This window comes from Diadema antillarum, unplaced genomic scaffold, assembly GCF_040938485.1.
Source record: "Diadema antillarum isolate AM-2024a unplaced genomic scaffold, OU_Dant_1.0 scf00000074, whole genome shotgun sequence".
NCBI lineage: Eukaryota > Metazoa > Echinodermata > Echinoidea > Diadematoida > Diadematidae > Diadema > Diadema antillarum.
The window spans coordinates 3,686,573-3,758,661 of record NW_027270963.1 but is presented as its reverse complement, the minus strand read 5'-3'; the positions used below and the strand labels follow the sequence as shown (position 1 = coordinate 3,758,661).

At 37.7% G+C, this 72,089-nt stretch overlaps 5 protein-coding genes across 5 annotated transcripts in view; 2 read left to right on the top strand and 3 right to left on the bottom strand.

Moving 5' to 3' along the window:
• Nucleotides 1-8,749, bottom strand: part of LOC139717293 (mitochondrial import inner membrane translocase subunit Tim17-B-like) — a 9,469-nt gene extending 720 nt beyond the window's left edge. The window contains exons 1-7 of the mRNA XM_071628785.1: nucleotides 8,713-8,749; nucleotides 7,109-7,208; nucleotides 3,408-3,471; nucleotides 2,155-2,283; nucleotides 1,503-1,538; nucleotides 655-729; nucleotides 1-100 (exon numbers count right to left, since the gene is read on the bottom strand). The exon at nucleotides 1-100 is cut by the window's left edge and continues 720 nt beyond it. Of these exons, the coding sequence (XP_071484886.1) occupies nucleotides 30-100; nucleotides 655-729; nucleotides 1,503-1,538; nucleotides 2,155-2,283; nucleotides 3,408-3,471; nucleotides 7,109-7,208; nucleotides 8,713-8,738 (501 nt within the window). The 5' untranslated portion in view covers nucleotides 8,739-8,749 and the 3' untranslated portion in view covers nucleotides 1-29. The remainder of the gene's footprint in view (nucleotides 101-654; nucleotides 730-1,502; nucleotides 1,539-2,154; nucleotides 2,284-3,407; nucleotides 3,472-7,108; nucleotides 7,209-8,712) is intronic.
• A 137-nt stretch (nucleotides 8,750-8,886) lies between these two features.
• Nucleotides 8,887-25,315, top strand: LOC139717370 (nucleolar protein 9-like). Its single transcript, XM_071628874.1, is given in 12 exon segments — nucleotides 8,887-9,028; nucleotides 9,541-9,842; nucleotides 10,833-10,950; nucleotides 11,924-12,028; nucleotides 12,687-12,846; nucleotides 14,075-14,267; nucleotides 15,098-15,212; nucleotides 16,280-16,410; nucleotides 17,159-17,383; nucleotides 19,179-19,449; nucleotides 20,282-20,379; nucleotides 25,130-25,315. Coding segments are annotated over 12 exon segments (2,046 nt in total).
• Nucleotides 25,316-31,161: 5,846 nt separating this feature from the next.
• LOC139717292 (heparan sulfate glucosamine 3-O-sulfotransferase 1-like) lies at nucleotides 31,162-37,752 on the top strand. Its single transcript, XM_071628784.1, has 2 exons — nucleotides 31,162-31,259; nucleotides 35,667-37,752. The coding sequence occupies exon 2, from the start codon at nucleotides 35,837-35,839 to the stop codon at nucleotides 37,043-37,045; it is 1,209 nt and encodes a 402-aa protein (XP_071484885.1). The 5' UTR covers nucleotides 31,162-31,259; nucleotides 35,667-35,836; the 3' UTR covers nucleotides 37,046-37,752.
• Nucleotides 37,753-40,425: 2,673 nt separating this feature from the next.
• Nucleotides 40,426-58,375, bottom strand: LOC139717369 (sugar phosphate exchanger 3-like). Its single transcript, XM_071628873.1, has 15 exons — nucleotides 58,000-58,375; nucleotides 56,609-56,726; nucleotides 53,893-54,017; nucleotides 52,279-52,330; nucleotides 51,343-51,488; nucleotides 50,091-50,187; nucleotides 49,230-49,314; nucleotides 48,380-48,460; nucleotides 46,919-47,079; nucleotides 46,189-46,330; nucleotides 45,823-45,924; nucleotides 45,025-45,072; nucleotides 43,713-43,864; nucleotides 41,981-42,046; nucleotides 40,426-41,441 (listed from the first exon to the last, which is right to left on the bottom strand). Exons 1-15 carry the CDS (start codon nucleotides 58,209-58,211, stop codon nucleotides 41,373-41,375), a joined length of 1,656 nt encoding a protein of 551 aa, XP_071484974.1. The 5' UTR covers nucleotides 58,212-58,375; the 3' UTR covers nucleotides 40,426-41,372.
• A 7,509-nt stretch (nucleotides 58,376-65,884) lies between these two features.
• LOC139717368 (protein FAM185A-like) overlaps nucleotides 65,885-72,089 on the bottom strand; it is a 7,138-nt gene continuing 933 nt past the window's right edge. The window contains exons 2-7 of the mRNA XM_071628872.1: nucleotides 71,353-71,462; nucleotides 70,041-70,133; nucleotides 69,167-69,344; nucleotides 67,993-68,091; nucleotides 66,687-66,812; nucleotides 65,885-66,151 (exon numbers count right to left, since the gene is read on the bottom strand). Coding sequence (XP_071484973.1) covers nucleotides 66,042-66,151; nucleotides 66,687-66,812; nucleotides 67,993-68,091; nucleotides 69,167-69,344; nucleotides 70,041-70,133; nucleotides 71,353-71,462 — 716 coding nt within the window. The 3' untranslated portion in view covers nucleotides 65,885-66,041. The remainder of the gene's footprint in view (nucleotides 66,152-66,686; nucleotides 66,813-67,992; nucleotides 68,092-69,166; nucleotides 69,345-70,040; nucleotides 70,134-71,352; nucleotides 71,463-72,089) is intronic.

The window sequence follows — 72,089 nt, the reverse complement described above, 5'->3', positions numbered from 1 at the left end:
ATAATGTCTATCGAAGATTATGTGTCCTTTCATTGATATTGAGTCCCAAATGATGGTGCATTTTGATTCAGTTGTGAAGGGTCCTCCATTTGTGGATTCACTGTGGAAAAAACAAGAGCAGATGAAGATTTAATGTGAAAAAACCCATCTTTGAAATTAAACTTCTCAAATTTGGCAGCTTGCTCACTGTGCCACATGTGCCTCACGTTTCATCTCCTGAATTACAAACTTGCGATCAAAGGGAACAACGTCAAATCTATAATACAAGTATGTGCCATCAAACTTCACACAGTGGCGAATGTTTCCACTCGTATGGAATGATTTGCATATTGATACCTGTAACATGAATAATTTGAAGATCCCCATCGAATTTGGAATGTAAGTCTACTTCATTTTGTTTTGTTTTTTTTCTTGGCACAGCATTTCAAACATAAAGGGTAGTACCGACATACTATTCTTTGAAACGTGCATCAGCCAGAGGAAAGTATAGATGATGGGAAATTTCCATCATTAGCTTGTCTCAGAGAAGAACATTATTTTCACTTTCTCTCCTTACTCCTTACAACGTGGAACAGAGAGTATGAGACGTTGATCTACATGATACGGCCCTCACTCGCAAATGATGCTGCTCCCTTGGAGGGATAAGATACTCACTGGGTCTGAATTGTTCTGCTGACATTCTCGTCATCAGGATCCCAACTCCTTCGATCATCGCAAGGAGGATCCCCCCTGTGGGATGAACAGGAAAAACAAAGACGTAGTGGAAAATTTGCACAAAGTACAATCAAGCACAATGTTCACTCTTAATCAAACTGGCTTTTCACATAGCCAGCCACTGTGTAAGACTGAAGGCAAGTGGTTATATTACAGTGCTTGTGTCGCCTTTAATAGCTGTTCTAAGTATCACTTATATACCAGGTACAACAATAATGAGGCTCTTAATCACGTCATTTTATTATCTATGATGGGATGATTTGATCTTTGAAAAGATGATTTCCATGAAAAATTCTTGCATTAAAATAGAACTAAATTCCAAAGTTAGCCCAATGTTCTCATTCCAACATGAATGATTATCACTACTTGAAAACAGAAGCATCTTGGTACAGCATACTACTAACTCTTCTTTGAACATTAACAACCATTTGCTTGTATGCATCTTTGTCCAAGATTCTGTAAATATACATAGGTACCCTTTAATCTCTTGAAAAGTATACACACAAAGTAACAGAAACAAATGTTACATCCTTTAATGGCACTACAACCATCTTTAATGGTCAGTGTACTTTGTAAGACATCTGGGGGTGCTTCATAAAGCTGTTCGTAAAGTTACGAATGACTTACGAGCGACTGGTGATCAGTTCTTGTGCTGAATTATGGAAATTCTGATAGGTATAGCATATCAGAACTGATCACCAGTCGTTCGTAAGTTGTTCGTAACTTTATGAACAGCTTTATGAAACAGGGCCCTGGTGTATACATTACGAATAAGTGTATTTACTCACCAATCATGGCAGATCCAGCCATAGCCACTGCACCATCTATAAAGAGAAGGGATACAGTCAAGTCAGTTTGGGGGTCAGAACAATTTGAGCAAACTTTTCACTGTCGAATTCATTTCTGCATGACATGGTTCAGGCGTGTATCAAACATTGAAATTTGTAACTTCCTATTTGGAACAGAGTAGTTTCAAATTCGTTCACACAACTGTACTGAATTCAATTCTTTCTTTATCCCGGAGGCAAATGCAAGAAAGAATCTGCACTGAACCACCTGCATCCAATCCAGGAAATGAAAATAAAGCACAACTACTTCTAGCCCAACAGAGATTTTCCAGTCGTAATTGATAGTTTGATTTCAAAAGACACTTGTACAGAGGAACATCATTATTAAGAGGTTGGATATAAATATAACAGCACCCTCTAATAACAAGGTGATTTTGTATGTCTTAACTCTATGATTTGTCTTTGTCTTGGTTTTGTCTTGTGTTACTCTGACAAGCAAGTGTTCTGAGAAACCTGATATTCATAAAAATGTAACTGTCATCTTTTTTAATAGGTCCTCATTGTAACAAGGCTACCTTGTACTAAAAGTCAACGAGAGATTCCTAACATCTGGTACAAGGAACTTAGCATTGAATGAGAGATTTCTCCTTACTTCTTGCTGCCAAGACTGCCCCTGTGAGTGCTCCACTGGTAATGGAGTTCCAAGGATCTTCCTTCTTCCTAATGCTGACTAGAGCACAGTCAAAGGTGGAGAACAGGCCACCCCAGACAGCAAAGTTACCTGCAAACCACACATGAAAGGTAAAACATGATATGATTCTGAAGTTAGCACTACCAAAAAAAAAACCAAACAAACAAACCCACCCCCCCCCCAAAAAAAAAAAAAAACCAAAAAAAAAAAAACAACAAATAAAACAGAAATCTTGTATTTTAAACCAAAAAGAACGTTCAGAAAACATTTTGCTTTCTGTCAGCAAGAATGTATGTGCTCATGCAAACAAGATTCAACTTGTAAAAAAAAGTTTGTGCATTACAAGAAGTCTTTTATTGTTATTGTTGCTGCAACTTCAAATTAATTTGAAGTTCTTCTGTTTCTTGCAGGTAAAACTGTTTCAACTCAGTTCCACAAACACTAAATAGGCAATGTTAAGTAGTTTTTCCAAAGAATTTCATCTCGCTTTTTGTATTTCAAGATATTTGTAAGCCTGAAGAATTTTCATCACATCTTTCATTTACAGTTTTCAGGACAAAAAAAAAACAAAACATCTACATTCATACATTTTTTTTTCACACAGAATTGAGAAGGGGAAAGGGAGAAATATGGTTTCCAATTTGTCATAAACTAATGACTAAGAAGTTCTGATCAATGTCATAAAGAAGCAAAGAGCCTGTCCTTGGATTGAAATACCTAATAAGAATTTTCATAGAAGTGTTAGTACTTTTCTTGTGCATGTGTAATAGCAGAAGAGATCATTTAAACAGAATCGGCACCAGGACCAGTAAAAGGACCAGTAAAAAGACCAGGGTCACTACCAGAACCAACAACAGCAACAACAATAACAACAGTTACAGGCAAAGTAACAGTAATGGTACCAGAAATTGTAAATTTTAAAAATTGGCATGAATCTTAAACAAATTGCAAATAATACAACATGTACAATGAACCTGAAAAGATAGAAATGATAACACTGTAACCAATAAAGTTGCACAGAGATATTGATGATATACAAGTAACTTTATGTTCATACATCTTGCAAACATCATCAAAGGATGGACATTGTTCAGTCAATTGAGGCCCACATGAACATACATGTACATCCTTGGTTTATTACAAGCAAAAATGGAAAAGATACAGTGCACTTCATGCAAGATTGAGGGCTGCTAAGGGTGAATATCTATACTTACCTCCAACAACAGGAGCTTTGTGCTTGATTGCAAGGAAACTACCAATAAGGCGGTGCCTGTATCCCTGTCAAGAGGGGAAAAAAAATAGGTGTCTGCATTGAAATACATCAACATCTTTACATTGCATGCAACATCATTACATTGTACAAATTGTAAGTACTACATATTGTAGCAATGCATTCAAGTGGGTATTACAAGCATTTCATTTCTGTATAATTGTTCTTAGGAGCTGTTGTTAATGTCTGTACTATGGTTACCACTTTCAAGGCACAGGTTGGTCATCCACACAACATGAACCTTAAAACCTGCACACTTTAAAACAAGGGTCAGACATCGTGTTAGATTTCACTGACATGGCTAACAGTAGTCACTGCCAAATGGGTCAATCCACGTCAAATCATCCAATTTTCAGAAAAGTTGTCACCCGACCCCCTCCGATTTTCTTTAAAATCGCACCAAATGTTCCCCAAAGTGTCTGACGGAAAATCCCAAAATATTTTGCCCCAAGGTCAATTGGTTGCTAAGATACAGCCTCACATAGCAACCGATGCGCATTCCAAAATATTAGTTAAAAGAAAATTATGCATTTTTGATTGATTGTGGTAGCATGGATATTTATGCAAAAGTGTTCATTATCTGGAAATTGGGAGAACTTTATAGTCTTTGCAAGAAAAAGTGACTGTGACGCGAAATTGACTTTTCGTTAACGTGCACGAGGTCACCGAAAATGGCGTTAAATGTTAATTTCGAAAATTTTAGTGCATATTTAGAGGCTAATATCTTCCACATTTCATCACCTTAGGTTCTAAAATATTATGCTGTTGAAGGCTTTGACTTGCTCAGTAATTTTGAAAAAAATCAGCGAATTCTTGCCCACCGTTTTTACGGAGAGCGCCCTCAAAGTTGACAAAAATGAAAAATGTACCAAATTCAAGGTCACAGATCACCCTTCGTCCCACCTAGGAATGGCATCAATTTTTTTGTATTGATAGACATTTACCTATATTACCTTGGGTTACCAAAGAAATTTTGCTACCGAAATGTTCAATGGTAAATTTACCCCACTGAAAATGGTCGTAAACGGCCAAATTCCCATGTGATATCACATATTGGGTTTAGAGGACATTTCAAATGTCCACGCTTTCAAGATGAAAAGCCCTAGCCCTGTGATATTTGCAGTAGGGGCAGTCTGTTATACATATTTTAGTAATATATACCACAAAACACTTTTATTACATTATAATGACCTTGAAATTTAATCCAAAATTTGAGAAAAACAATAAGTCGCTCCATTTTCCTCATTGCACTGCATGTAATATGTGTTTTGAAAGACTTTTCACAGAGCAATATTTCAAGAATTATGAAAGCTGACAGCCTAACATATTAAGGTTCTAAACTATTTGTGCTCTTCTTTCAGATTTAGTGTCAATTTGATCATGAATATTATACCCTTGACCTTGAAGTGCTTCTAAAAATAGCTGTAAATTTGTTAACTACAAATTACACACACAACAGGTGTTTTATGGCATAACATACTAGTGATTCTTTCACAAGCACAAAAGTTTTTATGGCGTAAATGTTATATACTGGAATAAATCTATAGGTTCTTGCAAGATATGTTACAATTAATTACTTTGTTCTGACAGTGACCCTGAATTTATCACCTTCAAAATCAGGAGAAATGCCTATTCCTGCCCATACAAAAAGTACATAATAATAGTTAATTATGGACATTGCGCCCAACACATAAGAATGATTCTTTTTCTAGCCTGTGAAACGCACATTAAAAGCACTGAGAGTCATCTTTTTTGGGGGATTTGTACTGTAACTTATGACAACATCCAAAATCATTTCCATTCTTATGTATTTTCTTGTTTTTGGGATATTTGTTATGTATTTCTTTGTTTTTTATTTTCTACAGCATTCGTGTTTTTTTCTTTATTGGAAATTGTCACAGCCCACTTTTTCTACCATAATTTGAATAGAATTAATCAATCAAAGTGATAAATAGTAAAAATAGTCAAGTTTTTATGAGTTTCACCACAAAGCACTGTTTTCCATAGGAAATGCACACAAAATCACAAAATATTACTGTCCGCTTTTGTGACTGAAATTGAGGGTCATTGTCAGAACAAAGTAATTTATTGTAACATATCTTGCAAGAACCTATAGATTTATTCCAGTATATAACATTCACACTATTAAAAGCTTTTGTGTTTGTGAAAGAATCACAAGTATATCATGCCATAAAACACCTGTCTGTGTGTAATTTGTAGTTAACAAATTTACAGCTATTTTTAGTTAACAAATTTACAGCTATTTTTAGAAGCACTTCAAGGTCAAGGGTATAACATTCATGATCAAATTGACACCAAATCTGAAAGAAGAGCACAAATAGTTTAGAACCTTAATATGTTAGGCAGTCAGCTTTCATAATTCTTGAAATATTGCTCTGTGAAAAGTCTTTCAAAACACATATTACATGCAGTGCAATGAGGAAAATGGAGCGACTTATTGTTTTTCTCAAATTTTGGATTAAATTTCAAGGTCATTATAATTTAATAAAAGTGTTTTGTGGTATATATTACTAAAATATGTGTAACAGACTGCCCCTACTGCAAATATCACAGGGCTAGGGCTTTTCATCTTGAAAGCATGGGCATTTGAAATGTCCTCTAAACCCAATATGTGATATTACATGGGACTTTGGCCGTTTACGACCATTTTCAGTGGGGTAAATTTGCCATTGAACATTTCAGTAGCAAAATTTCTTTGGTAACCCAAGATAATATAGGTAAGTGTCTATCAATACAAAAAAATTGATGCCATTCCTAGGTGGGACGAAGGGTGATCCGTGACCTTGAATTTGGCACATTTTTCATTTTTGTCAACTTTGAGGGCGCTCTCCGTAAAAACGGTGGGCACGAATCCGCTGATTTTTTTCAAAATTACTGACCAAGTCAAAGCCTTCAGCAGCATAATATTTTAGAACCTAAGGTGATGAAATGTGGAAGATATTAGCCCCTAAATATGCATTAAAATTTTCGAAATTAACATTTAACACCATTTTCCGTGACCTTGTGCACGTTAACGAAAAGTCAATTTCGCGTCACAGTCACTTTTTCTTGCAAAGACTATAAAGTTCTTCCAATTTCCAGATAATGAACACTTTTGCATAAATATCCATGCTACCACAATCAATCAAAAATGCATAATTTTCTTTTAACTAATATTTTGGAATGCGCATTGGTTGCTATGTGAGGCTGTATCTTAGCAACCAATTGACCTTGGGGCAAAATATTTTGGGATATTCCGTCAGACACTTTGGGAAACATTTGGTGCGATTTTAAAGAAAATCGGAGGGGGTCGGGTGACAAGCACTGGATGATTTGACATGGATTGACCCAAATATAACGCCAATGCTATCTTTCAACGAGGACAAGAAGTTTTATGTTAAGAAACCCTGTTTGTTACATGTCAAACAGATGCTCTCTATGAAATCCCTCATATACCATGTAACTCCCTGGAGAAATTTGAAGGCAACTATGTACATGGTGGAAATCACAGGAATTAGGCGCGAAATTTCTCATATGAAACATTTATTTCTCATTGAAAATGTACAGCAGGTGACTACAAAATCAAAAACTACAAAATGTGAAAAGGAAAGTCTTGTCCAGGATGGTTAAAAATGGGAAACTTACAGCAGGTGCATTCCTGGCTCCAATGATGGCATGGACCACCGACCCTCCTATCACACCCATGGAGAATGCTCCTCCACAGTCGTCCACTATCCTCCATGGGCTAAACAACAACAATGAAAACATTTGCACAAATTCATCTGAAAACTCTGTAGCACTTCGTGAGACACGTGTAAATATTGCAATAACATATACCACTAAGCAGTGGCGGATCCAGAGGGGGGCACATGTACACTGGGCAAGCGCCCCTCTTTATTTTTTTTTAAAACAAAAGAAATAACAACAAAATGGGAGGGGGCGTGCACCCCCTTTAATTCTGAAAAGGCGAGACCCTATTTACGGAATTTCTGGATATGCCCCTGACTGAGTAACTGTTTGACAAATTACCTTACATGTACACTGATGTAAATTACTAAATAAGCACTGAATTGGTCAGCGTTTAGGTAAAGGTTAGTACATTGTAGTAGCCATGATGAACAATCATGGGCATACAGCTGTACATGCTCGGTCTGGAGTACATCACACATCACAGGATAAAGTCCTATAACAAGTTCAAATTACTGCTAAAATACCATCTACGAAGGAGAGCCGATAAATGTAAAAAATGATTGAAATTTAAAAGATTCCTTTTTATGCCCGGACAGCTACAGACAGATTTTTCTGTCTATGCCATGGTGGCCTGTAAATTAATTGAAAATATGAGGATAAATGATATGCACAACACAGTGGTTGTTTAGTAAGAGCCCAAATATACTGAATTTTTAAGACATTAAAAGGCACAGCTGCAGCACAACTGCCCAGTCACCTGTATGGGGGTGTTTCATAAGCTGTTCGTCAAGTTCCGAACGACTTACAAGCGACTGGTAATCAGTTTTTGGCTGAATTATGAAAATCCTGACAAGTATAGCACATCAGAATTTTACAGAACTGATCACCAGTAGCTCGTAAGTTGTTCTTGACTTTACGAATAGCTTTATGAAACAGGGCCTTGTTTGGCGTACTGACTGGCGATGGCGTCGTGCTACTCCCTTCCCGTACGCGGTTTTTTTTTAAGACGGCACAGATTGGGGCATGACGCGTGTTAAACCTATGGGAAAAACGTTGGGTTAGGGTTTTTGGTTATGGTTATGGTTAGGGTTAGGGTTTGATCATTGTTGATGGTTAGGGTTAGGATTAGGATTAGGGTTAGGTTTAGGGATAGGGTCCCCGATAGATTTTTAGTTTCCCCAATCTGTGCCGTCTAAAAAAAACACGCTTCCCGTACCCCTCTCTACTACTCGTACCCTACCACCACAAGCCTGCTGCGAGCTGCGTGAGCACTCGGTATACGAGTAGGTGACCTACACCTTTTCAAACGTGCCCGGCCCAATTTACATGCCGATTTACAGCACTGCACTGCGTTCTCACATGTACAACCGGCGTAGTAGCGCAGCGCAACGCCATGTCGACGAAGCGTCTGACAATTGCACTTAGGATATTTGAGCAATGTGATACAATACTGACCTAGAACCTAGCTAGAGAGACCTTACATAACTCATTGTTACAATACAAGCAACTGATTTCTTACAAGCGTTGCGATCAACCACATAAACAACGAAAATTCTTACCAAGGTTCACGTGCGTACTCCTCCATTTTGTAACTAGCAATCGACACGAGCTCTTACGCAAGAACCAACCGGAAGTTAAAGCCATGCCATGCCGCACAGCTGGGTAGTACGGTTGAGCCCGCATGTTCTGCGATAGCTTTTCATTCCGTACGATCTCGTGTGCCGACGACAAACATGGGAAAGAAACCAAAAGTCAGTAAGCAACATGAGCGCAGTGGTGCAGGCCGTGTAGGACGTCTAGATGAGCACACCATGGGCTACTATCGAAGAGTGTCAGAGAAAATCCGGGAAGGATTCGAAGATGATGATGAAAAAGGTACTCTTGCCCTCCAAGATTTAGTTGAGATGTTTAGTCCCATACGCTCACATGTGTGTTGCGAGGTCGTTGTACCAATACTGCAATACCATATCTAACGTTAGACTAGGCTAGTAGTGTATAGTATTAATTAAATTTATCTCTGAGACTCTGTTTGCGACAGTGTGTCTATTTAATTTGCGGCAGTTGCAAAAGAATAAGTAAATGTAAACTCCCTGTAGTGTAGTGCCAGGTTTAGCATGTATGTGAGGGCAAATGTATCATGCAGGATGCAGGATCTTGTTAGAATGTTCAAACTGCCTGATTTAAAAAAAAAAAGAAATTGGAAAAAAAAATAGAAATTAGAATGCTGGATTTGCCAGGAATTTTACCTAACGGTTAGATCTTATTTATAGAAACATAGACTGTAGGGCCTAGATCTCGACAGGGATAAAAGGAAGTCTTTGATAGTTCACATGCACAGTGTACTATGGTACTGTAGCTCTGGCAAAAATATTGTTTATCCAATACAGGCATGTTCCTGAAGAATGTTTACGCAGAACTGGACAGCAATGAAATCAAGTTGTCTCAGAACCAGACTGTCAGTCGAATTCTGGAGATGCTGCTCCCTCTTTCCGCGAGGCACCAGCTGACCTGCTTCCTGCAAGGGATGGCCTCCGACCTGGGCACTTCGGCCAGTGATAGGTTCGCGAGTCACGTCCTCCAGTCTGCAATGACAGAAGCACTCAAGCACGTCGGAGAAGAGGGCACTGGGGAAGATTTGGGGCAAATCTACGTCAAGATGTGGGAAGAGATGACAGAGCACTTGGAGGAAGTGAGAGTAACAAAGAGTTTGCAATCTTGGGAGAAACTTCAAATGTGATAAAATTTACACATGTGGAAATCTGTTATAATGAGGTTCCCGGGACTGTAGATTTCACCTCGCAGTCACTGGTACCGTGTTGTAGATGTACTGAAAAAGAGGCCAGCTAAATATATTATTAATGAAAAATTGGAACCTCCGGATTCTCATGTAGGCATGCTCACTATCACAGGCTTTCCCTATATTTAGACCTAGCAACAAGGGAGGATGGGTGAAGGGAGAGAAAGTAGGGCTACACTTGAAGATTTACTTTTCGGATAAGAAAATTGCCTACAACAACGGGTCTGATCTAATGTAACTTGTAATTACACATTTAGTACTTTTTATAGTTTGTTTGTTGTTTGTCAAAAGGTTATTCAGGATAGTCTTATGCCAGTGAAAGGTTGAAGTATAATACATTTAATATTATTAATGTTGTTATTGTTATATTGCTACTTTTATTTTTGTCATCATAGTTTTTTAAACTCTTCCGATCTGAGACAAAATGTTTGTGCTACTGTCATTTAATTGCCATTATGGTGTAATAGTGGCAGAAAAATTGAGCTTTTTGCTGTATACAGTTTATTGGGAGTGTATACTAGTGATTTTTTTTTTCCTTTTCTTTTTCTTTTTGCGGGGGGGGGGGGGGGGGGGGGACAGGGGGTGGGGGGAAGGAGATCATGTGAATATACATCACATACATGGATTATTACTAGCATTTTCTTCTAATTGAAGAGATTTTGCACTTTTTTAAGCCATCACCAGAATAGATGACCCCAAGAAATGTACTCATAGTCTTGCAGACAAAAAAAAAAAATAGTTACTAAGTGCAAGAAAAGATTCATGGAATGTGGACAGCAGCCATTTGAGGGATATGTTTTCTGAACATCTGATCACAGTACTCTTGGATACTTGCATTTTGTTCTGTGTTTAATCTGTCAGGTTTTGCTCTTTGTTTTTCAGATCATGCTGGACACGTATGCCAGCCATGTGCTGAGGTCTCTTATTGCCTGCTTTGCTGGTATTCGGGTTGCTGAAAATGTGTCCAGGAGTAAACTGTCAAGGGGGCAGCAGCAAAAAGGTTCGTTCTTAACCATTGTCATCATGCTTTGGTGTGACTTGTTTGACCATGTACTCTGCTTTTACTGGTACCATGACATTTGCTCCTGTGACAATTGCTCCCATGAAATATCTGCACTCTAAGCCAAACATAGATGTTACCAACAAACATAACCCTAACTCTAATCCTGATGTTCATATCAAACTAAACTTAAAATCCTATTGCAACTTTAACTCTAACCTTAAGTCCTTGGAGAAAGTAAGTCTTGAGAAACTGTCACAGGAGCAAATGTCATGTCACCACTTTTACCATTTTTGCAAGACAGCCACTAGTAAAAAGAAAAAGATAAAATTATGCTGCTAGTGGTGTAGATGATGATACTGCTTACCAGGGAGCACTTTATTTCAAATTCTTTTATGTAGTGGCCCATGGGTGTCCTTCTCAACCCAGGTGTACCACATGAGTACCAGGCAATGCTTTTGTTATTGTCAAATAATACTGGCAAGTGCTCAAGGGACATTGATAGAAAGAATGTAGCTTCTCTAAAGACATGGCAAGGTAATAGAATAAATGATGTAACTAGGTAGGGTAAATGTTGTTACATTTTGATTCTTATGTGTCACTAGCCTGTCTCATTACCAATTCAACTTTGGGCTTTTTGTACAAATGATTATCACCATGTTCCCATCTGATGCCATCTGATATAGTAGCATAGAGTGTTCCAGTATTTGCATGAATGCCCTATTCTGGTTTCAGAAGCCGTTATTCCATATCATGACTTACAGCTGTCAGGTACCACTGTTTTGTTTTGTTTTGTTTTGTTTTGTTTTGTTTTGTTTTGTTTTGTTTTGTATGTTGTGTGTGTTGTAAGTGTAAACATGTTGCCCATCTTGAGAAAGTCAAATCATTGCTCTTGTTGGGTAAAGTACATTGTATTCTGATCAGGCACAGAAAGAATTATGTTAACTGATTATGTTATGCCTTGTTTCAACAGATTTGGTGTCTGAGACAGATGTTGTTGTGGCAACGCTTCCTGAAAACTTTGTTAGCGCTCTCGACAGCCTGACCCAAGCGATCTCAACTTTAGATAACTTGCAAGGTGAGTCCTACACAATTTCATATAAAAACCCAAAGGACACTTTCTCTCTACATCAACTTGTGATTAGTATACAATGACAAGCTTCATCCATCTTCTTAAAGGCATAATTTACCATTTGCAGATGAAACAAAAACCCAACATCAAGTGCTTTAAAATAGTTCTAAAATGTGAGTTAGGGATAGAAACAACCACTGTAAAAAATTGAATCCTTAAAATCAATGTTAAGTATTATTAGATACACAAATGTGAGCAATAGTTATAATGAAAATGTTTCCAGGAGTTTGAGAAAAACACTGATATCTCCTTATATTTTAGGTTTTATTGCAAAAATTTTATATGGTAGTATGTTTTTTGATACAACAAACCTACTCATATGCATCAAATGTAATATCTTGAAAATTGTTAGAATCACTGCTCCCAAAGGTATACAGGACCTTTAATTAAAAAAAAAAAAAAAAAAAAAAAACTATCGGTACTTTGGCAGATGAAAGGCAGCAAGTATTACAAACTTGCTGTGATGCCTTTGACAGTTTAAAATTTCTACTGAAATGAGATGAAGAAGAAGGAGTGGCAGAAAGAAAGAATTCATATGAATTCATTCAATATAATGCAGTGAAAAATCTCTCTCTGGCTTTATAATTACATTTATATGCGACAGAGTGCTTCACCAGCCCGACTGCAGGACCAGTCCTAGAGGTGCTCTTGCTGTCACTCCATCACAGGAATGCAGAGCAGTGTCAGCGTCTTGCGAGGTTGATTCTCAAACACGCCGGCCTCCTCACCAAGGGAGACGCAGAAGAGAAAACAGAGAGGTGAGTGTTTGTAACTTTAGTTGGCTGTAGAGAAGAACAGGTTTGTAACATATCTACTCTCTGGTGTGTCTTAACCCACAGTGTGGAGAAAGCAGTGTTGTGCTCCTATTCCTCCTAATACAACGTAGTTTGCTGTTCAGTTCAGTTCAGTTCAGTTCAGTTTCGTATATTTTCCATCCGACATCCAATAAAGAGTACAACAGAGTACAAAGTATGCATCACACCATCTTCTAGTAGGAAGTTGCACCAAACCTTAGTATTGATTGTTGGTCGGTGCCAATGCGTGTTGGGTATTGATTGAAGGGAGGAATGGGGGGGGGGGGGGCAGTGATTAGTGGGAGGAGACATCGCATACAGGTCTATACACTCTGGATGGGAGTCGAGTCGTGCGTTGGATTCATATTTTTCACTCTTATTTGATCCCAAGTGCAAGAGTGATGATGATTAGTACTCAGGAATTGTAGTATTAGTAAACATCATTGCATGCACACACTTTCAAAGCATCTTTAATCTACAGTCGTGTCTTGGAATCGCAAAAGTCATCCCAAAGATATTGACTGATACTTTTTGCACATTATATTTGCTTTCATTCACTGAACAAAAAATTGAAGAGTGTTGTATGGAAACAGCCACTCAGTGATGCCTGAAAGGATAGACATGTACTGTGACTGTCTGTGTGAGGTTGAACTGGAAGAATATGTTTTCATCAGTATGTACTGATGTACTGCAACAATCAATTATTCATCGATCAGTCATTGATTATTCCATTTAAAAAGAAATCAATGCAAGTTTACATCTACATGGCATTTCCAAAGAAGAAAGTAACCTAGTCAATTTCTATTTCAGGGATTACAAGAACTATAATCCCTATACACAACAATCACTCTTTATCAAAAAAACCCAAATTGTCTATTTCAAAGAAGACATAAATGAACAATGTAGGAAACACAAAGCCATATGATAGTTCCACTATCATAAATGTTACCAATTGTTTGTAAGATGTTTCCAGGTTTACATTTCAAATCTTAGTCTGAATTTGGATATGCATGTAACAACAACAACAACAACAACAACAACAACAACAACAACAACAACAACAACAACAACAACAACAACAACAACAACAACAACAACAACAACAACAACAACAACAACAACAACAACAACAACAACAACAACAACAACAACAACAACAACAACAACAACAACAACAACATTTACCATTTCATTGTAGTACCCTACCAGCACTGATGATGAACCCAATAGGGAGCCACATCCTGGAGGTAGTCGTCAAGGTCGCGAACGACAACCTTTTGCTGAAAGTGGTGGAGCGGAGTTTGAGAGGTCGCCTGATCAAGGTCGCCCTGCATGGAGTCGCAAATTTTGTGCTGCAGAGGATCCTTGAGAGAATCAAGAAGCTGCCCATAGTTAGTATATCTTTATTTCATGCCATATATCTTGTTTTTGTGCAGGATATGTTCTGCCTCCCCAAGAGCAAGTATCACAGGGGTGCTGTTCATTTGCAAGTTTTGACATGAAAATATTACTCCACAACACCTTCATTTGTGAATTTTTGGGGGCCACCACAATTTTTAGTCATAATCTTCCAGAGAAAATTGAGAGAACAATGTATGCTATCAATTTCCTCAATACATAACGCATAACTATAAGAATGGTAATATGAATTCACCTACATTCTGTACTATCTCTAAACTATTTCAGTCTTTCTGATCTTTAAGCTTGAAATTCCAGTGGTTCTTATGATCTTTACGAGCATGAATGCATAAATGTATGTACACTACACGTACTGTGTGCAAACAAATGGTGATCAAAGTGAATACAGCAGTGGTCAGAACTACTCTTATCTACTCTAAAGTAATTATTATAAAGACATAAACCTGGTCCAACAACATGGCAGAAAGCAGGCTACTGTTATTCTGTTTTCCATTCGTCGCTTTTAACTTTTGCTGCAGATTTCAGCACAGTCACAGTGAAAATGTCACAAAATAAACTTCAAAGTTTCACCTACAAAGCAAACAGAGAAGTTTTTGTCTGGTGTGAAGACTGATGATGGGCTGATTATGCCACAAAACACAGGTATACGTGGGACTCATCTTCAACAGGTTAATATAACCTTTCATTCAAAGCATGTAAATGAATGTCTATGCATCTGCCAATGAAATGAGGATATTCAAAATTTAAGTGTTACTCAGCAGAGAGGTTATTCTGTTATCACAAATGTTTTATATTTTAACAGTTTGAGGACGTGTTTGATGAACTGAACGAGGAGTTGGAGAGTGTACTGGCTGTCAATCATCTGGGTGTCATACAGCGATTGGCAGCTGGGTGTGTATGCCACACCTCCAAGCAGGGTGAGAGCCAAATTTGCCTTTTTCACTTTTGTAGAGATGATGCTCTGTGTTTTCACCAGAAGTGTCACTGAAATTGTCACCAGAAATATATGTCCCAATACACAAGTAGCCCCCTGAAAAATACAAAGTGCTCAAATTTAAACTAGAATTACAACATAGCTCAAACAGAGTGATTCAGGTTCACTGTAGCATCAGCTGTATCAGTTGAAAGCCTGATAATTATTCAAAAGTTGTTGTTTTTTTCCCCAAAAGAGTGACATAATTTGTTCGAGAAGCTAGCGACTACAAGAAGAAATTCAAATGAAATATTTCATGTCATCTTAGGTAAAGATCAGGCAGTGATTTTAGTCACAATTTGACATCTTATTCTCATATTTTGTTGTATTGCAGTAATGACAATTCACACAGAAATATGAAACCCTGATAAACAACTGCCAGTACTTTTGAATATTAACCCTTTGCGAGATTTGAGTGCCGATTGGCACAGAAAACCCAAAAGCTTTTTACCAATTGTCCAAAGTCTGTGGCACAAAAAAGGGTTAAGAAAGATTATCTTGTGTCCAGGAAAAGAAATGTGAACAACACCAGCCATGTGTTATATTACATAGTTTTATAGTCAAAGTACTTTCAGAGTTATACATGCCTTTAACATGCCGTTTTTACCATTGTAGCCACTTTAGTATCATCACCAACAAGCCCACAGCTAGTTATAGCTGGCTAGGCACAATAGTATGTACATGTAGCTGGAGTGTCTGCACTACTCGTGCATACAGTGCATACTGGGTATTCAAGTTGAGTGCTATCATTTCACTGTGTGCTGCTTTCCTTGTCAACAATTTGTTTTACTGTGAATTCATAATATTATTCTGCCACAGGCTAACATTTTCAAAAATGATCTGCCCTAGGGAGAACATAACTACTGTTCTGGTATCACCTATTATCTCTGAACCCAATTGCTGGCTAGTGTTGGATTGATTTGATATCAGATTTTACTATACTTCTTGTATGAGTTGTTGCTTAAGTAACATTATTTTTTTTCTGCTGTGGATCCAATTTTCATCCCCCAGTTCCATTCCTGCAGGCTCTCATGAAAGCATTCCACTGCAGTGAACCCAAGGACCGCCAGAAGTCCTGCGTTCCCCTCTTTGCATCAATGGTTACGTACGAGGTATACTTTGGGGACAAGGACCAAGAACAGGTACTGGAAGAGTTTGGCGTATGATGCATGCATGTCATGTGCTCTACAGTTGTGACATTGTTACATATGATTGTTATATTTCTTGGTATTTTCTTCTTCTTTTTTTTTCACCTTGTTTGCTTTTACTCAAGATGATGTTGCTTGTTAAAGTGCAGTGAAATAAAAGGGGGAAAGGAAATCGGCTTTCATAATTTTGCTGATCTATGCTTAGTTTGGCTGTTGTGGGTACAAAAACCTGTAATTTCTTCTCTTAACATTTTGTGTTCAATATTTATAGCACTTTGAGTGCTTGTTAAAAACATATAAACAAACAAACAAATAAACAAATAATATACCATATTGCGAGATGTTTTTTATTCAAAGTGTGTAGTAGGCTTTTAGGGAAGTCAACACTTGTGCACATTTTTTTTTCATACACTTTTTGTTGTTTATTGTGTGTGTTTATTTGTTATTTATTGTGTGTGTTTATTTGTGGAAGTTCTTGAGTGTTTAGGTCAATGCTATGTTTCCATAGCTCTTTACATACCATCTCATTTTGCAAACATCATTCAATAGTCCTGTACACAGACAAAGTAGAAAGACTCGATTCTTGCTATCACCAAACAGTCAAAATGTTTTATTGGCAGGCATACATGTAAAATGCATCTTCATGAGACATCAATAATTTTGTCACTCCTAGAAAAGACACAGACATTCCTATGCAGTCTCATTACATTGATCTGCTCACTCCCTGCAATGTCTGCTTCAGGAGTCACCCAAGCCGCCCTCCATCCAGCTCCAGGGGTCCCTGCTCCTGCAAGAGATGCTCAAGTTCACCAAGAATGGCACCATCCTCAACAGCTTTCTCTCCATGGCCCAGGACAACCTGGTCTCCATAGCAACCCAGGCCCCCGGCAGCTACCTGCTGGAGGCTTTCATGACGAGCAACATCATCGGGGAAAAGAAGAAGGACCAGTTTGTGGAGAAACTAAAGGTTGGTATTGTTGTTGATAAATATTGTGCTGAAGGTGGTGTAACTCCCTGATCATAAAAAAAGAAGAAGAAAAAAGTGGGGATTTAAAAAAAATCGAAGAAGTTTTCATTTTTCCATATCCAAGCCAGGGAGCAGTGTGGAGATGTAGGTGCAGTCATGCAGATTCATCAAATAATTGCGAGAATAGATGTTGTTCAATTCCTTTGTCTTTTCTCTCATTTAGACTAGGTGATCATACCCCGAGAGTGTACCATGTAGCCTTGCTTCTTAGTTTGTTGTTGCTTTTGATTGGAATTTGTGCTACAATTGTCAAAATATGTCACACAATTTGATGTATCATGCAAAAACAGATGATGTAACCAAATCATTATGGAAAAAAAAAGTAGTATTTGGCAACATTTGGATACCTACATTTAAGAATATGCTGAAAGCAGGTATTCTGAAAATGTCATATCAACTTGGGGAAAATTCTGTGGAAAAAAAAAAAGCAACTGATTTTATAGATCATTTGTGCATTCATGAATGCTTGCAAGTGTTTGTTGGAATGTTGCGCTTTCCAATAATTGTATGATTTTGAAGCATTATTCATTTTGACGTCAATGTTCTAACTTTATTGTCCTCGCCGAACGAGTTCGAGCAGGGGACTATGAAACGGGCTTCGTACGTGTGTGTGTCCGTGTGTCCGTGTGTCCGTGTGTCCGTGTGTCCGTCTGTCCGTCCGTGTGTCCGTGTGTGATCAAAATGTTCAAAATGCTACTCCTTCGCCATTTCTCACCCGATTTTGATTCTGTTTGCTTTATATGATAGCACTACATGGGAGCTTTGAAACTTCTATACAGAATTTCAGTTGTGACCTTTGACCTTGACCTTTGACCTATATTGTACATTTTGCTTCAAAATGCTACTCCTTTGCCATTTCTAACCCGATTTTGATTCCGTTTGCTTTATATGATGGCACTAGGTGAGGGCTTCAAAACTTCTACACAGAATTTTGACCTTTGACTTCTATGACCTTTGACCTTGATTTTTGACCTATATTGTACATTGCCTACAAAATGCTACTCCTTCGCCATTTCTAACCCGATTTCGATTCCGTTTGCTTTATGTGATGGCACTAGGTGAGGGCTTCAAAACTTCTACACAGAATTTTGACCTTTGACTTCTTTGACCTTTGACCTTGATTTTTGACCTATATTGTACATTTTGCTACAAAATGCTACTCCTTCGCCATTTGTAACCCGATTTCAATTCCGTTTGCTTTAAGTGATGGCACTAGGTGAGGGCTTCAAAACTTCTACACAGAATTTTGACCTTTGACTTCTTTGACGTCTGACCTTGATTTTTGACCTGTATTGTACATTTTGCTACCAAATGCTACTCCTTCGCCATTTCTAACCCGATTTCGATTCCGTTTGCTTTATGTGATGGCACTAGGTGATGGCTTCAAAACTTCTACACAGAATTTTGACCTTTTACTTCTTTGACCTTTGACCTTGATTTTTTACCTATATTGTACATTGGCTACAAAATGCTACTCCTTCGCCATTTCTAACCCGATTTCGATTCTGTTTGCTTTATGTGATGGCACTAGGTGAGGGCTTTAAAACTTCTACATAGAATTTTGACCTTCGACTTCTTTGACCTTTGACCTTGATCTTTTTACCTATATTGTACATTTTGCTACTAAATGCTACTTCCGGCGGGGACATATATTACGCACCGCGTAATTTCTACTTTTCCTTGTTGATCATATTTCTGAAAAAAAAAAACACACACCCAAAACTGTGATTTACAGGGCAGCTGTTTTCAAATAGCGTGCAACAAGCACGGCTCGCGCACCATCGAGGGCATCTTCAAGGCGGCGTCCATCAAGAGCAAGTTCGTCATCGGCGAGACACTGGCTGAGCGGGAGGACCACCTGCTCTCGCACCCCTTCGGACGATTCGTCCACCGCAACCTGTCCATCGGTCACCTGAAGACCCGCAAGCAGGACTGGAAGAACGCCCAGCTCAGGCATGCCCAGAAGAGGAAGCTCTTTGCGGACATCACTGGAGGCGGCCAAGCGAGTAGGTCCAGATACTGTAAAAGTGGTAGCCCTTGCATAATTGATTTCTTGTGCTGGACCAATTTCAGTCAAAATCACTTGCTTTTTATATTCTGGTGGAGACTGTTTCTGTATATATTTCGGCATCTCCGCAAAATATTGATGTGTGCGTTCTCTTTGGGCTAGTTTAACAGTACATGAAATTTGTGGTATTTTCCATGATGCAAAGTGTTCAGCCTTGACAATAGTTGTTTGCTTGTGCATTTTGTTCTTTTCTTTCTTTGTCACTTTGCAACAGAGAGCAAATATAATAGCTGCCACTGATATTGTCAGTGGTAAAAGCTATCACCATGCAAAAATTATGCTAAGGATTAGCCTCTGATTAAAACTCTATCCTTATTTGGTATAACGAAAGAAAGGAGGAAAGGAAAAAAAAATTAGAGGAGCATACAAAGAACAAGTAAAAGAATGTGTCAGTGGAAAACATATGCATGTATGTTTTAAATAAGCTATAACACATCACCCCCTCCCTCCCCCACACATACACACCATACACACACACTTACACCCATGCACACACGTACAGACTTGTATTTATTAAAGTAGTACTTGTAACTCTCTGATGTCAGGGGAATTATTCTTGTTTCTTATGTGTAGTTGAATGCTATTTTAGCTTTTATGGTTTTACTTGCTGTTGCTTGCGATTGTCTCGTGTGAAGTTTTAACCCGTTGACGACGGGCTGATTTTGCTATAACGATCGTTTCCCATAGACACCTGTGTGAGTATACTCGGGGGACTAGTCTTCATCAGGTTGAATAACACATTATGTTCTTTCCTATTTCCATGCACTCAGAGAAGGAACGAATCACAGAGCAAGGAGAGGCAGTGGAGGAGGCATTCTCAAGGGAGGTGGCCCAGCTGATGGGGTCAGAGGTCAATGAAATAGATGAGGTGAGGAGAATTGAAGAGCTTGCTAATGGCTTAGATTATAATGATGTCATAAGCAGCATTGTGTACCTTTTGTCGAATCCTTAATTCTGATTGGTTGAAATTGAGGGCATAAATTCAACAATTGCCTTCAGCCACAATGTACCCAAACTGCCCCATAGTTCTATAGGGCTCACACCCATAAATATTTCCCCATAGGGATGTGTGTTAAAAATCAAATTTCAAAAAATTCTGTAAAATAGCTGGAGAAATGAAGTGTTTCAGCTTCACTAACCTGGATAAGTTAGATGTAACCTTTCATCAATCAAATTCTCAGGGTGGATAATTCAGTTCAAATTCTGTCCAGGGGTCCGAAAAGCCAGACTACGAGTTCTTGTCACTCAAAAAATCACCCATTTTCCGTACACGTACCCAATGAAATATAGTCCCCTCAAATTCCACCAGAAAAGCATCATCTTCTAACCAAAATGCAATTTGTAGAGGAATTCATACTCAATATCTACAGCTATTCAGTTTCTTGCCAAACTACATCACTGATTTTTAATTAATTTTTTTCTTCATTTATTTTGGTATCTTTGGTACGAATTTGTGAAGGGGTCTCGGACATTCCATTGTATTTACGGGTGTGAGCCCTATAGTGAAGGTCATATTTCTCATTTGACTTTTAAACATCATAAATGTTTTTTTTGATGATATTTGCACCTACATCATATGGGAAATTACACATTCAAGGGTTATAAAGCTTCTCAAAGGGACACTTTTGAAACTCACACCCTTTGAGGTTTTTTTAAAAAAATAAAAATGTAGTGTTGATCAGTTCTTCATAAGATGAATACCTAGATGCAGGCAGTAATCTTTGATTATGGGGGTGTCATCATCACATTATTGCCTACAAAATACTTGAAAAGACTTTGTTTTGTCAAACAGACTAACTTTATGAATTTTGACCTGTTTCAGTGGTAGCCAAACAAAGAAATACATTAAAATAACACAGTCATTCAAAGTTGTGTGATACTGATGACTGCTATGTACAAAGATCTATCTATACCACAATAATAATAATAATAAAAGGACATTTATATTGCGCAGCTACTATAATGATATACTCTACTGCGCATTACAAAATGACATGCATACAAGAAATTCAAACAGAAAATACACTACTTCAAGAGATGACTTTTTAACCTGGTCTTAAACTCATTAATTGTAACTGCTTGTCTTACAAACAAAGGGAGATTATTCCATAATTTTGGTGTGCAGCGTACAAAAATGCCCTGTCACCAAGAGTAACTTTTGATTTCCCCGATGGATATTTCAATAATGTTTGATCCCGTGAACTTTGAAGATGATAAAATGTTTGAAATGATGTTTTTAACTCTACAAGTTCCTGTATGTACACTGGTGCTGTACCATGAATAGCTCTATATACAATTAGCAGAGTTTTAAATATGATTCTCTGCTTTACAGGCAACCAATGTAATGCACGCAGTAATGGACAACAACATAATAAGAAAACAAATTATAGCCAAACAGAGTTGGGGGGGGGGGGGGGTAGAGGAGAGAGGTGGGGGGGGGGGGGGGTAGGAAGGGGAAGGGGGGGAGGGAGGAAGAGATCTGACACAATAGATCAACATAAACCAGCAGAGTTTGTATGGGATGAATACTTCCCATAGACTTGTGTGCATTGCATGCATCCTCTATAGTGAAGGTCATATTTCTCATTTGACTTTTAAACATCATAAATGTGTTTTTGATGATATTTGCACCTACATCATATGGGAAATTACACATTCAAGGGTTATAAAGCTTCTCAAAGGGACACGTTTGAAACTCACACCCTTTGAGGTTTTTTAAAAAAAATAAAAATGTAGTGTTGATCAGTTCTTCATAAGATGAATACCGAGATGCAGGCAGTAATCTTTGATTATGGGGGTGTCATCATCACATTATTGCCTACAAAATACTTGAAAAGACTTTGTTTTGTCAAACAGACTAACTTTATGAATTTTGACCTGTTTCAGTGGTAGCCAAACAAAGAAATACATTAAAATAACACAGTCATTCAAAGTTGTGTGATACTGATGACTGCTATGTACAAAGATCTATCTATACCACAACAACATAATAAGAAAACAAATTATAGCCAAACAGAGTTGGGGGGGGGGGGGGGGGGTAGGAAGGGGGAAGGGGGAGGGAGGAAGAGATCTGACACAATAGATCAACATAAACCAGCAGAGTTTGTATGGGATGAATACTTCCCATAGACTTGTGTGCATTGCATGCATCCTCTATAGTGAAGGTCATATTTCTCATTTGACTTTTAAACATCATAAATGTGTTTTTGATGATATTTGCACCTACATCATATGGGAAATTACACATTCAAGGGTTATAAAGCTTCTCAAAGGGACACTTTTGAAACTCACACCCTTTGAGGTTTTTTTAAAAAAATAAAAATGTAGTGTTGATCAGTTCTTCATAAGATGAATACCTAGATGCAGGCAGTAATCTTTGATTATGGGGGGTGTCATCATCACATTATTGCCTACAAAATACTTGAAAAGACTTTGTTTTGTCAAACAGACTAACTTTATGAATTTTGACCTGTTTCAGTGGTAGCCAAACAAAGAAATACATTAAAATAACACAGTCATTCAAAGTTGTGTGATACTGATGACTGCTATGTATAAAGATCTATCTATACCACAACAACATAATAAGAAAACAAATTATAGCCAAACAGAGTTGGGGGGGGGGGGGGGGGGGGTAGGAAGGGGAAGGGGGGAGGGAGGAAGAGATCTGACACAATAGATCAACATAAACCAGCAGAGTTTGTATGGGATGAATACTTCCCATAGACTTGTGTGCATTGCATGCATCCTCTATAGGGCTCACACCATAAATATTTCCCCATAGGGATGTGTGTTAAAAATCAAATTTCAAAAAATTCTGTAAAATAGCTGGGAGAAATGAAGTGTTTCAGCTTCACTAACCTGGATAAGTTAGATGTAACCTTTCATCAATCAAATTCTCAGGGTGGATAATTCAGTTCAAATTCTGTCCAGGGGTCCGAAAAGCCAGACTACGAGTTCTTGTCACTCAAAAAATCACCCATTTTCCGTACACGTACCCAATGAAATATAGTCCCCTCAAATTCCACCAGAAAAGCTTTCATCTTCTAACCAAAATGCAATTTGTAGAGGAATTCATACTCAATATCTACAGCTATTCAGTTTCTTGCCAAACTACATCACTGATTTTTAATTATTTTTTTCTTCATTTATTTTGGTATCTTTGGTACGAATTTGTGAAGGAGGTCTCGGACATTCCATTGTATTTACGGGTGTGAGCCCTATAATGTGTCATAGTATTAAAGCGCCCTCTCTTGGCTTATGGCTGTACATATATGTACACATAAAGGTGTACTGGAAACGTGTGGACATGTGTAATATTCTGGTATGGAGGCTATTTGCCTCCACAGGGGCGGATCCAGGAATTCTGTAAAGGGGGGGGGGGGGGGCGCAACTAATATTTCTGGTGCCACTTCGGGTTTCATTTCATTTTTTTCTTTTTATTTCTTTTGTTTTTGACAAAAAATAAGGGGGGGGGGGGCGTGCGCCGGTCGCGCCCCCCTCTGGATCCGCCACTGCTCCATACCTGTAAGATGATAAATAAGTTTACAGTATAACACATATGTAACCTATTCATTCTGCGCCTTCAATTGCCATTGCGCTGGCTGGAAGAAAATATTCACTCAAGCATAAAAGTGAAACTGACATGTGCAATATTTGCATAATAGTAAATTGCAATGCATGTTCCACACATTGTGTATAGTTATAGGTAGCCTTTTGCCAAGGCCCTCTCGCTGTATGGTAATGAGTGAATGGAGGTGAACGAAGCAAGCTCATTAGGGTTGGAAAGCGGGAGGGCCTTTAGAGATCTGATTCGCATCCGTATGTTAGCCCTTTGAATAACCGACTTTTGCTTCCCGAATTTGGGAGCAAAAATCAACCAATCTGTGTGTCAGTTTGCCCGAACTCAATTTGCATACTTTGAATGCTGGCCACAGACCTCCACTGGTGGTCAGTGATACATGTGAACAGGCTGGACAATGCCAACATGGACAGTGCGGGGAGTGCGCCATTCCATTGGTCGACCGGAACCGGTTAATATGACTATTCATTAGGATTCATGTTTCATGAATAATAATGAGTGAAGCAGATCTCAAAAGGCCCTCGCACTGTCACGTTTGGCTGGCCTCGCTTCGTTCACCCTTATTAGCCATTATACAGCGAGAGGGCCTTGACAAAAGGCTATGGTATAGGCAACTCTAACCCTGCAACCTTTTTGTAGCTCTATCGTCATGTGTGAATTGTTCTATCATGTGAGCCCCATCTGTTAAATCAGGTTGAAGAATATTGCCTGGGATTAATGTCTTGCTGTGTTTGTGTTACTGGTAGGTGTGTGAAATCAAAGGATTGTCCTATTCTGTTGTAAAGAACAACAAGTACAATCTTTTGGGGCAGTGTTACAATCATTCACAAAAGTTACATATAGCGCTACTCTAAAAGCTTTCATTTTCGCGTGCAGTCTTTTTCGTGAATGAGGATGTCACAGACAGTTTCAGATATGTTGTTTTTGAGATCTGATACTAAGGCTATCGTAAGGTGCACGATAGCTTTCACAGTACTTCATGGTAATTCACTACAGATGTTGTTGAGTTGTTCTCTTTTGATTTGCACTTCACCATCAGGACAAGGAGGTGGATGTAGAGAACGATGAGATATCTGCCATTTTCAGCAGCCTGTCACAGCCAGGTGGAAAGACGTCCGTCAAATCTCTGGCAGCTGCATCATCTCCAGATCGACCAGCCACAGAGGACGGGAAGAAGAAAAGGAAAAAGAAAAAGAAAGAGAAGAAACAAACTTGTTCAGACTAGCAGGCACAAGATATATAACCTGTGGATTGGACATTAGATCCCTTGTGCCTTTGGACAAGAACTGTGTCTATACAAGCTTGCTTGCACAAATTTCTCTATTTTTGCCAGTGTGCCACAGTTTGGACTCATCGAGATACAACACTGAAGATTATTACTGCGACTCAAATACACAAGATTGACACCATGATGTTGGTGCATTGCGATGAAAGAACCCCTTGCTTTACAAGTGCTGTACACGTTGCTGTTGGTGCAGATTACCTCTTTGTTCCAAAATTAACATATTTGAAGAATGTGCCTGAAACCAGGCAGGGTAGACATAGTGGAACAATTTTGATTGCCAGGTAAGTAGCAATGAGCCTCCATGAAACATTTTATCATGACATCATTTGTGCATTCCCCTGGTTGATTTATATCACATCAATTTTACTCTTTATGGATAACAAATCTGCCAGCTATTCCTTTCATCCAAGAATCATAATCTGAGTTGATGATCTTTTTGAAGAACATGTACAATCTTGTAATTGTGTGATAATAAAGCAAGACTGCAAAGCACTGTAGTGGTTTTGTTTTTTTCTCACAAACAAGTGCTTTTGCACTCTGTTGGTTAAGTTGGTGAATATTGCAAAGTCACAAAGGAAATGTGAATATTTTGAATAAACCTTGAATTCTACATTTGTAATTTGTAATTTTTTTTATTGTTGCTTTTGACTGTTGTGTTTTGTTGTTGTTGTGGGGTGTTTTTTTTTTTGGGGGGGTGGATGAGAAAGAGGAGACAGAATTATGCATCGTGTGATGAGTGAATGATATGCATACAGAGTTCTTCGTAAATCTATTTAAATTGCAAACTTTTGTCTTTCCTTGATATAGTCCTTTTTTCCCCCCTCTAGCCTCTGTGAACTGATCCTAAGAAATTTCAGGATCATATTTGCCAAACTCTCGAGTATCTCATATAAATTACAGAAACACTCCACTGAAAATACTATACAGAGTACCTAGAAATGAATGTGTGTGTGTGTGTTTGTGGCACGTTTGGTTGTGGTTTGAATGTGTGTTTTATGCTGTGTGTTTGAGGACACTTTATAATATATGACATCAGCACAGTAAAAGAATTTATCAATTTATTGTAGGTGCTTTGGTCAAGTCACTTCAAATTGATCCATGACCAAACATGGAAAAGAGACTTGAAAAGAATTTGATTCCGTATTTTTTTTCTTGAAACATTTATTAAGATTAAAATTAGATCATAATGTAATCCTCATACAACGGAATTCACACAGTCGTGTGTTCGACTTTCTGAAAAATGTAGTCTGTAGATACAAATCTCACAAAGTACCTAAAAATTACATCATTCTCGGTGAACACACACAAAAAACAACAACAACAAAACAAAATGACGATGAACTCATACATACTCATGTATAATTCATTTTCGTATCAGGCATTATAGCTGATAATTGAATCAACTACAATAACAGCACGACACAACACTAATGATCTGAGTGAAAATCTTGATTTTTGTACCCCTCTACACCCCACATCCTTTCTTACCCGTATACATATATGTGCATGCACTCACACACACAACAACCCATCCACTCTTAACAGCCCTCAGGTTTCAGTTTCTATTCACACACACACAAAAAAAAAACCAAACAAACACACACACACACACACACACACACACACCAAAAAAACATGAATATGGCCTACATGTAATTGCCATCTTTTTTAGACAATACGTGTACGTCCTTGCAGTGATGGCGAAAGTGATGGAAAGAACAAGAGAAAAACAAGAGAAAAACGACAACAACAACAATGACTAGCTCAAAATACAGGTAATGCAGTTTAAAGGGGATGGCTAGTAACTGATCAGTGGGAATGCTGGGGGATGATTGTTCCAATCCTTGTGGGATTCATTTAAGAGTACATTATTGTTAAGTGAAAATTATTTGCTTCAGAATGGTCTCATATTCAAGTAATGTGCAGTTCAATGTTTCCAGGTTAGCATGCCTGTACAGTGTCGGGGGCGATCGTTAACGGCCCGTGATTCCTCGATGACTTCCTTAATGTACCTGCATAAACATTTTCTCAACACGCTTGCTTCAATTCTACTGAATTCAGTTTGTGGCTGATAATTTGTCATTGTTACTGCACAATTTCCTAACCGCATAACAATACATGTATACTCTTAAAACATGCAATTTGTCGTATGCCTTTTTCATGACAATAATGATGAAATTGATAGATTTGTTTTTTCTTATTAACATTTTTATCATACATCTGATGATCCATACATCATCTTAAAGCCCTGAAATTGATACACACACACACACACATACACACACACACACACACACACACACACACACACACACACACACACACACACACACACACACACATGTTTATATACAGTATTATAGATATTGGTATTACTTCATATTATTTGATTCATATTCCCATCTTCTAAATTTTGCAAACTTTTCAAATCCTGCCACGCCTGTAAAAGCTCTTTAATGTATTCTTTCCCTTTCCATGAAAATTCAAAACAGATTAAAAAAAAAAAGACTTCCGCAAATACCTACGAAGGACAACAGTTGAAGATAATATATGACTCAATTTAGATGATGTATATTTATTTTAAGTAGATTAATCTTATCCTTAAAAGATAGGTCTCTTTACTTCTACCAACTCAATAATCTTTTTTATTTCACTACCCATCTCTCTAAGCATTTTTTCTATCAAATTCAAATCCATTACAAAATAAACACCTAGTAGGCACCATAGTTTTCACTTCTCTGACTAAATTACCAAAGGAAGGATCCCCTACCCTATTGCCTATCTTTTCCTATCCCCCTTTTCAATTTCCCCCACGTTTAAACAAGTAATTTCGCAAAACAACTCAAAATTTCATGCAAGTAATCTTTTAACCGAACTCTTATCTCTCTCTCTAAAAAAAAAAAAAGTCATATCATCAGCTAATAACGCCTGACTGACCTCAAAATCGCCCAAAGTAATCCCTTTAATAATTTCATCTTTCCTCAATGCTTGAGCAAGAGTTTCAATTACAACCCAAAATAAATGTGGCGAGTGGCGACAGAGGATCACCTTGCCTAGCTCCATTGCACAACCAATATGAAAGTAACCAGTTGAAACCCCCTGTTCATTACACAACTACTAATTCCATTGTTCAAAGTTTTCACCCATGGGCAAAAGGAGGGACCAAAACCGAATGATTCCAAAGCTTTGAAAAGAAAATTATGAGAAACGGAATCAATGGCTTTTTCAAAAATCAACCGCAATTAGAAAACTCTGTATGTCATTATTCAAGCAATGGAAACAAAAATCATATCATCTAGAAAATCTGATACCTTCTCCAATACTCATATTTTTCATATACTCCATCCGATCTTGCTTGATTACGTCACCCGATGATATTTTTCATTCTATCTGCTAAAACTTTTGAAAGTAACTTATAATCTACGTTCAATAAAGTGATCGGCCAGTGATTTTTAACGTGCGAAGGATCCTTACCATTTTCTCCTATCAAAGTAATTATACCTTGCTTATTAGATAGAAAGTTTTTCTATATCAAACGTTTCAGTGAAAGCCTCAACTATTAAACCCCCGTGTATGGCCACAAGGTCATACAAAATTCGACTGAAAATCCGTCGTTACCAATTGACTTATTCAATGTCATAGTCTTTAAACATGGAAACTTTTTTTTTGGGGGGGGGGGTGTAATTTTACCCTCACATGAAATTCGACTTTCATCACTATGGCAAAGAAACAATTCTATGCAATGCAGGATCCTTTTCATACACTACCCTTGTTGAATAAAAATCTTCATAAAATAATTTAATAACATACAATATTTCCTTTTTATCCCGTGTGATATCATCTTTTTCTCTACACAATATCATTGCTCAAAATATTTCCTTCTCTCTTCACCTTCCTCATACCAAACGGCTCTTGACCTTATCTTAATTCCCTCTAAAGAACAAATATGTGACTGTTTTAATTAAGCTTTCTTTCTGCCTATTTCGTCTGAATGATCACAATTTCCAGTTTTAAAGAAAAAAAATCAACAACTTTTCTTTTCCTTTCCGTTACTTTGCCTTTGGACAATTTTACAATCATTATCTCATTTTCATTTCTGAGTAATGCAAAAATACAGACTTTCTTACAAATTCACACCCTTGCTCTTCATTAATCATTTTGTTTTATTTCATTAGCTATTCTTTGAATAAAGATTAATATTCTATCCAAACAAAGGCTATACTGAATTTCTAATATTTCCTGCGATCATATACAGCTATACTTTCTAAATACCTCAAATGTAATGTGTACCGGAGTGGACGGGTGTGATTGATTACTTGACCTGATTTGATTTGATATTTCATTTTATTCTAACGAAAAAGCATGTTAATGTATGCGTGTGTGCATATCATGTCATGTGTCTGTGTGTGGTGGGGGGGGGGGGTTCATCTCCAGGTCCTGCTAAGGTTTCGCGGTTCTGCTACCCATGAATAACTGTGTTGATTTTGTCTGTGTGTGAACAGGGCTATTCACATCATGAAACCTTTTTTTTTTCCTTTAATAGAAAAAGGCAACTTTACTCGCATGTCGTGGAAACTTTACTCGCATGTCGTGGAAGCTTTACTTGACCACTTGCTAAGTGGCGGCGAGTTCCACCGGTCAGCTTTTCCATGCCACCGAATACGACCTTGTGGCTTGAATAAACGTCTTGCTCTCTGTCAATATTTGTCTCTACGTGAGGGAACAAAGATCAGCGGTGCCTACATAAACAACGTCAGTTCATCTTACTATTGGCATCACACTGAAGGTGCTGCCGCAGATGCCACTTCCCCCAAAACCTGTCTAGTTCTGTCATTCTCTTTCTCCCTTCATCCCTCTCTCTTTCTGTGTATACTAACTTGTGGTAGACGGTTTGAATCGCACTTTCCTTTATCTGGCTTCTCTCCTCTCTCTCGCTCCCCCACTCCCCCTCTCTCCCATACATATATATCATATTATTATCATTATTATCATTATTATCATTATATATATATATATATATATATATATATATTTATATATATATATATATTATACATTATATACATATATATATATATATATATATATATATATATATATATATATATATATTTACATATTAAGGTTTATTTAGTAATCAATATCTTTTAGATTTTATTCCAATAATTCTTCAGCATGTAGATTATACGTGCATTTTGGGTGACGAGTACGGCCTACGCTGTGTATGAATTTATGAAGCGTAATATCTATAATATTAACAGAAAAATATGGTTCGGAATAGTGAAATTGTTTTTTTATAATTATATCCTTCAGAGTGCATTGCGTCGAAAGAGTGATTTCTTTTTTTTTAACTTAACTTGAAGCCTACGAATACTTTTCAAAACAGCGAAAGTGCGGGCAAGAGCGATGCATTATTGGTTTATTGCTCATCACGATGTTTTGTTTTGATCTGTGTGGTGTTTTGTTTTTTTTTTCTGTGTAATAGCCCGCGCTCTTTAAATCTGAAGTCGCACTACATCAGGCATTAAATGACTGTGTGCCATAATCGTGCCGCTGGAAGGGTAAATACTTCCGCATATCTTATGAGGGCATGTTTGAGACACTGGGACGAAATGTGTAACATGTGTGTGTATACTGGTATATACCTCGTACCGATGTGCCCGTCCACCCCAGCAATGCAATGCTTCAGCGCTCTTGTGTAGGTTTGGTTGGCGCTCCGGCACAGCGAGCGATCAAGATATTGTTCTCAACGTTGGACCAGCAATAGATTCTGTCCGTGATGTCACCTTAATCATAGCTCGTGGCTCTCTTTCATGTAATTAATAGCAGACTACGTTTTACATTGGTGCGGCCATCGCAAGACATCGACTAAATGGTGCTGGAGGTGAGATATGAGACTATCTTTCCATGCCTATATGCCGTGATTACGGGTTCATTGTGCGTGCTAACACTGATTTTGTGCATAGCTTCCCACGGATAAGTCGTGGCTTGCCGACATCACCACACGGTGCACATTTCGCCGTCGTCGGTGGTGGACTCATCAGGTGCATGGTTGGGTACATCTGGTCAGTGAAAAGGTCGTACGAAGGGAATATCCTGGTAGTGTGGTGCGGCGTGTAGGCGTGTACAACGCTTGGACGTTGAAGCTACACATCAGCTGCCCCGTTGCTTGAGCTGGGACATGTTTATAGTGCTTGCATGCCCAGTGATCACAATGATGCTCATAACGCCTTTAACGGCACACCAAGGCAAGGAGGAGAGTTCATACCGGGGAGGTGTCTCTCTCCAAGAAGATGCTGTACTTCTCTTTCTACTCCTTGCTAATGGGACGTAGATGCATCGCGTAGTACCTCTTTGGGTATGGGCATCACTCTTACCGGGTTGATCAAACAAGCGATGAAACATCCGTAAGCACACGAGGGACGAGGCAATACTCCTCGAGAAAGTAGTTGTACGTGGTGTGAACTTGCTTGGACGCAGTTCCTTAATATTGCTCTCTGTGAGAAATAAGCAAGCAGTGTGGGATGTAAATATCAAGCAAGCTTGATGTTTTGATTGGGGCATGGTAACGCCAAATCCTTGTGAATGAAAGTTCTGTTCTGATACGTTCTTGGTAACCGCATGTTATTGTGAGGGAGGTTTCCTTGAAGCGCAGGTACTTTCCCTAGGCCCTATATTTGTATCCTCAATCTTGGTATAGGAATACTATAATTACGTTAATACTAGTAGTCACCCTGGCTCACTTAGTTTTCCTCACCAATTGTAATAATATGAGAGAACGCAGAGAGTGTAAAATTAATGAACCTTTTTTTTTCTCACTATCTTTTTATGATGACTGCTGTTCAACATGTTGCGTCTATTCCTATACAAAATACTGTAGAGCTTCTTAAATGTTTGCTTATTTAGGCCCATGTCGTGGCTGCCATTATCGATGCTGCTATTTGATGTCTGGTAATCAACGAGAGAAGGGGTGAATGCCCGCCCTTGGCCTCAATGAATCAGGGATCATGGTAAACACGTGACACCTCCTTGAATGAACCAGATCAATTACTGACATGCATCGCTTCATTTTTCTCTAGCACACGGTCTATCACCCCCATGATTATCGTCCGTTGCTTTTCCATCTCTCCCCCTCTTTCTCAAATTAAAGAAAACTGGTGACTGTCGTGCTGATGTACCTCCATCTGTCGTATAGAACTCTTTTTGTGTCTCACTACTAGCTCGTCCATTAATGCGAGACAATCGTAATGTAAATAACAGTCTTTCCTGGTCCAGGAACAGTAGACTTCCGGGAGAGTGGTGAACCAATTGCTGCATGGACGTTTAACTTGCTCTTCACTCCTGATCAGCCGGCTTGCATTCAAAGCTCACGCTCTATGCAAATTTAGATGACTAATTTATTTAATCCGAATCCTCGGCAATCCCCAGTAAAGTCAGCTCCGACTAAATTTATTGTACCACTTCGTCCAGTAGCCAAGTTTTCTCTCGGCATGAAAGCAATATGCTCGACACAGAATTGGGTACGTGCACCTTTTGCAGCATGCCTTGTCGCAGTCAATTATAAACCACTATTTTGTTTTCGCTTCTTTTGTAATGTTTACTGAAAAGAAAGGCGAACGTACAGGAAGCTTTACAATGCAAGAGTGCATGACATAATATTATCACTCTTTAAAAAAGAAAAAAGGAGAATGTTTTCTCTCCTTTACGTCTTTATCTATCATTTAAGAAATATTTGACCGAAATGCTAGGTTACGTATATAAATGATACGAGGTTCTGCAGGTAGGGGTTTTGGCCGTGAGTATGCTCGTGCCTATATCATTGCATGCATAAGATGATAGGGAGTTGATGAGCCTCGCACGTTTGACCTTTCCTTCCGTCTACAATAATAAATGGCAACGAGGCGAGACAGGCATTGCGCACAATAACACGCAATTTAGTTATATTGGTCAACGCGGTATGTTGCCTATACACGTACCGCCCCGTTAGGATCTCGATAAGGTATATAGCATTTTTTTTTCTTCAAAAGAGGCTATTTTGGGCTCAATCACGCTTGAAAGCCCAGAGGGCAGGGAGGTGGCTCAGTCTCTACTACTTACCTGCTGAGACAATAAGAAATGTAGGCTTACTGATAAATCATGCTTCTGGCGTTTTTGTCTGCAATATTAAAATTTCGCAGAGAGATTTGGACAGACTAATTTCTATCCCCGTATAAACCCGCGCATGGCAACCCATGTTCTCACGTAGTCATCCTACATGATGCATAGCTGTTGTTACATGAAACATAATCTAGTTATGACGGAGAATAGCACAATGTTCGATTCCGTAAAACTGTGCAGAGTAGCCCAGAAGGATTGTCCGAAGGTATAATAAAATCGAGATTGTCAAAATAATGGGAATCGGCATCCTCCTTCCAAAGATAGGTTTATATTCTCTTAAACCCCCCCCAAAAAAAAAAATAAAGAATAAAAATAAAAAAGAAATTAAAAAAAAATCAGTCAATCAATGAATCAAACAAATAGTAATTCAGCATGGTTGTTGAAGTAGGGTTCATTTACAGTATCTAGGCCTATAAGGCCCACGAAGGCTGTGTATATGAATACGTGATCGACACTATCGTGATTTAGAGCGGGGACATCGGCCAGCGCCGTTTCGCTTTAACTGTGCACAGCAAAGATCATCAGTCATTAATGGCTCGGCATTGTGACTTGCTGTCACACACCGCCACCTATAGAACGACAAAACCAGACGCGTTTAATCTATCGGCCACGACTCTGCCCATGTAAAAGGGCGAGTCAATGGAATCTTTTGTCGCCGCATTAAGAAAAGAACTTCATTTTCGTGTTAAAGAAAATACTGTTAAAAAAAGAACGGAGATAACCGGAGGCAATGACGGGGATGAATGATTTCCAAAGGTTTTAATTCCATATTCGCGGACCACCTTTCAGATTTCTTTTGCGGCAACTGTTAAGTGAGGAATAGCATAATGGGGCTTATATCAGCATGGACTTTTGGTATCGCATCTACATTGGAGTTGCATTGCCTTCATAGGAATGATATGCCATGGTATATTTATACACTGGCAAATAAAAAGCAACATTGAATTGCGCTAAGATCAAAATGAACAATTTCTCTGCCTTATATTTTAAGAGTTTTGAGAGAGAAGTTAGGGTGGAGGGGGAGAGGTGACGGTAATGGGAAGTGAGTCAACGCAACTATATCATTAGGCTGATTCGTCGTCCAGGTTTATACATCTCATGAAGATTACTTCGTATAGATCATATCAGTTTGACTAGACCGTATGCAGACCCATTTGTAGAAACTCTTGAAACCGCAATGTGATACGAGATGACCATTGAATTACAGCGATGGCAGAGTATAAATGGGTTTTGGCTCCTCAACTCTCGCAACCCACCCCCCCCCCCCACCCCGAAAAAAAAAAAATCGACACTGTTATATTATGTGTGTAGCGTTGATATCAATGTCATACGGATTGTGGCGATTTCAGTATTCTACTGCTAAATCAGGGATTGATTTGACAATTTCTGCACCATTCAAAATCTGATATAACAGTGATTTTACAAACTAATCGCTAGGGGATTCAATCCTAACAATAATCTAGGGCTTGTCTTTTCCTTCTATGAAAAAAAAAAGAAGTGACGTGTGGTGATGCACTTCACCATCCGTAACACACCATAGCCGTCGTTTTGCTGAGTGACCTCGCCAAAATGTATTTCTTGCATTTTTGCCAGAAATCCTTTCTAGTAATTAATTTGACTGTACCGTGGCTACAATATGAATCCATTCCATGATTAATGCTGTATTAGGAATTCGGATGGTATATACATGTGTGGCATTTGTACACGGATTGAAGCAAAATTTTGAGTAGTCATGGTTATTGTCGCGTCACTATAGTTAGTTTCATTTAAAACTAAAATGATGTTGGTTGATGGAATCTTTACCCCGCCTTCCCTATTTCCATCGGAATTGGAAAAATATTTTTTTTTAAAGATGAATAAATGGGACCATTGTTATCAGGGTAATGAAAAGATAATTTGCTCAAGTAGGTTGTAGGTTTAGCCAATAAAGAAAAGCAATAATTATAGCTCACACCGAAACCTTAATACATGTTTCTGTGGTTTTGTTGAGGAAGACACAAACACACGATGTGACAAGTTTTTGTAACCTGATAGCTGAGTGCTGGATATGACTACTGCAGATTTTTGTAATTATACTGGTGGTGTGGAGTTGATGACAGTGTTTATAGTTTTTCTTGTCTTCTCTTGTTCGTAGGATGGTGTATGGAACTGTGTATCACCTGGTTCACTATGTGACGACAGAATACAACCTATCCTGCCATGAGCAAGAGGAGCCATTGTGGTAGGATGCCTCTTCGACTCCGCTTTCGAGGTCACGCTGCTGAGGCCGTCTCACCGTGATCAGTAGGACCTTCCGGTGCATCCATGGCTCCCCGAATCTATTTCTTCGCCCTGTGTTTCGCTGGTCTTCTCGTGGTAGCTATCATCAGCTGCACGCGCGTTTACACCCTTCTCTACGACAGCGTTAGACCTTCGCGAACCCGAAGGCTTCCGGCTAACTCGTATTTGTACCAAAGTGGACGGTTAAAGTCGCAGAGCGTAGACGGTCACTCGTTTCTTCGCGGGAAGGCCTGGGATTACGCCCGGAGTCGGTGCTATACGATATCGAGCGATTGGACACATCGTCTGGTGTCGCCTGAAGCATTGAATAAGCTCGACTGCAAGCAGAGACTGCCAAAAGTATTGATCATAGGCGCCAGGACATCGGGGTCGCAGACCCTCCGCAGGGTGCTCGGCTTCCACCCGCAGTTGGCGACACCTGTGCATGAGACACAATTCTTCGACAGGTATTACAGTCGAGGAGTGCAATGGTACGAGAGTCAGATGCCATACACAACCCCTGATCAGATCACCATCGAGTCTACAGAGAACTACATGTATCACAGGAACGCCTCCGTACGAGCCATCAAAACCCTCGGCGAAGACATCAGATTAATCGTCATACTCCGAGATCCTGTGGCGCGATCCATCTCGGATTACGCCCTCACGCGGACTCGCATCCGGAAGTCCAGGCTGATCTCTGGACATTACAAGAGCACCTTCAAGGAATCGAGAACAAGTGACCGCCTCCTGATCAGCGGCAAGGGCAAGCACGGCCGACGAGGATCCACCAAGATGTCATGTATGGTAGACGACACCTTTGAGGAGACTGTGATGAAGGAAGACGCGGAGATCAACCGGAAAAACGTGTTCATCACCGACAGCCTCTACGTCTATTACCTTCGGCCGTGGGTGAAGAAGGTCACGCCATATCGTGTGCTGTCGCTGAACGCCGAAAAGTTCGCTAGGAACCCCGCGGAAACGATGAAAGAAGTCGAGAAATTTCTCGACCTGGTGCCGTATTTCACACCGGAGCACTTCCGGTTTGATCTGAACACCAGCACGTACTGCCTGCAAGAACCCTTCCCCATTTGTGTGCCAAGTGAGACGGTTGATGTCCCGCTCGTCAGTGAAGCTATGATATCGACACTGCGAACACAATTCGAGAGCAGCTGTCGCTTTCTGTTTCTACTCTTGAAACACTATTTAGAACTACTCGGGGACGTGCCGCTAAACTATCACCCCATCGAGTGAAATCGACAGTAGGCCTGGGGCAACCCATGTTGTACATATCAGTACTGCGAATGCAATAAGACCAGGGTATCATTAAGTCTCGTGCAGCTCCTGATTCATATCCTTTACAAAACACATTATGAATAATGCTTAAAGCAATAATTAAGGTCTATTATACGAAGACACCAAGAGATGCATATTGATGGTAACTATTCTTGGTTGAATATTTTGTGTAGCACCTCCCACCCACTGCGCACTTTTTGAGAATCCCGATGATCTTTTCGAAGCATTGACTGCTTGTCACAATCAGCACGTGTTTGCGTTCACACTGACGTTGAACACAGTCGGACGTACAGAACATACACAATAGGCGAGGTCAGACTGGCAAAGGATCGAAAAGTTTAAGTTCGCGATCTTTTGTCGTCCGGTCACACTGGCAGCCATACTTCTCGATCTTTGGCTCGAGAAGTATGGGTCACTGGTGCGCGTGCGAAAAGAAAAAGAAAAAGCGCGTCGTCTGATTGCTAGTGATTGTGACGTAACAATGAATACATGTACAACACAATAGCCGTGCGCTTCTTAGGCGCCGCCCGAAAACGGGTGGTTGACTGGTCACGTGACAAAGATCGCGATGTTTCAGTTTCTAGCGATCACACTGGCAAAAGATCGAGAAGTTTAGCGGGAGTGGAGGAAATATCCCTAGTTGGAGGGGAAGGTTTGCGGTAAGTTTGCGGTCACACTGGCGAAACTTCGAGATCGTAATGATCGCGATCTTAAAATTTTCGATCTTTGGCCAGTCCGACCGCGCCTATTGAGACACAAGTGGCACTCAGACACAGGCGCAGATGTAAACATGCACGCACACACACACACACACACACACACACATCTCATGAATCAGCTCCGTTTTTGCATAAATTGTTCCTTACATCACCACATATCTGCCAAAAGGTGATTTGAAGGACTTATCCGCAATCGGTTGCTGCTGTATACCCTTTATTCTGGTGTAGAAATGAACGAGTGAATAATCCAACTCAATTACACTTGTCAATGTAGGAAACAAAACAAGGAAAGAGGTCTAAAAATATACTTCCTCTCCAAGATCTTTCGTGTGTGGGCAAGGATGTATAGGCGAGCACCTCCTTGGTATCAGTACGTGAAGTGTCGGTGATCTTTGTTTACAGTCTGATAGATATGCTATGTTTTGTTGGTGTGTATGCTACCTTTACAGATATCTTTGATAAAGAGAATGTTATGTCTGGGATGAAGATAGACAGAGGCTGTTTTTATTACATACGCATCATCACAAATGTCAGTATTATTTCTATCTATGTATATTTTCCCCAAGGCTTCCGATTTCAACCAAATAACGAAAGAGTACACATCAAGGTAGTTTAATGTGCATGCTTATTCATTTATTCAGCTGCGACGTATGATGATTACGCTCTAGAAATATAACAGTGTATATCATTATATCCACTGACCTGACATGAAATTTATCATATCAGTTCAGGCTATTTTCACTGTTGCTGGCAAATTATTCTTGAAACCATGTCTAAGTTTAATTTAGTGCGAAGCAAAGCTTTTGCATGTACATGTATTTCTTACGTTGATATTCAATTCATTTCTCAGGTGGAACAATTTATTATTTTACTGTATGAGATTACGTATTTATCTTCATGTTTGTTGGTTTTTTTATTGTGATTCCGTTCTATTCTTTACCTACCTCCGCCAGCATGTTTTGTTTCAGATTTGCCTTCGCATTTGTTTTATTTCTAGTGGATAGAAAGCTAATTTTGAAGGGTGCTATATCAATATAGTGTTGTCAGGAATGAATCGTCTGGTCGGATACATTAAAAGAGGTAGTTTATACGGAAGCGTATTGGTATATGGGAAACGCTTGTGTTCAATTATTATCTGAACTAAGCTGAATACAAATGGGTAAAAAGTCATTCGTGTGAATACCTGCTCTGAGCTCCACTCCATAAACACGCCTTTGCAAAACGTGCAAATGCTGAAGATTACATGGTGAAAGACCCTTTTCGTAGTAGACCGTGATTTTAAATGTGACCAAATGACACAGGACAGTCTTTGGAAGGTCTCTTGTTGTTTCTTATTTGTTTTGATATACAACTGAGCAATAACGGCAAAACAGGTATTCTTTTGGGTGCACGTCACGAGACCGACACCCACGAGTCATACAGCCCATGAGTTATACAACCCACGAGTTATACAGCTCACGAGTCATACAGCCCATGAGTTCGACACTAAGCAAACAAGGCCCACGAGACCGACACATTAAGCCCCGTGTTGTACCTGTCGAACTCATGGGCTTTATTTGCCAAGTGTCGAATTCATGGGCTGTATGACTCGTGAGCTGTATGTCTCACGGACCTGTTTTCAATGTCGAACTCCTGGGCTGTATGACTCGCTGGTGTCAGTCTCGTGGGATGACGCCATTCTTTTTACTTCCGCAAATATTTTTGTTTTCATAATTATGCGACAAAATCAGTCTTTCACCCGAGCTTTCAAACTGGAAACATTCTACTTCTGTAATGGAAACCACCAAATTTTGATATAATCATGTCTTTAATATCGTTATTGTTGCCACTTACTGTCACGTCACGCGATTCAATAATGGACAACACAGACCGATTTTGATAAAACTTTATAAATGTCGTCTCAAGGACAGCAGTTTGAGAGCTTCGGAGTCAGCTTTCTCTTTTTTTCAGAAGATAATTATTTGAAAGAAAACTAACAAAGGTGCTAATACTAACCTATGAGTTGACCAATTGCTATACAGTTTATGCGTCGGGCTGCCCTACACGTAAACAATAATATCACTGTATATCTTTAGTGTCGTGGCAGCAAAAAAAAAAAATGGTGGTGATGGTGGAAAACACAAAAATAAAGATAACCATAATAAACCAGTCTTGATAAGGCACCAGGACGGTATTTGAACAATGTACGAGCATTCTGATAAAGCCATAATGATTCACATCATGAATATGTGTGGAATCGGAATTGTGTCTAATAAGGTGCATATCGGTGCTATAATTTAGTTGATTGCTGTAGAATCTATCAAGTTTTCTGCCCATAATGATATCATATTATGATTTTGTTAAGATTAATAATGGTGACTAAATATGTAAGGGAAGCTCTAAGTTGTAATTTAGAATTGGGAACTCATGCAGGATCTTAAATCCATGTTGTCATACTGCAGTAAATAATTCATCAGGGGTCATTTTGTTCATCACCACAGATGACTATTTCAGGTTGATTTCCTTTAAAAAATAATCACAGGATATATCACAAGGAATCAGGATCACAAAGAGTATTAAACATACGACCTTAATTGAGAGTAAACATTTTTTTTTTTTATTTGTGTTTGTGTGTGTATGTGCGTGTGTGTGTGTGTGTATGTCATTAACCCTAAATAGGTAAAAGAGAGAGAAAAAAAGCATGCATGCTTGACCTTACAATGTTAGCACATACAAATACCCAGTATTTGTCAAATGTCTTCATTTACTGTATATAGTCCCGTCGTGTGTCTGTCTCAGTTATATGAGAAAAGACAGTGATCTATATGCCTAAAAAGATGCAAATAAAAATAACTTATATGATACGCTGTGTACATGTATGAAATTTCTGTTTCTTTCTTTGTATATGTCAGTGTGTGTGTGTGTGTGTGTGTGTGTGTGTGTGTGTCTTTGTGTATGATTTTTTCATGTGTAGGCCCAACTGCAAAGACACCTATTGTATTCACGTTAGGGGTCGAATCGCAAACATAAAAGCACAGAACTACAATTGTATATAATTTAAAGAGTAATGAAAGGGTGAGTGGTGCGACTTCGTGTGGACGGACGAACAGCATGCTTATTTTTTGTTCCTTGGTCCGCGACCTTCGATTGATCAGTGTATACATCATGCATCGTTTGAACCAAAATCACAATTATGTTTGTATATTTCCTTATTAATCTACATACGAATCATCTTATTAGTACATTTACATTATTATATCCGTCTTGTTGTTTGCCTATACATTCATGGATCAAACGTCCCAACACACCGAACTGGGGATATAGCCAGTTTCCTAACTGGACTGGATTTGTTGAGTTCTCTCTACTACAGCCTAACACACCCGTCGAATGAACGCACTTTCTATGTATATCCCCGTCCTGATCAACGGCAATGACTGCGCAGGCAAATACAGAAACATCTTGACACTGCACATGCTGGTATGAGGATTGTGATCCTATCTTCCTCGTTGTATGTAAAATCTCTCCTGCGTTGTGACGAAAGTACATCTAATTGAACCCTGAGTTGTGAATACCGAATAGGAGCGATTTCACTTGGAGCGTAGCGATCGGATTTCCTTTATCAGTATCGGTGATATGAGGATAACCGACATGGCAGTCTGTGTAGGATAAATGAAGAACAGTGCGGTATAAAGAACGTTTGTCAAAGTGAATTCACATATTCGCAGATAGGCAACAACTCGGACATAGAGCTTAAAGGGACAAAATGTTTGTATATAGAATAATTATTATGTGCATATTATGCGTGTATCATTATTTAGGTTATTTGACGTTTATTTAATGTACATTTTGTATAACTTCATTGTAATACTTACTATGCCTTTTCACCTGTGTTTGTAAATATATATTCTTACTTCGTATTATTTTGTATTATTTGGATTTGGAAAACACGTGAAATGAAATGAAATTATGGTCATGCGCTCTATCGCATATTTTATACATAGATTATCCACCTACACCAACCCACAAAAGATAGGCCCTACAAGAAAAATAGAAACAAGGTAATAATATTTTTTAAAGATGTGAATTTTTGTTACGCTGGGACACTATTATCTTGTAATCATGCACCTACCACCTATCATAATTATAAACCATCGACTAGAAAATTGCGATAGAATGACCAAGATATTATACTTACCGTTAATATCAAGAAGCCAAAAACTGAAAACCAGTCGTAGTTTATGTAGAGTACAGGTACGATAACCTGTCGATGAAACATGTGAGAAGTAAATGGCTTTGAGGTGAATTTTTAATGACTATGTTCTTGTTTTACCTCTGACGGTCGTAATATTCTAATATTAATTTACTGTACCACGTGTTGACAACTAAGCGTTCCTGCGATTTCACCTCATTTAAGACCCAAGTTTCAAGTACATCCCTTACTTCTATAGCAGACGGGCTAAAAAAGTGATTTGCATATTTGTTATCCGTAAATTGTCATCGGTGAGGAGTGTGGGGTATAATGCAAAGTCTCTGTGTCACCCTTTTCCTCTTTAAAAAACAATAACAAAAATAAGATTACAAAGGCTTGAACATAAACTCGTGCGTTGTATTGGATATAAACAGGGTATCATTCGACCTAGTCAGCGTAAATCAATCACCAGCGAGACGATCGTGAAGCGAATGTGATGTCTATTATACCCCTAGAAAGGATTTTGGTCCGAGTATATCGACGAGAGCCTTTTCAAAAGTGGGCACATTGATGAGCGGCTCAAGTCGTGATATAGGCCCACTGTAGTCTTGAATATTGTTTCTATTTCACCTAACGTGATAGAGAGAAACTGCATGAATTGGAAGAAATATACTCTCTATAAAAATCGAGTGAATTTTTTTCACTCTAAAAAGAGTGAATACAAAAAAGAGTGAATTTCGAGTGAAATTGGAGTGAATTTTGAGTGAAAATGCTCATTTTCGCTCACCTAGTCAGCGTAAATCAATCACCAGCGAGACGATCGTGAAGCGAATGTGATGTCTATTATACCCCTAGAAAGGATTTTGGTCCGAGTATATCGACGAGAGCCTTTTCAAAAGTGGGCACATTGATGAGCGGCTCAAGTCGTGATATAGGCCCACTGTAGTCTTGAATATTGTTTCTATTTCACCTAACGTGATAGAGAGAAACTGCATGAATTGGAAGAAATATACTCTCTATAAAAATCGAGTGAATTTTTTTCACTCTAAAAAGAGTGAATACAAAAAAGAGTGAATTTCGAGTGAAATTGGAGTGAATTTTGAGTGAAAATGCTCATTTTCGCTCATTTTGGAGTGACGTCAGGGATCACTTCAAAATCTTCGAGTGATCCTGACGTCACTCCAAAATGAGTGAAAATGAGCATTTTCACTCAAAATTCACTCCAATTTCACTCGAAATTCACTCTTTTTTGTATTCACTCTTTTTAGAGTGAAAATTTTCACTCGATTTTTTTAGAGAGTACATGTATATTTAGGACGACGGGAAATGCATGGTTGATGCGCTCTAGATATTAGTGTGGGTTGTTCAGCAGGAAGACGATGTGACGCATGCACATACATGTAGCTTTAAAGCGACATTATCATGCCGCAGTCTACTGTGACGACATGGAGATCCGGCTGAAGCCACCAGTTATTGTCGGCTTTGTTTTTGTCAGTTTGTTCTCTTGTTTTTCATTAAAAATAACAACAACAACGACGACGACAACAACAAGAACAACCAAATAGAGGATTCCTGTATACACCCAAATATGTATAGGCCAAATTATATATATGTAAATAAACTGTATTATAATGTAAATAGCACAGTCTGCAAGGATCTTCAGCCTACTGAAGGAGGCAGGCTTAATCAGAAGAAGAAGAAGAAGAAGAAGAAGAAGAAGAAGAAGAAGAAGGCCTACCTGACCAATGGCGGCCCCAATCGTGCCTGTGCCATCCACAATGCCAGTGACAGTGGCCAGGGCTTCTTTGTCCTGCCTCATTGGCCCCTGCTGGCCCAGGTCCGCGGCCACAGTGGCGCTGATGATGTGGGCTACGCCGCATACGAAGGTTCCTGGGACAAGACATTTTTATATGTTTTTGTACATTATTGGATAAAGTAAAGATTTGAATGAAGAAAGTGTTATGCTGTGATATACTTTAAAAAAAGACTCCAAATCTGCAGAATCAATACAAGGCCAACTTATTCTATTTTCGCAAAACCCATAGCACGGAGGTACAAAGTATATTGCAGCATGACTTTAAGACTGGATGTATGTATCCATGCACCGATGCATCGTTCTTCTGTTCTGTAAGTGGTGCACAATAGCGCATTTTGTCTTTTTTTTTTTAAATCTGATACTGGATGATATCGGAATTTTACTCTTGTAGATGTAATTCAGAAAATTTGAGGCAATTATGTTAAAGATTTTCTCTTTAGGCCTCAAATATCTATTCACTTCCCATTATTGTTGATAGTTGTCCCAGCAAAAAAAAAAAAAAGGAAAAGAAAAAAGAAAACACTTAAAAACTAATAAAAAACAAGACGAACATGTGGTCACTCATAGTATACCGGTATATTATAAATAGACAAATATTTTTCCTCCGCTTGATAGTGTTGAATGCCTTTTATCGCCTGCCAAGCAGAAGACCTTGCACATTACTAAGTAATCAACTTCCAATTTGCTTAGAAATAAAAATGATAAAAATAAATTTGAAGTACCAATTAATTAAAAAAGAGCAATAACATGTGTGTTGTTCCTTCAGTTAAAAATAAGTGAGAATTGTAAGAAACCATGATGCCAGGAGGCCGTCATCCAAGTCCAGCGAATTGCTAAGTGATAACGGTTTCCTCCACCATTTTTAGGATACATGTCAGGGGCGGATCCAGGAATTCTGTAAAGGGGGGTGGGGGAGGGCGCAGCTAATATTTCTGGTGCCACTTCCGGGTTTCACTTCATTTTTTTCTTTTTATTTCTTTTGTTTTTAACGAAAAATAAGGGGGGGGGGGGCGTGCACCGGTTGCGCTCCCCTCTGGATCCGCCACTGCATGTGTACCATGAAATACAATTATGTACGTATACGTACATGTACTTACCGGTATCTCTTGCTTTAGAGTACACTTGCTTGTATTTTGATGGGGAAACTGTTGATTTTGTCATGATGATGTCATTTGTACAAGTTAGTGGAGAAACACAAACGAAAACGGAAACAAATTGCTTTGAATTGGCTTACCTAGAACGGCCATCACGAAGGCGTTGAGGGCGTAATTTGCTGGTGTAGCTGTGAATGATGGAGAAGGCAATAAATGTATTAATTCTATTATCTACGGATGATACAACCATACTTCTGGCAAAATCCTGATGTTACGTTTCATGACATATCTGTATACTCTTTCGGACAGTAATTCAAATACAACCGCTTATATGACGAGACAACAGCTGGTTGGTTTATTAAAAATGCGACTCCCATCATCGTTTCCTTGAGTGGCATGCTATAAATGGAAACAACACGGAAGGATTCAAGATTTAAATGATCATAGCAGACGCTAGATTAGCACGACATTCTCACATCATGAAAGTAAAACATTCTATTGGAATGGTATTTGTCTGTATAGGAGTATATCATTTTGGGTTGGTGGTGTTTTTGTCAAATTATTACTAGTAGTACACGTATATAGAAGAGTATATAGCTGTGTATCATACGTCCATCGGGGCGTTTCGGTAATCAGTGAATGTTACACTTAAATGAAAGAAGTGAATCCAAAAAGAAGTTATTGCTTGTAATTTAACAATTCATTGCAAAGTATGTCACAGAAAAATCTTCAAGTCTTTCCTTACACGTATTTTGCTGTTTTATCACACAAGACGAAAAGTCATAAACGTCTGTTTTTGTTATAAGTCGGCAGTTGGCGCTCTTCACAACCTCAAAAAGTAATAGTAGTAGCGTTTGCGCGCTCTTTCTGCAACGAGAGATGAAGAAAACAATAGTTTCTATGTTCATGCTGTACGTCTGCAACCAGCTATGTCTCACCATTGTATCCGTATAATGAGGCCATTGACCCGAACAGCATGACGATAACAACAGGTGATCGAATGCCCATAAAGTCCGATATAACTCCTCCAATAGTCCCACCTACAGAGAGAAGAAAAGACCGATACACAGAAGACATTTCCACCTTTCCGAATAAAGATTTCAATTTTGTTGTTTATTTGTCAATAATCTTTATTTGAGTTCAATAATAACATCACAAAACATTCAACTTGAATGTGTATAAGAAAATTCAATCAATTGAATAATTAATACAAAGCACATAATTACTACATATTATCACCTACATTATACAACAAAAATATAATTAGATTAAATGCTCACTATTTCTTGAACGTGCACACTTACCTATAATGCCTCCCAGATCGTAAGCCATGGACAATCTGTCGGCCGAGACTTCCTGCCATTGAAACTTGGACGTGAGGTAGTAAGGAATCCAGTTGAACAACGTGTAGTTGACCAACTTCAGGCAGGCATATCCGCAAGAATACTGTAAAATTCACACAAGCGGCATCTTTTTATTTATTTATTTAATTAGCTATTTTTAGTTATGATCAATATTAAAGAGTAGCCAGACGGCATAGTGAAATAACACTGTTTAAGATCAAGACGAAACGAGATCATGATGAGCAATTTTCTGATTTTCGATAAATTGCACATTCATTCCTGCAAAAATAATGTTTCGCTCACGCTGAACCCTATAGGGATCAAATCTATAGTGCATGCTTGTTCCACTTTACAGTGTCGTTCGCGATCATGATGATCATACCTTTTGCAAAATGTATTGGCGGTGCTAATTGTTACGATCAACAAAAATGCTGTAATGTAGTTTCAATATCATGTTTAGGTACATTATCATCCAAATGATATGTTTCGCCAATAAATGCTTCTGGAGAATATTTATTCTATGTTTCTACATCAGTGATGATACAGATTGCTCAATCGTAACTTTTCTTGGCTGAACTGACTCCAAAGTACATTCGAAGTCGGGATAGAATTGATATCAACTTGTTGGCGGGGATGTTATATACGACATGCAAACTATGCGAGAAAATATTACAGAGAAAACTGAACCCACGCATGCGACGCCGGGCAGCAGAAAGGCGTTGCAGAACCCGATAGCTTCCGCCTTCTCCTTTTTATCGCTCTCTTGCTCATCTTGTTCCTCCTCATCGCTAGAGCTCTCTTCGTTGGTGGTCGTGTCGTCCGAGAGTACGTGATCAACATCGTCCACGATAGCTGGAAGTAGGCACGAGACAGACTTGTTAAGTGGTTATTGTAAGTGTCATGGCAGACTGACAAATTGCCAAATACAACCAGGTGAGAGCATTTTGTTCTTATAACGATATCAAAATCAAACAGTATAAACCTTGCAATCATAAGATGTGACTAAAAATATTCCTGGAAATTTGTGACTATTTCAACGTATTGTCATAATTTTTATCACTTCTATGCAAATAATAAATCAAGAACAACAACAACAGGCGACCAGGGCCGACCCTATTGCATTATAGATATGCAATCAAAAATAAGGCAGGTATCAGCCGACCAGAATCGATTATTTAGAGACTTTGATTTCCGTACTTGTATGTTTGATCTAGACTTTAATGTAACGGGGTTTAGCATACAAGCAGGACTCAGTAAAATATTCATGAATAGGTGAAGGTGTACAAACACTCCAAAGCAAGACCATAATTCTTATGAACAGGGGACGAACTCAAAACAGGGAAGGAAAAAATGTGGCTTTGAAACCTGTTCCACTTCCCTTGCTCCCCCGTAATACATAACGAAATAAACAAAATAAAACAAAAGAGATCATTTTCTTTTGCAGGTGCCGCCTGTCTATGGGATCCACGTCACGAGTTCGACTCCAACGAATCATACAACCCATAAGTAGTCACACAGTCCACGAGTCACACACGAGCTGGACATTAAGTGAGCAAGTCCCATGAGCTTTTTTATTGTTGTTGTTTGTTTGTTTTTTGCCTATGTGACGAGCTAGTGTTTTTAGTTAGTTAGTTAGTTTGTTTGTTTTGTTTTAGTTTGGTTTGTTTTATGCTTAATGTCGAGCTCGTGGCTGTATCTTTTATGACTCGTGGGCCTTTTTTTTTCCAACGTCGAGCTCGTGGGATGACCCCCTATCCATGTACCTATAGTTAACCGTTCATTTAATTTATTCATTGTAAAACACCCATATACGCACAAATATCTAATGCACATACTCCACGAAGTCATTCTTTGAAAAAGCTTTTTTTTAATGAGTTTCCCAAAATATGCATTATAGCTGTTTAAGATTATCACAATGATAAGCCTTTTGAAAGTTTTGAAACTTCAAATTCAGCACATCCATTTTCTACTTACAACTGCCTCTGATTATTACATCATTATCAGTGTAGAGCAATTAGTACCCATCCCATGACATGACAATAATATTCTACGAGCTCGCAAATGCTAAAAGGTTTTGACAACATGAACATAATGAGGTGTGATAAGCATCAACGCTGACATTAATACAACATGCACCAAGGATGATACGTACGCTTCTTGTCCTGTGTTGAGGGGGAGTCTTTCCAAGCTGGTTTCTCAGGTTTCCCTTCGTCGCTATCCAGTATTTCCACTCCTGAAGCAATAATAATGATAATAATAATAATGATAACAATAATAATGATAATAATAATAATAATGATAATAATAATAATAACGATAGTAATAATAATAATAATAATAATAATAATAATAATATTGATAATGATAAAAATGATGACAATAACAATAATAACAATAACAATAACAATAATAATGAATTATAATAATAATGATAATTCCAAGAAAAATAAATAATTCAGAATCAAAATCAATTCAAAATCGCGTTTAGCAACATCACTCTTACACTTGAGACAATATGCTTTTATCACTATGCCATTTGGCAATACAAGACAGGCGAGTATACTAAGTAGATGACTACATGACATGACGAAATACCATAAACTACTTTACATGTCAGTTTCTGCAATGATGAGACAATGAAGAAATGCAACGATTTTCCTTTTTATTCGTTTGTTTTGTTTTGTTTTTTTCTGGCATCCTCAAAACGTCCCCTTCTCTCACGAAAATGCTACTCTTTTCTGGGTACGACATGCATGGTCATTTGCGTATTATACATTGAATCATCTTTTCGATTAACAGTGATGCTGATCCTACATGATAGTGATTATAAAGTTGATAATTATGACACAGTTATCTATTTCTGATCACTTTTGATAAGAATGTGTAAGCTACAGAAGGGACGCTAATGACCAATTGTGCAGTGATAACATAGGTAATTGCAAATGAAAGGTATATAAAAAAGCGAACGAGCAACTAATAAACAAACAGACAAACAATCAAACCTGCATCTCGAGGTGTCGGCATGAGAAAAAAGAGAATGACGAGTCCCCAGAAAAACATCATCATTGACGTCACGAGGAAAGTAAACTAGAAAAGAAGGAACATAAACAAGGCATCTAGTACGTGGCATGGCCAAACTATTATCATTTCCATTGATAATACTGCGTAACTTGATTAATCAATCTTTTCTCCATCAGGCAGCATATATGAGTGAGTCTTTCTGTCTTTCTGCGTGTGTATACGTTTGTGTTGAGATAATTGTTTTCGCTTATCAAAACAATGAGGATATTGACTGCTATCATAAATGGGAAGTCCTATATTAAGTCTAAACAAAGTCATTTCAGCACATTCTTGATCAAGTTGCATATATAATTACGAGAAATGACAATTGTACAACTGTTGTAGCATTTGTTGTATTTTTTGTATCACTGATGAAAATTTCAGTAGATTATACGAAAAGGAACACGGAAATTCAAAGTGCTGATTTACACACAAATTTATTGAGGACAATCAAATGCTTGCTGGCAGTTTCGTCGCGAGTATCCATTATGATTACCAATGATGCGTTCGAAGTAAAGTAACTGCGAGCGTATGTCACAAGATAAACACGTTTTGGATAGAGGAGAAAATGTGGGTAGACCCAAAAAAATTATGGATGGATAAATAAAGAACAAAAGTTATTTGTAATTTCAAATGTGATATATCAGAGACATTATTAATTTCAGTCATTTCTTTTTAGCTCCATTGCAATATCACAAAACGACAACATTTAATACTGAAATATAGCACTGAATGATAATGAGTCATCAATTCATCTCAACATGTATTAGTTTATAACTTTCTATGTGATCTCGTAGGCCTACCTCATATCCATACGACAGAACCAAAGAAGCTGAAAAGGCACCGAGCATATTACCAATGGATCCGCAGGCACTCCATACACCAAACACCAGACCGCGACTGATGGAAAAAAAAGAGTACATATGGGCGTCATGTAGAAACGAATTGTAGATACATGCAGTAACAGACAAAGAAGATTATTGTAATGTATAGTCTCTCAAAAACAGTTAGTCATGTGTTTCACCGTAAGTTTTCGTCTCAAGCACTCACATACAACCTTTAGTATAGTTCTATGTCTTTCTAATTAACGCTCTGGCAGCGACATTCTGCTTGAGCAACTGTGCATGAGCAAGTAGCAAGCCGAACTGGATGGTGTCAGCCCCTTCCCAACACACCTATAAAAAATGATGAAATTCTTCAAAACCACAGCGCCAAGAACACAAGTCAAAACTTCCCGTATGTTTTCTCCAGATTAGCAATGTTGTCCTAAGCAGACCATTTTCGTCTTGTTGAAAACATGAGGCTCTCATCCTGTGTCCATATAGACCCTCTTCGACTCTCAATACCAATCTTATCAGCTGACTCTCGCTATTATCTTACATTTGGAAAAGTAAATTAATGATCACAAATATCACATTGTATGTAACAAGAAATTAAAAATGTCTAGATGATAAATACCCAAAGTTAAAAAAAATGTAAATTTATCAAAAAGATTAGATGACAGCAAAGTAGAACTCTCTCTAGAGGGAAACTCGTTGATGTTGACGAAGAAGAGGAAAAAGAAATATTTAGAATGTTATAGTTTTGTCAGCAGTAATGCAACATTTGTAGTCCAGTTGTACAAATAGTAATTAGCTGTCTTAATGGTGTTTGTTTAATATAATCTTTACCAGTAGTTCTACCATTACTGATAGACGACACACAGTAGACATAGAGGTAGTAGTTGTTATTATATTGTAAAAGTATACCCATAAAAGTATTAGGTGAGGTGGTAATGGTAATGGTCCTTTATGCTCTAAGTTGTTGAAGAGAAGAAAAAAACAAAGATTAGGGAAGATATAGAAACAGACGAAGTTGATTGTACAGACAGGCAGAGGGGAAGAAGAAAAATAAGGAAAAGAAGAAAAAAGAGACGAAACGAAGTATAAAATAAAGAAATTGGAAGAAGAAGCTACAAACAATATAAATAAGATGAAGAACAAAAAGGATAAGAACGGAAAGAAAATGAGACGGAGAAAAAAACCATGAAGGAGAAAATGAGGAAGAGTTACACACCTTCCTTCTGAAAACCAGTTGCCCATGATCGCAACCAAGGTGGGCCATCCTGTACCCTGGAGAAGCCCATTTAGAACCCAGAAGACCAAGTAGTACCAATGGTTGTAGACTTTTACCCACTCGCTCAACGTGCCGAATATAAACATCTGTCGTGGATAAAGTTTATCTTAATTTATCAGTCGTTCGTATTTTCTTCTCTATTTTTTTAATCAATCAAAACGCCGTATGATAATCTGAAGGCTGTTAAATTGGTCATAAAAATGTATATCATGCATGCGCAAATTGTTCAACTGACAACCTTACCATTATATTTGATATTGGAGTCGCTGATATTGCTAATTTCAAAAACATGTACGAATAAAAAAAGAAATGCGATTAACTTAATGTCGATGTTAAATTACAAGCCTTTTCTCTGCAGGTCAAAGTTGTGTGAACATGTTTCACATGTGATGAATTATATAATTCGCCAATATACATTTTATCCATAATAATGTACCCTTGTAACATAGTTTTTCTTTTCTTTGGTGTTGCCTTCAGGCTATTTTTACGATAAAAAGCACAAAACCGACAGCAGCCATAATACAAATATGATAGTTCAGCCACTGAGTTAATGTTCACGCGGAGGCTAACGCCGGACTTCAAGCATGTCAAGTTGTAATTTCATGAAAAATCGATAAATATTCGTCCCTATGGTTAGGAGAGAACTGAGCAAATATTCGAAAGCAGTTAACAAAGCTAGAAAAATCAATGCCCCGCACAGCTGGAAGAGTTTTGTCGCACGACATTCGGTGTAGATTGATGACAAGCGATCGAGGAGTGTCCCTAAAATTACATACGTTTTTGTCAGTCTCAAATAATTATTGTTGAACACGATCAAGAAATTGCTTGTGTTTAAACAGTCTGTCCATACGTAATCAATACTCGATTTTGACTCACCATCAATGCAGATGAGCACATTCCAAATGACAGCACTAGCCTTAGATCAATCCTGTTTGAATGAGAGATGTTAATAGATGACTTTTAAATTCATGTAATGTCAGAAACAAAGGCAGTAATTCAATAATAAGATCGCCGAGGTTATTGATAATCAGTCTCCGTTGATTTGACCTGTTATCTATTCTATTTAATATCATCGAAAAAGAAGGGTATAATATGTCGTCACCAATAGTTTGAACTTTTCCAAAGATGAAGCGATATAATCTTTTTTGGTCGCACATGCTTCAGTCGTCTGCCTGAGCTACATGTATATCAAAATAAACAGTTTTATGAAGTGGCGATTTTTACTGACGCATGTGTTTATAACCTATATCCAGAGACTTCAACTTGTTTCAAACGAGTATTCTCACAAAGTGTATAAATAACTACATGGATAAAAGTAACAGTTTTAGAAACCAAATGTTTGCATGGACTGTCGGTTTACGAAATTCAAACACAAGTCATATTTTCACTGTAAAACATACAGCATTATTAATTGATCTATTTGCTCTATCTAAGAAGGGGGTATATCATACATCGAAAACTATGGTCAGCTATATCACTTGGAGGACTGAATGTCCGAATGTACGCACGAATGCACGAGCTGTACATCAAAATGGCAGACATGACTGTGTATGATATACATGTTTATTTTATTTGAAAATAAAAACACACAAGAAAATAACAGGCGTAAACGAGCAGTGTGCTTTAAAGTGTAGGGTCTAGTGGTAAACAAGGGCATCAGCTGCTGCTCCCAACATCTTCCCAACCTTTGTCGATGCATGGATTGATATTTCACCATATTAGTATCGCAAACAATGAGACTTCTGAGAAGTCAATTTAGATATTGAATTTTGTATACTACGACCGGGTATTACATGAACACTTCATCCAGGTGTGGCTAGCATGGATTTCACGATCTATCTGACAAACATCGATTGCACAGGGAAGTACCTACACTCTGTTTAGAAAATTCCTTCCTTCACAGAAATGATGTATGCGATGTCATATTCGGTGTTGAGGTCAGGTTTTTTTTTTTCGCTTGATTGTACGTTATTTGCAGAATATCCCACTTTATTGGTGCACGGAAAACTATGGTTATTCCATGATTGCCTATTAAACTTGTGAGAGATACGGTTTGAATGTCCATCTACATGCTTGAAGCTAATTTGGAAGGAATAAATTTCATCTTGGGCAAACCTTGTACGCGGCTTTCTCGTCGTCTGGACCGACCTTTTGTTTTAAAAATATGCATAAAACATAATTATATTATGCATGTACCAGAAAATTGGTCTAGGAAAACTACAATATCTAATATCCGATGCCTTTAACTGATGGTAAAAGATGTATTCTCTGATGAGTCAGCAACAGGAACTTTCTTCAAAGATGCATTGATAAATACACAGACCCTACTTTGTGTCCAATGTTTGGGATCGTGCGTAGATAAAACGTTTTTAACTCCCTGACAACAGATATAGTTTTGAAATTCTATTGATATTTTATGCTGTGTAGTTGCAAGACGGTATAAGTGACAGGATTAAAGGAGGCTAATGTGGTGTTTACAGTATGACGTACCTGTCACCCATGATGCCGCTGATGAAGAGACCCAGAGCGTAGGAAACTAGGAACACTGTATCCAGGATACCAAAGAACACCTCGGCCTGGCCGATGGAGTCTAGGAACGGATCCTTTTCTGGGTCCTTTAAGTTACACCAAATCATGCACATAACTTATTAAATATACAAACCTTTTTGTTTTTGTTTGTTTATTCATTGCAAATGTCATAATATCACTAAAAGTGTGATTGATTTGTTTTCGTTTATTTTCGTATTTCACTTTAAAAAAGTCATATTCAAATAATGCAATTTGACAATCCAACATGTTTAAGGGAAATAAAGATAGCTAGAAGTGAGATATTATCATTAAAGGAGACCTAGTATTTTGTGTCAAAAGAACAGAGGCAAATTTCAAATCATAATCAGATCGATGCATTCTACAGGTAGACGAAACTACTTTGTAAATGTTCTTATTGCTTATAGTAATTTCTTTGTTTTTATGACGTAATAATAATAACAATAGTAATAATAATAATGATAATAATAATAATAATAATAATAATAATTACTATAAAATAATAATAATGATAATAATAATAATAATAAAGGCCCCTACCCAGTCTTTTTGATAGGATTAACACTTATACAAACTAAGGAAAGTTAAACTGATCATGCTGCTTCGTTTCAAAGATGATTACAGTATCTTCTGTTGTATTTTTTAAATCAAAAAATACGGTTTTGTTATAGTCGCGTAACGTAATTGTATGCATTGAGTCATCCTGATATAGAGAATGCTATAATATAAAGCTGTATTTCATACTATCCCATACCTCGTGCCTATATTAGACATGATATGGAAGATCGATCGAAACGGAAAAAAAAAAAGTGTGTCAGTGCTATGGCGTGGAGGACAAGCGCAGTGATTATGCGGTCATTGTTCCGCCCTGTTTGTTGCAGGAAATGTAATCGATTTGTTGATGACGTCCTAGTTTTTCCAATAATGGTCGTAAGTTCAAATTACTCATGTCCAGTAAGATAGGTTGTCAGATGACTGACCATTCACGAAAGATAATTGTCATGGTCATTTCAAATACCAGCAGAGACAATGTCTATATTCTATTATCGTTGATATTATAATAAAAACACCATTGACAATAACGTCAATGCTTTAATTTTAAAGGGCTTAACAAAAGACACTGAATATACCTTTCTCTGACGCTACATACACACATACACAAAAACACTCACACAAACACACACGCATACACACACACATTATATATATATATATATATATATATATATATATATATATTACAGGAACTTGTAGAGTTAAAAACATCATTTCAAATATTTTATCATCTTCGAAGTTCACGGGATCAAACATTATTGAAATATCCATCGGGGAAATCAAAAGTTACTCTTGGTGACAAGGCATTTTTGTACGCTGCACCAGAATTATGGAATAATCTCCCTTTGTTTGTAAGACAAGCAGTTACAATTAATGAGTTTAAGGCCAGGTTAAAAAGTCATCTCTTGAAGTAATGTATTTTCTGCTTGAATTTCCTGTATGCATGTCATTTTGTAATGCGCAGTAGAGTATATTATTATAGTAGCTGCGCAATATAAATGTCCTTTATTATTATTATATATACACTCAGTAAAAAAAGAAAGTAAACGCTTTTTCAAGTTTAGATTTCTCATAGAATATTTGGCTGAAAGCTAATGTATTATATACCATATTGAAGGTAATTTAATTGGCTATCAACCTGGTAGGTCAACAAAAAGGGAAACTTTATGCATGAGTGAACACCACTCTTTTTCTCTTCCAGAGCACAAAAGTATAAATTGCAAAACTGAACAAGTTGTCATTCATGCGTATGTGCTCCTCCATAGAACAATCAAAAGAAACAACAAATTTCGCACAAAAAGAAATATGAATTAAGTTGCAAAAATATATCTTTGATCTCTATGATATCTTTAAAGCCCAAAAGACCAATGAAGGCTAAAAATAATGGAGGAAAATGAAGCATCTTATGTCAAATCTAAATTCAAATTAGATAAGAGAAGAAGTAATAATTAATCAAGATGGTAGAAATTTGAGGGGTTTTTTTTCAAATTAGGAAATTGTAAATAATGTTTGGTTCTTGAAATTGTCACATGGATTTTAAATCACTAGATTAAAATGAATAAATAAAGAAATTCTGCTCATTGAATCATCTTTATGCTTATTATTCCCTTTGTCATTTGAAGTTTGACTTGACAGAAAATTCTTATTTTTCCCCTTTAGTTTCCCACTTTGTTTTTCTTAGAGGTTATAAAGAAATAAAGAGAACAAAAACTTATTTTTCCTATTTCATTCATGTCTCTCATTGTGTTAAACTGGTCTTTTGTTGTCAATGTTATCGTGACGGGCATTTGCAAATGAAAGAGAACACGTCAATTTTTGCAATTTTTAATTTTGTGCCTTGGAGGACGAAAACAAATGTGCTCACTCATGCGTAAAGTTTTCCTTTTAATTAACCTATTAGCTTAATAGCCAATTAAATTACCTTTAATATGGTATAAAATATATTGATTTTCATAAAAATCTTCTATGAAAAATATGACCTCGAAAAAATGTTTACTTTCTTTTTTGCTGAGTGTATATATATATATATATATATATATATATATATAATTCATGTGCGTGTGTGCGAATTTGTGCTTAAAACAGACATGTAGTCTCTTCTTACCAAATATTCGCTGGAATTTAAGAAAATGGTTTCGTTGAGAGGCAGAAGGGTCCATGTTTCTGCCAAAGCTGTCTTCACGTTACTGAATGTTTTTCTTGCAGCGTGGATGAAAACATACCTGAATGGACATTCGATACGAATCGTGTTTGACAATTGATAATAACTTATATACGCTCAGAAACGTGACAAAGCGTTAAGTGGCGGTGTTGATGATCTACGTTCTTTTATATATCATTATCATATATATATATATATATATATATATATATATATATATATATCCGATTGTGTTATCGCTTCATTGACAACAAAAATTGCAAAGAATCACATTTGAAGAGTTCGTGAATTATGATGGGCTAAAATATGGTTCACCACAGCATTTCTCACATCCAGAAAATCTAAGATATTTTTCATCCAAAGCTAAATAAGTCATTCCATCTGGATATCGTATAACTGACAATAGATTTATATTTTGAAAATATTTTTAAACTATATATATATATATATATATATATACATACATACAAACATATTAATGTATATTAAGTATATATAAGTGTATACGGTAATACGCTCCAAGTTCATAAGCACGACCTATGATAGGCAATGTAATCAATACAAGAATGGTGCCATGACAGCGGAAAGGAGCAGCTCACTGATGTTTACATCGAATCAGATATTCATTTGATTTCATTTTAATTTCAGCATGAAATCGACAAAGAAACTTTTTACTTCAAAACATTTTTTTTTTTAATTGTACCAGATGCCAAACTCTTAAGGATATTCTCTTACAGCATACACAGCAGGGTGTTTTTGTTCCCATCGTTTGGGGATGATTTGACCCTTTCACCAGAAAGTATAATGTCAACTTCTACATCCCTTTGCACTCCCTTTAAACCCAGTTGTAGGTTTTCCCCGAGGATCATTTTGATTGATTTAGAGACCCCAAGGGATAAAGTACAAACTTCGATAGCGTTTTTTAAAGTTCTTCACACAAACTCAACTGGATCAAGCTTCTTTAAGTTTTAACATTGGTTACAACAGCACTTCGTAAGTTTTGAGATCAAACTTTTGGTAAATTAGTGAATACATTCCGCATATTATCATGTTCCCCTTTCTGTGTAAAAAGAAGCCATCATGTTCAGGGAAAATACTGTTGACAAAGGGACTGTTAACACCAATGAATCTGCCGAGTGTTGCCAAACAGACGACAGTATAACGTGGCACTGAAGTACATAGGAGCCCCAATAAAATGCATATTTGATAGAATAACTGAAGAAACTATTACAATAGAAGTCATTTTGATGACGACGATATGCAAGATCTTAGAAAATGTAGTTCCTATATGCTTCCGAAGTAAAAAGCAGGTAGTTTATACATTGTGTACTCACGCGAAAAATGTGAGGAAGAAAACGAGAGCATGGTTGCGAGTGAGCGTCTTTTGGTAGCGTTCTGGTATCGCCCCCATGGCGGCTGGTCGAAGAGCCCAATATTCCACTCCGCGTGGAGACGGCACCCTACTCTCCGGTCGGCTTTTCCGTTTTCTGCTGGACGAGTTGACGAGTAGTGGTAGCAGCTGCTCCACGGAACGCCGAACGTTCATAATTTTCTAGGGTGTGCCAACCTTCGTTTGTTTGGTGTTTTTTTCCCTCTCTCTCTCCCTTTTGAGTCCCGCACTCTTAGACACCTCCAGATGCCGACATTAATGTATCGATTTGTTTTCTTTTCATGAGCGTGGCCGATATTCCGGTTGTCTCGATGACTCCATCGTCCTATGTTAACATAGACAAAGAGGGGGAAATTTCTTGTTCATGCAATTTAGTGATATTTAAATGTTTGAAATCATCACATGTCTCACAGCCTATAGCCTATCATATCCACTAACGACAACTTTTATATTCGAGTAATAATGAGTTGTCATTTCTATTGTATTGCAAAACATCTTGTCATTTTCCCAGTTTTAAAATCATATTCCGAAGAATTCCCCTTGCAAAGGATATGAATTGAAAATATCAATGGTGAAAGTAAAAGAAACTTACTGCACAATTTGAAGCAGATACAATCAATAAAAAGACACATGAAGAGGAGACATGACTATAACAGATTACACAGAATTGTTTACACACAGGCATGTATATAAAAATTGTAAAAATATGTTGGGATCACAATCAGTCTCACGAAATTGCTGAGAATGTCATATTCATAACCAGTAAAACTATATTAAAAACTATGCCGCTATACTTCGTAACAGCGTTAGAACTAAAATAACGCATTTTCCTGCTTTCCTTTATGACCAAATCTTTTGCAGAAACTAGATGTAGAATTCAAACGAATCGCGAGAAAGCGATTGATATACAGTGTAAAAGGTTCATGAAATGTCCATGAATGTCTGGTATAAGGGAACATGGTAGCGTCATGGAATATACGATCAATATGCACAAAAACAAAAAACAAAAACAAACGAACGAACAAACAAACAAACAAAAACAAAAACAAAAAACAACACAACAACTCCAATATTGCAAACAAGAAAAAAAGAATGAACAACACCAATACAAGCAGTATTCATTTTGAGTCTTGGACCATGTATGCCAGGTGCTCAATGGCTATTATTTGAGAAGTACGTAATTGTAGTCATGTTACTCCTCATGAGAGAGGAAAAGGTTGTACGTATTACATGTATTGTAGCGTTGGCAAATGGTGAGCTGACTTGCCCCCCTCCCCCCCCCCTCCAGTAAAAAACAAACAAACACACACACAAACAAGAACATACAATTTCGATATTCTTTACCTTGGCAAAAAAAAAAAACCAACCTTGTAGAACTAACAAAAAAGATGTGAGATTTCTGGCTGAATAAACAAGCCAAAATATTCATCGGGTCTCTCAAGAATTTGGTGCATTTCATGGAACGAATGTCCAAATAATCTCCTGCGTAATGAAACATATTCATGCTTATAACTACACACTATATCAGCCGTAATATATGGGTTTTGCCATATGCATCTGTTGGTATATTTATACAAATACGGTTTATACACTCAGCAAAAAAAGAAAGTAAACACTTTTTCGAGATCATATTTTTCATAGAAGATTTTAATGAAAATCAATGTTTTATATACCATATTAAAGGTAATTTAATTGGCTGTTAAGCTAATAGGTTAACTATAAAGAAAACTTTACGCATGAGTGATTACATTCGTTTTTGTCCTCCAAGGCACAAAATTAAAAATTGCAGAAATTGACATGTTCTCTTTCATTTGCAAATGCACTTCACGATAACATTGACAACAAAAGACTAGTTAAACCACAATGAGAGACATGAATGAAATAGGGAAAATAAGTTTTTGTTCTCTTTATCTCTTTGTAACCTCTAAGAAAAACAAAGTGGGAAACTAAAGGGGAAAAATAAGAATTTTTCTGTCAAGTCAAACTTCAAATGACATAGGGAATAATAAGCATAAAGATGACTAAATGAGCAGAATTTCTTTATTTATTTCTTTTAATCTAGTGATTAAAATTCCATGTGACAATTTCAAGAACCAAACATTATTTACAATTTCCTATAAGTTTGAAAAAAAAGCTCAAATTTCTACCATTTTTGTTAATTATTACTTCTTCTCTTATTTCATTTGAATTTAGATTTGACATGAGACGCTTTATTTTCCTCCATTATTTTTAGCCTTCACCGGTCTTTTGGGCTTTAAAGATATCATAGAGATCAAAGGTTTATTTTTGCAACTTAATTCATGTTTCTTTTTGTGTGAAATTTGTTGTTTGTTCTTATTGTTTTATGGAAGAGCACATACGCATGAATGACAACTTGTTCAGTTTTGCAATTTTTACTTTTGTGCTCTGGAAGAGAAAAACATTGGTGTTCACTAATGCGTAAAGTTTCCCTTTTTGTCGACCTACCAGGTTGATAGCCAATTAAATTACCTTCAATATGGTATATAATACATTAGCTTTCAGCCGAAAATTCTATGAGAAATCTAAACTTGAAAAAGTGTTTACTTTCTTTTTTTGCTGAGTGTATATTTTCTTTTACACTAACAAGGTGACTTCTCCCGTTCCTTCGGAAGAATGGCTTTTCTACTTATTTTGTTATGTGTTATTGGTAGTGACACCTGTCTACACACATTAATAATTAGTTGGAAGCCAACAATCCTCTTTGCAATATTGTATGTCGGGTAGGAGTGGCATTGATTACAAACCCTGCTGTGTGGCAGTTGATAACTCTATCATACTAGAATTCTCTTCGAATGCTAGTAAATGAGTCATTGTAATGTTTTAACGATATTGTCTACACCTTTTTGATTAGGAGCATTTATTGTACAGGATCATAGCACATAAACTGCCTCGCAACATCTTATAGTCCTCACTTACATTCATTGTACCAATCCACTCTTTCACTCATTAGACTGGCTTTAGCCGCAAGTTAAAATACAGTATATTACGTTTTAATTAAGCACGACAGAAAATCATATTGAATGAACTCTTGGCTTGAGTCAATTTTTTTTGAACATTCGTATATTTATTGTTATTAGATCATTTTTCATCGGGCATTCAATTGCTAACTGTCTTGGAGGAGTCTGCGCCTTTGAATGTTTCTATAACAGATATATGGCGCCATACAAATGCTGTGGATCATCATCATCATCATCATTTTACGTCATAACGATCATTATTACTAAAGTTGTGTCCATATCATGGTGCATAATAAATGTTACGCCCGTCAACATGCTCAGGAGAGAGCGGGAACAGTTATGTTTGTTCTTCAGGCGCAAACAATATTATATTCTATCATCTCTTTAAACCGAGAACTCCCCGTACACTAGATCATAGAATCCGTAAGGAATTGAGCACTTCATGCACACTGGGAAGTCATGAATGCAGTTACATGTACATATATCACAGTCTCTTCCTCTATATAATTGCACAAAACAAAACGGGTCAAGATGGGAAATATTGACAAGAATTAAACAGAACATGGACATCAGCCAAAGGGGTACTTTTCATTAGAAATACTGATTGGAAGAACAACATACAGTTTGAACCTCGCTAATTTGAAATTAAATAATTCTCTATTGCAATTAATAATATTGACACTTTCACAACACGATGAAGACATGAATGTGATAATGTGATAAAGCAAACCTCATATCTGCTCTTGGAAAGAACACGGTCAATAATCAAGTTCAAAGTACTGGAAAACATATCAAGGGTTTTGAAATAGAATCTTAGTCTGTCTCAAGACCAGCGCAACTTACCAGCTTTGACGGATTAATTGTTACAAAAGATAGAGTCAAGAAAATATTTCTCCATGGAGGACATGAATCAACTAACTCCAAACCAAACCAAAGCTCTCCTGATGGTGGCAAGGCATCGTCACTAAGCAATGCACCTTGCCAACGTTTCCCGGCCTGGCCTAAATGAACAAAGTTGACTCAGTCCATCACTTTTGATGTAATTTGTTCACAAACAATCTCCACTTGATTTTTTAATAGTTACAGGACGCCAGCGTGCAAACGTTGAAAACATACGTAAACATGTCTTTCAAAAAAAAAAAAGCATAAGGTTATTTGGGCTTGGGGACTCTATCAACAATAAGGTAATATCTAATTTTTCTTGGGAACAAGTTATTCTCCTTCACGGCTACTTGACCTTCTATGACATTTGATGTAAGAGGTAGCTAGTAGCTGATTATGTACACAATGAGTTTTTCTGCCTTCAAAGAGGCCAACCCATATGAGGCAAGCCTACATTTTTTTTGGTACAATAGGCCTACACCACAGGGAGGAAAAGGGCAAGAATGGTGAGAGAAGGGGAGTGAAGATAGGGAAGAAAATAGTGACAGAAAATAAAGAAAAGGAACAAATGAAGGGTAGAGTGATGGGAAAAACAAGAATACCCCCTCCCCCCCCCCAAAAAAAAAAAAAAAAAAAAAACTTAAAAGAAAGAGGGAAGGGACAGAAATATAAAGGAAAGATTTTCTAATAATTACTTCTTACACATTACACAGTCTCATAACTGGGTCAAATAGTGTTTGACCACTTAGCAACATGATTAAAAACTGCTCATAGATGACCACTGCTCATCACATTATATGGGTGCAACCCAAGCTTTGCCTAAATCCATCAAATGAAATGAAATCTAATACAGTGTTGTTACTGTTTCTTCTTTTTTACTTATGTTGTGCCCATTTTAAAGGACTTCTTCACTTATGTAAGTTTTAAGGTAAAATACATTAAAAAATGATACAAATTCATTCTTGCAGTTCTTGTTAACTATTTGTGTGCCTTTAGTGACCGCACAGAAAATCCAATAGGATTGTACATACTGTCCACAGTCCCTGGCTCAAAAAGGGTTAAAGGGTGTGTACAGTTCTGGGTGAGGTGAGGATTTAGCTTTTAACGTTTTGCGAGTTATTCAGAAACCACTCTATGAGATGTCAAAGAGCATGCCATTCTAAGGGGTATCAAAAGTTTACTTGATGAAAATCGGTTTTGAAATGGCTGAGATATCCAAAAACAAGGTGAAACAAAGAGATCCTAATAAAAGGCGTGGCCTGTCACCTTTCATTATCATCATTTTTTTGGACATCTCGGCCATTTGAAAACCAATTTTCGTCAAATAAACATTGAATCCTTCCTAAAATTACATGCTCTTTCATATTTCATACGAGGTTTCTCATTATCTCATTTAGGAATGTTCAAAACATGAATCCCCACCTAAACCAGTTCTGTACAGTCCCTTTAATATCACAAGCTTTTTCACAAGCAGACAGTATTGCATCCAGACTTGACCTAACAGTACAGTAGATTAGCAAGCTCATTCATGGGCAACAATGTGCCTCAGTTCAACAGGAATGCCATGATAGCACTACATGTACAGGGATTAGGGGGAATTACATGTAGGTAATCTCTATGCACTGACAAGTAGTTCAAAGACATTATGTGTCATTTATCGATCAAAGCACAGTACAAGTAACACCAATGATATCCCCTTCCAATCCCACAATTGACACATCAAATTGTGTACACTACAATGCACAGGTGTGTCTGAAGTATACCACAAACAAATATTCATATGCAATGAGCATATGGCATTACTATGTAAACAATCAGTCTTGATTGTAAATGCCACAATGACCTGAACTTTTGTTGTACACCTCCCCCCCCCCCCCAAAAAAAAGGGGGGGGGGAGGTGTAAGTAGGCCTATCACACACTTCCATCCTGGGCTAGAACTAGAAGAACTCTAAGCACTAACCTAGAACCCATGCTGTGACATTTACATAGCTCTACAGTCTTTGTAATGGTATCCTATTGTACATATTAACAGATTAACCAAACAGGTTGGGCACAAAGTATAGACCCACAAGACCTTAGCAACCTACAATGCACACACACACACATCATATTGACCCTACAAATAGGACAAATGGTTCTAAAGGGGCTCACTTCACATACCAAAGAGTTTGTAAACATAAGTTTTATGCTATTCAGGAGTGGTATAGAAACCCTCAACAGAAAATATTAAAAAATGGTTGATATGATTTACCTATATATCACAAGCAACAATCCAAGACATCATCATAATTTATCATGCTATATTGAGGCTATATAGACAAACACTGCAATACAACTCTTTCTTATGACATCGAGCCATCATAAGCTTGGGGTTTCTAGATGCTGACCACGAATTATCTTGCCTGCGGGCTGACAGCATGAGTACCATTAATTTTATTTAAAATGTCACAAATAACTTGCCTTTCTGAGAAGCTCTTGAAATACATCAAACACATCTATTGGATAGAGAGTTTGTTTACAGTGGTCTTATTCTTTCAGATTGTTAAAGGGGTCCAGAGCAGGAAGATAATCTTTATTTAGTTCTACAGTGGACTCCCATTATAGTGAAGTCCTTGGGACTGGCAGTTTTCTTTTGTTATATCATAATTTCGTTATAACCAAACAAATAAGCAATAAAAGACATAGAGAGGATAATGTTGCGTATGAATTTTTACTTCGTTGTAACTGGAATTTCATCATAACCATGTTCGTTGTAATGGGAGTGCACTGTACTGGCTTCATCACATTTTGAATAACTGATGTGACCTCATTGTCATTCTCAGATTAACATCTTAATTTTGTGTGTGGTGTAACTTCAACACCAGTCATATACCACTGATGGTAAAACCTTGTCCAACAAGCAACACACTCTGTACAAACTGAGTCACACACAGTTGAAATTGCTATCTATCTATCTATCTATCTATCTATCTATCTATCTATCTATCTATCTATCTATCTACAGTTCGACCTCGATTATCCGGCCTCCTTTTATCCGGAAATCTCTATTATCCGGACGCGTTCACGCAGTGAAGGACTTTTTTTTTCATCCAAAAATTGAGAAAAGACAGTGACTTTAACATCTTTTCATGGATCTATTTCACTAATTTCATAAGATGTGCATGATAGGTTTCTCAAAATCTAATGAGGTAAAACATGTATGATTTTCACATAAAGATATACTTTATTTTTGTGAAGAAGGGACTACAATTTTGCGCAGGCTAGCATAGATTACACCACCGTTGCCGGGTACGCTACCTGCCTAGCTGCCAGTGCACTGGGACGGCAGCTTGGACGGCAGCTATATACATTAACATTGTGACTCCTATATCTGGCCAATTCGCTTATCCGGATGAGCGCCAGTCCCGACATGGCCGGATAATCGAGGTCGAACTGTATCTATCTATCTATTTGTCTATCTCTTCCACCCACTCACTCTCTATCTCTCTATCATTCTATTTATCTATCTATCCATCTATCCATCTGTCTATCTGATATATATACATGTACATACACACACATATTGGGAATTGTTCCTCATTTAGTTTAATTGCTTAACCCGTTGAACCCGAGTCCCAAGAATACTCGGGCAGGTGTCTATGGGAAATGCGGGTTACGAATCACTACTCTCTTAACTGCTGCAGCTCTCCTGTATACGGTCACAGGCATTTCTCTCTAACCTCTCTCTATATATCCTCTCAAAGCTTCCTATTCAACAACCTCAGAATATTGCCACTGATCTAAAGCCTCCATAATTTATACACAGCAGTTGTATCAGAATACAAGCATGCTCTGTATAACCCACTGAAACTGACATTCACTAGATCTGTGATATGTGATCAAACAATATCGGGTCCAGGACTGCAACCCAGTCAATTCGGAATCCTTTTAAGTACAAGCTGCAGATACTGAGTATGCGTTGACCAATGCAACATGATAACTAAAACACAGATTGCATTTTGCCAATGTTGCCTACAATTGGCCATCCAGGAAAGATTCAGAAAAGGCGAGGTAAGTTTATGCCAAAACCAATTCCACAGGAAGGTCAACACTGTCATTGAAAGCTAGTAATCCATAAATACACGATCATCTTGCCAAACCCAGTGAGTCGAACCAAGATTGAGTCTTGACTGTTATGCTGCCCTCTTGAGTCTGTGCCGTGATCTTGGCCTCTTCCCCGCCCCCATTGAGCTCACCTGAGAAACATGAGAAATCATAGAACGGGTAGTGAAAATCCTGCCGACGTCATTGGTTGAGAGTTGTGTGCTAATTTTTACTGGCCATTAACTACCTCATTTAGGAAAGAATCTTGTCTGATTTTCTCACAAAAAATTTCACACAATATCTGTAGAGTCATGAGGCCATTATCTCCTACAGGAATCACAACTGAATGATCAAATCGAATAGCAAAATACTATTTTTATAAATACTGAAAAGTAAAATCTTAACATTGGTTTAAAGAATACAACATAGGAATCCAAAGATAATGTATCAAGGTACACACAAGTACACACATTATATATACATGGACATACATAGACATAACCTTATACATTCAATTGTGGGACGACAAATTTTTGCAAAAACAAAGCGTAAAGCATTTCTTATAAACCCTCTTTGGTGTAAACCTTCTTATAATTATTTGAGATTGGGTGTGCATCAGCTAATTTGATAAAAATAAAGCCACAAAAAGAAAGCAGAGTACAAGAATTGGGAGATGGGCTGTCATACCTATTGTGGCGTGACTATCTGACGGCTTGGTGCTGCGGAACACAAGAGCACTGTCGATGTCGACCTCCTTCGCCTCCAGGTGAACATGTGACCTGCATTCCTCCGGAACTCTGATCTCGATATTGCCTGGAAATGTGACAAGGAATTATGAGCGTATATGATGATGACCCAGGCCTGTGGCAGCTAATACGTGAGTCACTTTCATTTTTACAGCAAAATGCGATAATATTCTTGCATTTCACTGAATCCTCAGAATTTTTAGAGTGGCTCTGTTTTGTATAAACTTGTAAACTTTCTATTCATCGTACATGGCCATGAAAGCTGTTCCAGTTCCATTATAATGAAGTCCTCGGGACCAGCAGTTTTCTTTTGTCATATCAAAATTTTGTTATAACAAACCAGTAAATAATAGAATCGCATAGAGCAGACAATATTGCGGCCAGAATTTTTACATCGTTGTAGCAGGAATTTTGTTATAACCCTGTTCGTTGTAACAGGAGTGCACTGTACAAAGTTTTCAGTTAGTCTTACTAGTGTTTTTTTTTTTTTTTGTCGGCTATCAGTTGTATGTGCAACACCAAGAGAGTGGTCTTCATTCATCTGAATATTAAATTATGACCACAATGAATACCATGCTGTCATGATTACAAGATGAATCATTTCAGAGCTTGTAGCTCCTGTCTGCAAAAATGTTTAGACAGTAGTATAGAACAGGTAACTGTTCACTGTAGCTTAACCCATCATGTCTGATAAACTTGACCAGTCCCTACAATCTTCTTCGCAACTGACTGATAATTTGCTCTTCGACATAAATAAACAGTCTGAGTAATAGCTATGATATAAAAGGCCATGGCCATACATACTCTCGTTTTGAATAGATATGCAGCAACCGCTGCTATACGGGTAAGAGGGTAAGTATAAGGCAAGAACCATCATTTGCTATCAGATAGAAGCTTGGCAGTCTAGTAGAAATGATGCCTGTCTAGTAATCAAGCTGTCCTGAGCACGGTTCCCACCCATATGAGTAGGCCCATGATAAAATGATCAGTATTTCTTTACATCGATGAAGGGCAATTTGTCAATCAGTTGCAATAAAAGCATCTTGATGCAAAGTCAATAATTTGCATCCTACAATCTTCATCCATATCAAAATAAGATATGCTCTGCAATTTGGAGTTGCCAATTTAAAAATGATAAAATGACAATGATCCATAAGGAGGAGACACAATGACTGCAGAAGTCTTTGCTTGGTCAGGTGCTACAAAAGAAGCTTGCCCTGCTCCAAGAGAACAGGATGCTCCCTTACCTTTGTCAGTCTGAATTTCGGCTGAGTCGTGTCGTGACAGGTAACCCTTGAAGGAGCCAGATTCCGACAAGGTGGCTGATAGAACTCCCTCTACACATCCTGTTATGAACATGAAAAATAATGATGATATAAAAGACATTTTTAATCACTGCTACATACAAGGGTAACTTTAAATGGAAAAATGAATCATGTGTCATAAGAGCATTTTTTCCCCTGCAAACTACTGAAATAAAGGAGTCAAGTTTAAGACTATGGATTTAAATGTTGAGCATTTCCTTGAACGAGAGATATCAATCCTTATCATGCCTAAACTTTAGGATCACAGTGAGCTAGACATTATCATTATTATTTTTTTGGGGGGTGGGGAGGGGGGGGGGGGCTCCACTGGATGTATAATACAGTACTTCATTTTGCAGATTTTGATCATAGCCATAATTTCAAAATTATACAGAGAAACACAACACAATACAACACAACACAAAAACATTAATGCCAGATACCAGTGCTAGAGAAAATGATGGGTGTATGACAACAGTATGAAAACTTAAGTTGAATTGAAAATGTTTTTCAGACAGTAGTTGCTAAGAGGTTTCCTGTCATCTGTGTAGCCACCCTAGGGCTTTCTTTAGCTCAGTGTGTCTATAAAGAATTTCCTGCCTTTCTTTTATGTATGGTATGTGTGAATAACATTAACTTCTTAGGCAGGTTTTCGTTGATTCAGTTGTCTTGAAGTGGTATGTTTCTTATTGCATATATTCATCACTTGAAACTCTCACTTCCTGTATCATATTACATTGTGTATTGGTAGAATTAGACAAATGACTGGATAAAAGCTTCCTTTCACAAGAAAGTAAAGCAAATAAACTGTAAAGCTACATAATCATAATCAACATTATGACATGACCTAAGAGAGATACTCTAAAATCAGAAACATTCGTGGCACGAAACTTATGCAAATTGGAGCCAAGAGCCTCTTCCGCGAGATGAAACTTTTGCGAGTTGCCTTTCATGAAAAAATTACAAGCATACTAGGATTGTGCAGTCAAAAACTTCTTCATGCATTTTGCTTTCGAGAATCTTGGTTCCTTGCAAAATTCACAAAAGTTTCATACATATGAAAATTTCTGGTTTTACACAACTGTAATCTATTTGGCTGAGAAAAAAATATACCTACCTACATTAACATCAGCAGTACTTGCTATTTTGCACACTGTGTGCATGTTTTGGATGGTGATGGGACCGTTCGCACTTGTCACTGTGGCTGTTCTGGAGTAAATATCTTTGATGTGAACAGCCCCTGCATCAGTGGTGATTTCAAAATCCAGACCCTGGAGCCTGTCTGTAGTCACTTTCTACAGATATATGGCAAAGGAAAAGAGGGAAGAGTCAGCCTCCCATTAATAACAATAATAATAATGATGATGATGATGATGATAATGATGATGATAATAATAATAATAATAATAATAATAATAATAATAATAATAATAATAATAATAATAATAATAATAATAATAATAATGGTAATAATGATAATAATAATAATAATAATAATAATAATAATAATAATAATAATAATAATAATAGTAACTGTGATTTTATATTTTGCAGTTTCTACTTTGGGCAACAACTCATGAAAAAATTAATGCCCATCAAGTTTTGGATATAATGATCACCAAAACTTGATACAAGCAACTCCCATTAAAGAAGTCCTTCAGACCAGCAATTTTCTTTCAATACATGTATATAAAAATTTTGTTATAGCCAGACAAATAAAGCACGCAAAGATATGCAGATAATAATGTTGGGACCAGAATTTTTACCTTGTTGTAATGAATTTTTATTACAATCGTGTTTATCACAAAGGGAGTGCGCTGTAGCGATTTATTTCCTAGCATTATCATCAAACTTGCACATCAGTAAAACAAAGCAAAATGTGGTCGAAGGCAGTCAACACTGTCAGGAACATGTCTCTAATAATAAAAAAATTCATGCATGCAAGCATCAAAAGCTAGAAGTTGATGTATTGTGATATGTCAGTAGCTTACCCCTTGATGCCCCGTTGCTATCACTCCACTGCCCTGGAGAGCCTTGACACACATGATGTCACCACTCCTAGATCTGATGTTGACATGAGCGGCCTGAGCAGTCAGGATGCGGCATGTATGGTAACCATAGTTACAGGGCAAGGTGGGAGAAACATAAGCAAATAATACATCATACACACATGCAAATCTGCTTACATCAGATTTTTTAGTATCATTGAGTTTACTTTGGAAAGAATAGAATGGTAGACAAACCACCACAGAAGTCAAGAGTGATGGTTGAGTTGTGAGTGTGGTTGCCTTAGTAACTGATCTGATATTGATATTAAGAGTAATTATGGTCTCGAACAGGGTAGCCTCTTCAGTGGCTAACTATTCTCACAGGTAGCCCTGCAGTTATCACTATCAAAGCATTTCCAGGAACCCATCTGTGCACCTGTGGACATTGTGGGTGATACATCTTTTCCAAGGATGAATGCACCTGGCAGGATTTAAACCCACTATTCAGGGTTCGAAATTGGCGATGGTCCGCTGGCCATTGGCCACCCAAAATCATGTCGGACTAGCTAAAAATCATAAAATTCTGAAGTAACTAGTCCGTCTGGCTAGCCAAAATATTGCTTCAGTGTCAAAATTGATTCTAAGTAGTCCGCCTGGCTAGTTAAAAAAAAGTTAAGTGCAACCCCTGCTATTAAACTTCTGTCTCAAAATCCAGAGCCTTGTCCACTTAAACTAAATTCTCTGAATATTTGGCAAACCCATGACATTACAAACTTTCCGTTAAATGCATCATGAAGATTTTTTTTTTTCATTGCTCCAATCATATTTTTTTCTCTGATAATTAGGAATGCAATATCTTCTGATGACAAATATAAATATAAACAATGGGAAACCACATCGTACGAGGTCTCCTGCACCTACAGTTTTACCTCATCATAACTGGTACCTTGTTGTAAATGTACTACAAAAGACACCACCCAAAAGTGCAGTAATGAAAAATCTGGACCACCACATTCACATCGTTCAAAGTGATACCTCATTGTCAGGTGAATTCCTTTTCATGGGATTTCCCTATACATAGACAGGGGTGGATCCAGGAATTCCGTTAAGGGGAGGCCCCTTTACAAAATTAAAGGGGGCACATGTGCCCCCATTTTATCCTCTTTATTTCTTCTGTTTTAACAACAACAACAATAAAAAAAAGAGGGGGCGCGCACCATGTGCACCCCCTCTGGATCTGCACTGCATAGACAAGACCTACGAAAAACATCATAGTCCTTTGACTCTACCCTACAATAGCTATGCTTTGCCATACCTTCATGCTCTTTAGTGTGACATTGCCATCTTCTGAATCGATGCTGCACTCCTCATTTTCCAGGTTCTCCACTGATATGTGGCCACTGCCAGAACTGGACACTTGAATATCTGGGGAGGAGGGTCAAAAAATTGTGAAAACAAAAGGAAGGGATAGTATCAGAGAGCACAACTCAGACAAAACTCCAGTGACTTTTCATCTCATCTTACAACACCAGGTTTTATCAACAAATGGGTGTTTACCTCTTAAAAATCACACATGTCCATGCACCCTGCTAAAAGATGTCATGCTATTATACCTGGCAGTCAGTTTTCCATCCCCCCCCCCCCCCACCAAAGGTAGAAAAAAAAATGTGACCAGAATGCCATGTTTATATAACCTGCTCATGTGTAACAGTGTAAGAATCTAAGATGTTAAAGAGTGCAGAGTAGAGGAATAACTTAGGTACTAATCTCTGTTTATTCTGTACATTGATGGATATTCTTAGAACAGCCTAGTCATATACTCATATCTAGTGAACTGGCCAAATGAGCAAATCAGTGAATGTGCCAATGATTGCCAACTTTAGCACAGAAAGACCCCACAATCGAATAATCAAGATTTCCTTTTGCTTTGACCACACTTTTTAGCAGCAATTCTGGAGATGATATACATCAGCACTTAAACAGTACCCTGCCACATACAACTGCAGTAATATTGACATATGCATCTGTGTATACACATGTCAAATCATGTGT

Bases quoted from the DNA above. Each gene is read 5' to 3' on its own strand.
- LOC139717292 (XM_071628784.1), top strand. From the start codon at position 35,837: ATGGCTCCCCGAATCTATTTCTTCGCCCTGTGTTTCGCTGGTCTTCTC.
- LOC139717369 (XM_071628873.1), bottom strand. From the start codon at position 58,211: ATGAACGTTCGGCGTTCCGTGGAGCAGCTGCTACCACTACTCGTCAAC. The intron at 43,865-45,024 runs GTAAGCCAATTC...GTCTTGTCCCAG, and splicing joins CTTCGTGATGGCCGTTCTAG to GAACCTTCGTATGCGGCGTA. The intron at 42,047-43,712 runs GTAGGCCTTCTT...TTTCATCGACAG, and splicing joins TTGGGGCCGCCATTGGTCAG to GTTATCGTACCTGTACTCTA.